The sequence below is a fragment of the Sciurus carolinensis genome, chromosome 3, assembly GCF_902686445.1.
Source record: "Sciurus carolinensis chromosome 3, mSciCar1.2, whole genome shotgun sequence".
NCBI classification, from domain to species: domain Eukaryota; kingdom Metazoa; phylum Chordata; class Mammalia; order Rodentia; family Sciuridae; genus Sciurus; species Sciurus carolinensis.
The window spans coordinates 178,349,194-178,420,408 of record NC_062215.1 but is presented as its reverse complement, the minus strand read 5'-3'; the positions used below and the strand labels follow the sequence as shown (position 1 = coordinate 178,420,408).

The following is a 71,215-nucleotide window of genomic DNA, read 5'->3' as shown; positions in this document are numbered from 1 at the left end:
GCATATATGTGCTTACTGCCTGCCAATTGCAGTGCTGTTTCAGTTGGTACCCCGAGTTCCCCACTTGTCTGCCACACTTGAGCAAGCTCTTGGTTTGTTCTCACAGATGACTGATCACACCCCATGTGAGAATTTGGCTAGTGGGGCTCAGAGAGAGGGGGCATGTGCGAGTTCTTTGGGGGTACCTTCCTGTCCTCCCCACCTCTCTCCACAAACTGCGGACAGATTTGACCATGCTTCTTGCAAATAAGAAGAGGCATTGAAGAATTACTAAACCGGAGCCATGGAAATTGTAGAGAAAGATCTGAGCAAGGGAAACATCTACTTCCGTGGGTGACATGTGTTGGGGGAATCCAAAAATATCTTGACAGCTGGGAGCAGCAGTTGGACTCTAACGAGACCAAGTCTGATCAGAGCTAATTGGTCAGCCTGGTGCCTGCCTTGAGACGGGTCAGCTGCAAAGCACAAGATGCAGGAGATGTGGCGGGAGGCCTGGTTGACAGAGTCTGCGGGTGAGTCACATGAGTCTTGGCTCCCTCCGGCCTGTGTGAGCTTCATCTCTGCAGTGATGGGGTTTTATTTAAGGCAAGGGAGGAAAGAGTCTTATTTTTCTTGGGACAGATCAATGTCCTCCAGAGCTAAGTCTTCAGGTGTGGGCACCATCCTTTAAAGGGGTGATGGCAAATGGAGCAATGATTCCTGAAAGATGTGCTGGGGGAAAAGTGCTGGAGGAACAGAGGGTGCTGCCAGGAGGGTACTCAGGAGAGAAAGAGAATGCTGGACTCGCAGACCTTCGCCACGTTTCCATGTAGACGACATGTTCTATGGGGGCACAGCATGACGAACTGTGGGTAGAAATTAAGGGGAGCCTGATTAAGTGCCTGTATATTACATAACAGATACATCGGAAAGTGGTGCCTACATGCTTAAACAGAAATCAGGCTTGGAGAGAAATTTGGAGAGGTTGTAGAGGTGACTCACTGAGAATAACAATAACAAAAGAAAGAAATGGAGAAAAATATGGAAGAAATAGGTCAAAGTATATCCATAATTACGAGAAGCACAAATGTGTGAAGGCGACTATTAAAAGATGCATAATCCAAGTATATGTTCACAAGAGAAAAACACGAGCTGACACACAGGGTTGAAGGTAAAGAGGTAAAAAGAGATACAGCAGATAAACATTAATGCAAGGCAAGCTAGTAGCCTGTAGCTTGAAAGTAGCAATGCTGATACTGAAAAAAATTATAATCCAAGGCAATCTTTTTTCCCCATCTTAATCCTCAGTTTCTTTCTCCTCTACTTCCTGCTAGAGTATTAATTCCAGGAAACAGAGAACTCATTTGTTCTGCTCATTGCTGAATCTTGAGTGCCTAAAACATCTCCAAGACATAGTGAGTGATTGATAGCTGGTTGTTGAATGCAGAATGTGACTGCTAAGACTTTTTGGAGTACTGAGGCTCTGACTGGAAGATGTGGGATCAGCCCTTACTCTATTCTTTAATGCTGTGTGACAAACCTCCCTAACACCAACTTCCTATTATCTACTGTGGTTCTGCGGGTGACCTGAACTCAGCTGGGTGGTTCTCCTTTGGGACCTCTCATGTGGGTACAGCCTTCATGACTAGAGCTCAACTATACTGGACATCCAAAATGGCGCACATGCATGGCTAGCAGTTGGTTTTGGTTGTCAGCTGGGAGCTCAGCTAGGGCTGTTGACCAGAGTGTCTATATATGGCCTCTCCACATACCTTAGGCTTGTCAAAGCCACCTGACTTTAACCCAGTAGCAAGATGCTGTATGAGGCAGGAAATGGAAACTTCCAGTCTCAGAAGGGCTGAGTCTGGAAACAAGGCAGTGTCCTTGTATTACATTTGATGGTCAAGAAGCCATGGATCCCAACTTTGTCCCTTTCTGTATGGGAGAAGCATCAGAAAATTCACTCCATCAGACATCCAGATGAGGGGGATGCTGTTTTCTACTTTGACAAATGACAGATGCAACTCGTTGAGTCCAGGCACATCTCTTCCCTGGAAGACAAAGCCCATGGTGGAAGAAGAGTACTGTTCTAGAATGTCCACAGGATATGGGGCTGGACAAGGTGCTTCTAAGATCTTTTCCTAGAACTGAGCTTCTGGGATGATACCTTCAGGGAGGAAGGCCTGTGATCCCACTCAACGTCGGAAGGTTGCAGGTGTCCCTGTGGGCAAGACTTTGAGTCCTGAACTAAGGGTGGCAAGTTTCCTCTTCTGGCTTCCTAGAGCTGCCCCTCTGGAATCTGATGCTAAGAGCTGTGCTGTCTGTCAGCCACGCCACCTGTCCTGGGGACTGTGAACTCACAGAGAGGTGCTATGGGCATCTTGCAGATGCTGGCACTCACCTTTCCCTTGAGTGATGGGGTGGCATCTGTGACGCAGGGTACTTTTCTTCTCCAACAGCGAAGAGAAATAATAGTGAAGGTGGGATCGTCGGTGCTTTCGGTGTGGTTGATTTTTAAGTGTGGGTCATGTTTGGAAGATGGCTAATTAATTTCTCTTGCTTTCTTACTTCCTTTTCCAAGGTGCTTCCAGTGCTCTCCTGACGTGTGTCCACCCTTCATCTAGGAGTTTGTAGGAGGAGCCCTCCTGGCCAGGTCAGGGCAGAAGAGGGCAGCTGCTCTGTGACCTTGATCCACATTCTATTGCCATGAAGGAAATCCCTGGAACTTCTAGAAACTCATGTACCTTTGACACTCTATTTGCTCTCCAGTTCCCCAGAGCCTCCTGTGACATTGGACAATGACAGGGACAGCACAGGGCACTGCTGGAGGCCTGGCGAGGTTCAGAGCACCAATTCCCTTTGCACCGCGCCGAGTGCGCCTCCTGCCATCACTGACGCTGTGGGTCTTTGTAAGGTGCTGCAATCTGAAGAATCATTGACCTCAATCATCTCACAAATGTCCATGGACCCTTCATGCCGGCCTCAAATCAGGCGCTGTAGCCAGATCGCAGAGGTGATCCGTGCTGAATTAGCCTCCTAGGGCTGCTGTAACAAAGTGCAGCACACTGAGCGGCTTAAGGCAACAGAAAAATAAGCCGTCCCGGTTCTGGAGGCTGAGAGTCCAAAATCAAGGTGTCGGCAGGGCTGCATCCTCTGGCAGCTCTCAGGGAGAACCTCTCCATGCCTCTGGCAAGGTCTGGCAGTTGCCAGCCACCTTTGGTATCCCTTGGCTTGTAGACACTCCACTCTAATCTCTGCCTCTGTTCTTGGGTGGCCTTGGGTGTGTACCTTTGTGAGTCTTCTCCTCCTATGAGGACACCAGCCATTGGATTTTGTCCCCACTCTACGGTGTGAACTCATCTTAACTAATTATAACTGCCAAGACCCTGTATCCAAAAAAGGTCCCATGCTGAGGTTCTATGTGGTCATGATTTCGGGGGCCGGGGAATAGATGCGACTCAGTCACTCCATGGTCTCTAAAAAGGAAAGCAGAGATTGTGTGCAAGCAAGAATGTCTCCGGGAAGTTTGTGACATTGATCTGGAAAGAGGTGTCCTTTCTGAATGTGGAAGGAAGGGAGGGGAGAAGGGCTCACAGAGAAGCCGGGCCCTCAGGCTGCTCTAGGGTCTGGGCATGCAACAGGGCAGCTGGACGGCCCTGCTGGGTGTGCCTAGGAGCAAGGGTGAGAGAATGGGTGACCTTATAGAACAAGGCTCCAAGAGCACCTAGGGGCAGGAGATGGGGCCTCAAATGCAGGCTGGGCTGGACCCTCTCCATGATGTGGAGACCAAGACCACCTCCCCTATCCCAGGGCTGTGCCACAAGCCCCACTCTGCTCCAACAGAGTCCCCAGAGGGCAGCAGGACAAGGGCACACAGGTCACAGGGTAGAAGGTCACAGGTGATGCTGGGCACGTGGAGCTCAGTGAGCGAGAGGCCCCTCCCTTGCAGCCATGGGAATCGGGCCCACCCTGAGCTCCCAGCCAGTGACGGGGTTCCTCCCTCGACCCCCGCACTCAGAGCAGTCCCCAGCCACAGCTTCCTCCCAGCGGACAGAGGGTGATGAAATCTCTCAAGTTTGCATTTTGTCAGTGGACAGGACACTATTTCAAAGAGCAGAGGATGTGGCCACAGATCCAATAGCAAAGATGTGAATTTTCTCAGCCACCCAAAATCTCAGCGCTCTCAACTTCCAGCCCACATGCAGCAAAGTGGTTGGATTCCAAACCAGCAGCTTAAATCCAAGGTGACTCCAAGTAAAAGAACCAGCAGAAAATGTAGGAAAACAGCCATCTCCACAGAGTGTGCTCTGAGCGAGGCTGTTGTCCCTCAAAAGGCATTTTACCATCTCATTTCTTGTCAGTTTAACTTAGACAGCAGGGGCGTCCCCCAGCTTCAGGGAGGGGGCAGGGAGCACCCACGATGGACAGATCGAAGCTGGAGCCTCCCTGGCCTGTTCTCTTGCAGCCTGGCTTCCTCCTCCCTCTGTGGAAATGACGACCCCGCCCTGGACGGCTGGAAGTTGGAGGACCCCCTGTTGCTCGGTCCGCCATCCAGACAGCCAGAGGGCAGTGGCTCTGCCTGCCTCTGTCCAGTGGTGCCCAGCGCTGGGCCACATTCAGAATGGAGCTGGGGTTCTGGCTGTCAGCGTGGCTCCTGGTGTTGAGGCTAGGGTTGTTCATGGGACTTCTGACTCAGCCTCACTGCCACCCACCTGAGGGAGAGAGGTCGGCGTCCATTCTCATAGCAGGCCAACCTCACAGCTGCAAGAACCCCGGGGCACACCAGCGTGGCTGTCCACCCTCCCCTGGGGTGTCAGTGGAGGGTGCATTCCATAATGAGACAAGCCAGATCCCACCCACCGTTCTGCACAAGGGGCAAAGGGAATTGCTCTCTTTGTGACATACGGGACACACGGCTTCGGAAGACGGAGCCTCTGTTGGAAAGAGCATCCCGGAGTGACGGTTTAAGAGAGGGCTTCTCCCCCAGGGAGACTTGCAGAACTACCTGTGGGCCTTGTAACTGCAGACAAGTCCCGTGTCAGACTCGAGGCAGGCCAGGGAGGGAACACAGATGACTGCATGGTTGGCTGCACACTTCCGGTCTTTCTGGAACTTTTCTGAATACACATAACTAATGCTCATGGCAAAACAAAACAAAACAAAACAAAAAACAGCCAGTAAAGAATAAAGGGTGTATGGCCGCGCACAGGAGGCTGAGGCAAGAGGATCGCAAGTTGAAAGCTAGCCTTAGCCTCAGCAACTTAGTGAGACCCTGTCTCCAAATAAAAAATAAAAAGGGTCGGAGATGTGGCTCAGTGGTTAAGCACCACTGGGTTCAATTCCCAGCACCCCCCTAAAAATAAAAAATGAAGACATAAAGCCCAAATGAGGACATTACAGTGAACTATCAACATAAAAAAGGCTGGTGTCCATCAAACTTCTCTGTAGGAGAGCACAGTGTTGGAGAACGCAGAACATAGGACAGGAAGCCCTGCTCCAACCCTGGAGTGGACAGTGAAACCAGCAGGAAGTTAAGTTCTCAGAAGTGCAGGAAATCCCACAGTATAAGACAATTTATTTTTGCTGTAGACTTGCAAAGGGAATTCCGTCGGCATGGGAGACACACCCCACTCCTCCACGCCCAAGTCACCGCCTCTCTCCAAATGTGTCACCATGATCCTGCAAAACGCAGATACTTAGAAACCCAACTAGGATCATGCAGGATGTAGTGCGTGATCACGGGCTTTTCTCACTGTAATACAAATTCTGAACATTGTCCTGCGTCATTTCCAATTCTCTTTTGAAAAATGGCTGAATAGTGCAAGGCTCAGGAAGAATGAGCTGGTAAATCAAATTGACTAGGTTTAAGTTCCAGTTCTCAGAATTACTAGCAATGTGTCCTTAGGTCTGTCCTTTGGCATTTCTCTGTGTTAGCCTCTTGTCAGAAAAGACCGGTAATAGTACATACCTCATGGGGGTGTTGTGGAGATTAAACAAGCTGAGACTGTGTGCAGGTTCTTCTCTGAGGACTTTGCAGAGCAATCTTCAATAAGTTCAACGATTATAATTTTTCTTTTAATGCAAATTTTAATGGCTGCGTAATGGTCCTCTGTATGGATGTTCTATGAATTATTGTACCTATTTATGAACTTTGTATTTCTAGTTCTTCGCCACTATAAAAATGACGTAATGAATATGTTTGGGCCTTCCACTCAGAATTCCTCGGCGTGGAATTTTCGGAGTACACTTTACTGTCTTTTGCAGCCTAGATGAAGCGGGAGGGGTCCGGTGGAGTGGGCCCTTGTGTTCCGAAGGTACCTCAACGCGCCTACAGAAGATCATTCATCACCATCAACTGACTCATCAGAACCACGCTGTGTTGACAGTGATACCCCACTGTCGCCAGAGGACCTGCTGGAGAAGGGTCCCCTTTTGCCTCTGGGTCACACCTGAGTTGCCAGGTTCTCTCCTCATCCCTCCACCAGGACTCCTTCCATCCAGGTCCTGGGCTTTAAATCTTGGGATTCGGGCCCCAGGTGATCATCTTCCTGGCTGCCTGGACCCCACCGGCCCCGCATGTCCCTCTGTCCCCCGTCGCACACCTGCTTAGCAAAGCGCCTCTCCACCCTCAGGATTTCCTCCTCCTCTGCTCACCCAGCTGCTCTCCCCACCGGGCCCCACGAGGAAGAGGACGAGGACAGCGAGCCGTCCAGCTGCCGCCCCCTTCCCTTCCCTGCGGCCTTGACTCCACTCAGCCACCACCCGGCTCTGCATTGAAGCTGCGGCCCAGCAGCTGACTCAGCAGCCACCACAGGCTGGCATTTTAAATTGGCCTTACGAGTGACGACTTTTACTCCTGCAGGGGGAGATGAGCTGTTACTCAAGGCCAACTCCAGAGGGGAGGGAAGCTGGGGCTTCTCGCTGGGTCTGTCCCTGCCACTTCTCACCCAGCCATTAGATGCCAGCCTTTGTGCACCCCGCTCACTAACCGCCGCCCCCTCCGTCTAGGAAGCCTCCCCTGTAGCCACGTCCGCCTCCCTCCGGCCCCTTGGTTTGCTGCCTACGCTGCCTGGACACCTGTTCCTCTGGTCATTCCATACGTGGCTTCTTCCCGTCTTTTGGCTTCAGTTCAGATCTGCCCTCTGCTCCTGGAGCAGCCCTGGAGGTGCCTGAGCTGGCATGCGGCTTGCTGTGCAGGAGGGAACCTGAGGCCCCTGTGTTACCGTCAGGCTGCCCGTGTGCAAAGGTCCCTAGTGGCAGGGAGGTTGCCTGTCTTTCCCACCGTGTCTCCCAGTAAATAGACATCTGTGAGAGAATGGCTGTGCCCTCGCTAGCTGCTGTGCAGTGGAGTGACGTAGAGGGGACAGTTGGTTTCCTATTGCTGCAATCACTTCACAGAGCTGGAGGTCAGAAGTCAAGGCCGTGCTACGGTTTGGATGTGAGGTGTCCTCCAAAAGCTTCTGCGGTAATGCAGGAGGTGAAGCGGTTAGCTTCTGGAGCTGAGACCTAATCAGTGGTCAGTCCACTTGATGGGTTAATGATGTGCGAGGACGATGTGCTGAGTGGTCGCTGTAGGCAGGTGGGGTGTGGCAGGGGGAGGTGGGAACACCCTGGAGTATTGGATCTTGTCACCCCTGTAATGTACAAAGCTGCTCCCCTGCCCATCAGGTGCAGCCATTTTCCCCGCCTCCCAACCACTTGTCAGTCTGTGAACATCCTAGCTAGCTGCTGGTTCATCAGTCAGCTTGCAAGTGTCCTTCTCCGATATTGGTCCCCTGTTAGCCTGGCAGAATTCAACTGTTTACTGTAGCTACCCGGCCATCTTTTCCATTCTTCTGTCTGTCCTCCTCACTTTCTCTATCCTCCTGGCTTTCCACTCTCTCTAGCGCGCACTCTTTCTCATTCCCTCTCTTTTCCTCTCATTTTCTCTCTTACCTTGCAGGGAGACACTCTGTTTGCTTCATAAACTCCCTTATGTGATTTCCCGTATTCTGCGTGGTTCGGTGGGATTTCCCTTACAACCCCCACCCCTGCTTCCCAAGTGCTGTGAACCAAGCAGCTTTCCTCTGCCTTGCGCTTCCCCTGCGATGTTCTGCCCCGCCCCGGGCCTGGAGCTACGGTCGGCGGACATGGACTGGTCTCTGAAACCAGAGGTCCACATGGACTTTTCCTCCTTTAAGCTGTTCTGGTCAGGTATTTTGGTCACAGCCGTGGAAATCCTTAAGAGCAGGGCCACGTTCCTCCTGGAGGCGGAGGGTGGGGTCTGCTCACCTTTTCCAGTGGCTGCAGGCTGCCAGTCTTCTTAGCTCAGGGCCACTTGTAGCTACGGGGGCCCTACTTCTGCTTCTCTTGCCACCCTGACATTAGTGATACCACCGTTTACCAGTGACGAGTTCTGCTCCCTCTAATGTTGAACACTAGAGAAGCACACCAAGGCAAGCAGATTAAGCAGGTTTTATTTAAAAGGAGTAATAATACAGACTTCTCCCGGGAGGGAGAAGGGGGCCATGGCTGATGTTCTAGAATCCCAAGAAGTGAGCGTGCCTACATCTTTTATAGGCTAAGGTCTCTTTTGTTCTCCAGTTCTCTCCCCCCTTATCTCTCCTTCCTGCCTACTGACTAGGCCCAGTTTTACATAAAGTGAGAAGGATGGGCAGGGGGAGGGCCAGTTATTCAGGCAGGCAAGGGCCCAGGGGGCATTAATTAGCAGCTCCCAGCCTGCACTCTTTGATAAGGGCAGGTAAATTTGGTAATCAATGGCATTTTAATCAATACATTCCATTCTTCCAGTCTCCAGCTTCCAGAGGCAGATGGCTCTCATTTCCTTGATTTGACCCAATCCCCTATTTCTACACTACCTGCCTGTGCATCAACTGACTTCTGAATTCTGGCTTCCTTAGTTCACACAGTAGGGTTCTCCCAACTCTCCCTCCTTTCCCCACTTCTCCCAATCAGGCTTTCCCTGGGGTGGAGGAAGGGAGGGGCTCAGAAACCTTGGTGATCTCTGTTTAGTGCCCCGCAGCCCAAGGCTTGCTATGCCACTCCCTGTCTTCCTGAATCGCCAATACGCTTTCTCCGAAGCCAGCTCTGTAGGTTCTGCTTTCCTGTGCCCCAAGGCTTCTCTTGCTGTGAGCAGCGTCTGGGCAGTCAATCGACTTTCAGACTGTGCCCAGCCTGGAGCCTGCCTGGCCGGTGGGGCAGCTGGGCCTCTCCGGCCTCCCTTGGTGTTGTCAGAGGCTGCATGTCCACCTAGGACCCTTGTGTAATTTCCACAGCAACAAGAAAGACCACACTATGCCCAGATTATTATTGACGCCATGATGAGAAAACACTTCATCGGTAGCTTTGAGGACGTGAAGCCCCACAAGGAAAACAGGAGGGACTATGTGCCTGTGTCCAGAGATTCGCACCAGAAGGCCTGGGCAGGAGCTGTCTCACCACAAGCAGAGCAGCGCGAGGCACCTGTTTCTCTCCTCCGCCGATCGCTTCCAACAGGCAATGTGATTTGCTTGCTGTTACTGCCTTCTGATAAGGGAGTGCTGAGGCCAGGTCCCCCGCCCCACGGATCAATCCCGAGCACCCAGAAGAGTGGGTGCATTGCTCAGTAAGTACGCTGGTACTGCAGGTGGTCTCAGGAACCATCAGGTGACATGGATTCAAAGGCAGTGGAGCCCTTACCTCCTGTCTGAGTCTCATGAAGGTGTGTCCTATTCCAGAAAGAGCTGAGGCAGGATACCAGGAGGCAATCCTTTGAAGGAATCCTCATTAGAATTGTTAGGTCAGAAATTAGGCGACTGTAGGGGGCAAAGCTGAGCGGCTGGAACAAAGACCAGCCCACCAAAGGTGACCAGAAAGTTCGCAGCAAGGTGGATGGAAAGTTCCACTGACCCTTCACACCCACCTCTCACTCAACAGGACCCTCCCATCCCAGTCTATAAAAACCTGGGCAGCCAGGGCCACTGCGATTTTCTCCGGGTCCCTATACCCCCGGGGTCTGGGAATTTCACCGGAGAGCCAAATCCAATAAAGCTTGCTTCAGCCACTTTCTGTCCCATTTTATTTGGCTGCTAACTGTGCCGGCCGAGACCCGTGGAGCTCACATTTGGTCCCGCCCTTGAGCCCAGCGAGCCCCTCCGAGCTTACAAGAATGTTGCATGCAACTGTATCCAATTGTATTTTTTTAAGTTTTTATTTTTATTTTTACAGACTGCATTTTGATTCATTTTACACAAACGGGGCACAGCTTTTTGATTCTGTGGTCCTGCACGATGGAGATTCACCATTCGTGTAATCATACATGCACATAGGGTAATGATCCAATTGTATTTCTGTCAATTCCCTTGGGGAGGAATCCTCCTCTGGGCCTCAGATAAGCCCCATGCTATGGGTTTCTCTGTTGCACGTGTTACTGATCCAGAGTCCTAGAAAGGAAGGCCCCGCCCAGAGCAGGTGTGAAATGTGGTCCCTCATACGTGGTGTTAGCTCCTTTCTTGCTCCGCCCCTCCCCCCCGCTGTGCTGGGGATGGAACCAGAGCCTTGCCAGCCAGGCACCCGCCCTAAGCCACGCCTCCAGCCAGTGTGTCAGTTTTATTTCCCCAGGTGGTGGCCACTGGTCCCACAGCAACAGACTCTCCTGCTATGAAATCATTTCCGTGATAAAGTCAGTTGCCACTGAACTTTGACCAGCTATAACTGGCTCAGGTGTGACCCTCTTCTGCTGGATCCAACCTACTTTTGAACTCCTTCGTGGAGTTTGATTTTCGGAAACAGTGTGGTTAAGTCCTGGTAGTTCGTTTCTTTCTTCAGACCTGTGCTTCTTTATTTCAGGGTCTTGTTCTTTTCCGGTGCTTTCCATCTCTCTGGCTAATTATCATCTCTGTGATTTGAGGTGAGGGACTGAAACTCCATCTACTGAGTGTGCATCACGGTAGATTGCTTTATGTTTTTTGGATTCCAAACTCATTTTCGGTGTTTTGTTTTTTTCCTATTGAATGCCCCCTCCCTTTGGTTTTTGTTAGGTGTAACTAACAAAGAAAATAGTATGTTTTTAAGGTGTACAACCTGATGGCTGGGCAGATGGTCACTCTGAAGTGATGCCCACATCAAGCAGGTCCACACACCACGGCGCGCACCATGTAAGCTCTGCTTTTCCAGCAGCTGCAAGCATGCATTAGGTCATCGGGAACCATGGTCTCCCTGCTGCACAGTGAGTCCGGAACTGGAAGTTTGTGACCTTTGCCCAGCGTCTCTCCATTCCATCCGCCCACAGCCCCTGGCAACCAGGAGCTTCTGTTCAGCTCTCCCCGCGCCTGCTCCCTGTGTCTGCCTGCCAGGCTGTTCTCGCCATTAGCTTTACAGTTTCCCATGACCGAAACCTAACTGCAAAGCAGATGGAGGCAAGGCCCGAGTCTCCTTCCTGATGGAAGTCTGTCTCTGCCCAGGTTCTCTGGCCCTGTGTTTCCCAGCCCTTTCTGGAGGGCTGGTTCCACACCTTTTCCAGCCCTGCATCAGGAGCCTGACCCCTTGTGTGGATCTCTGCTCTCATTTCTCCTCCCTGAGGCCTCACTGAGGTGTGTCCTCTGCCACTGGGTCTGTGGTGATCCCTCACTCCACCCGGCCAGGGCCTCGCCGGTGGCCGGCCATTCCCATTTTCTGCTTGTGTCCTGCATTTCTAGAGGGAGGGTTTCACCTTGCCCTCATCAGCCCGTGGCCCTCTCTTCGCCACCCCTCTGGAGGCAGTAGCGGAGGAAGGGCGTGGGCTCAACTGTGCCTTTTCTTATTGCTCTGAGTTGGGCCTCTGAGGCCCTGGTTGCCTTGTTTTGCAGCTGGGGACAGGCTTGTCCCCAGGGCACCTGGCAATACCATACAGTTTCAGTGCCTTACAGGAGTAAGGGGGCATGGTTGCTACAGCATCTAGCCCACAGGATGCTGCTCACCATCTTGCAATGCCCGGAAGAGCCCCCACCACAAAGCACCTAGCCCCAGGGTTTATGGTGCCGTGGTTGGGCAGCTGGTCCTGCAGCACTGGCTCGTAACCAAACATTAGCACCAGGTGTGGCTGTTCTCTGCCTCTGCCATCCGTCTGCACCCTCCTCTGCTCTGCAGCCTGGGAGGTCCTCCGGTCTGCATCCTGTCTCCTCTGCAGGCTGGTAACGAGAAGAAAGCCCCTTCCCATTTGCTTAGGCATTTGGGAGGCACCTGAGTGGGAGAGGTCTGGATGTTTCTCTGCTGCTCCCTGCCTCCCCTGGGCTGCCTCATTTGGACGGCATCTGCATCCCTGCGAGGTTGCGGCTCGCTTTGGCAGCCCCTTCTCTGTGGCTAGCTGGGCCCGGCTGGGTCATCACTGCCTGGGCCATTTCTTCCCCAGCTCCTCCCCACTGGCTGGGCTCTCCCCATCTTTCCATGCATCTGCTCACCCTGCCTCAGCTCTGTAAACATCAACTTCATTCATTTTGCTTTTGCACCGTCTGTGTTGGATGGTGTCCTGACAGGGCTGTGACTGATGCAGCCACCCGGGCTTCCATAGCTGGGGGACCTGGTAACCCCACTAATGCTTGGGCCCGTCGTTCACCTTCACCTTGGGTCTCCAGTACACTGGGCTCAGGTGGGCTGCTCAGCCAGCACGGAGTCCTCTGTGTTTGCACATTAGAGTGGTACAGTGATGTCTGTCGGCCCAGAGCCCTTAGGCCAGAGCTATACTTGTGTGAAGAACTAGGGAGATGGAGCGAAGGCCCGCTGTCATTCTCTGGGTGTCCACCGGAAGCCTAGCCCTCGGCGGTGAAGAGTACCTCTTTCATCCCAACTGTGCCCTGGAGCATAGTTTTCTACTCCACCAACTCAGGGCTTGGTGGGACCTAAGGGGGTGACCCGAGAAGCAGAGGCATTTGAGAGGTGCAAAGCTAGGCAGATTCTCTCCTCTGAACCATCCATCCTGCTTCTAATAGATTCTGGGCAAGAAGCCCAGCTTGTCTGCAGGAGAAGCTCAGTCCCTCTCTGAGTGTGACCCTGGAGACCCTGCAGAGTGGCTCCTCCACTTCCCAGTGATGACCCTGTGGAGCGGGAGCCACAGTAACTGCACCCGAGTGAGGGAGAGAGGGTCCTTCACAGGCACCACTGGAGACACTCTGGATGCTGGCCGGATGGGGAGGGGACGCCCATGCTCACCTTCTCCCGGTCCTGTGCCGTTCAGCCCCTGCTGGAGTGACTACTGCAGAGACAATGGACCAAGAGTGTGGCGACTGCATTGCTCTGTCTCACACTCTGGAAACTGATCAAGTTCTGCCTTCTTGGGGGTCCTGGGTCACAGGAGGGTGCTGGATCCTTCTCTCCACTCTCTGTGGAAGTCCTGGTCCAGATCTCCCTGTGGTCAGGGTTAGGTCTAGTCAGTAATAGGAATCTTGCGCTCGAGGGAGTCCTGGGTCCTAGAGAAGAATTTTGACAGCAAGGTAGGGCGTGCACCAGGGATGGCACCTGCTGGACGCCTGCCCGGGATGAAGTCTGTGCATGGCAGCCACACGCACACCCCTGCTGGGACTCCAGGGTCTCCCTAGGGCTGGGCGACTGCCCTCAGGCAGCTGGGACCTGCTGGCCCTTGGCTGTGCGGGGTGGCCTTGTGCTCCCCACTAGCTGAAGCAGAACCCCTGGGCTCCAGCCCAGCCGCACACAAAAGCTGCCTGTGGAGGGGCTTCGGCTCTTGAGGCTCCCGGGAGGTGGTTCTGCAGCGGCATCTGTCAGCAAGCGAGGGTTGGGCATCAGGCTGCGGCCAGGCTCCCCCACCCTACAGCTTCCTCCACCTCCTCATCCTCTCCCATCTCAGGTTTCCACCACTTTAGCCTTGAGGCCTCTGTGGTATTTTCTATGGTTTCACTGATATTTAATGGCTTTGATTATACTGAATGTTTATTTCGCTCGGGGTTAAAAAGTTTTAATAGTTTCTGTTCTTCCTTTTAAAGTGGTCCTCCATTTAAACTTCAAGAATTTCTTTTATGTTTTCTATTGTCATTCTTGGTAACTTTTAAGTCTCAGAAATTGCCTTTTAGATTGTTATGTTGCTCTTTAGTCTATTTTCTACCTGGTTTTTATCATAGTATAATGTATTGTTTTTATATTGGCTAGTTAAACATTTAAACCTCATTTTGCTACCTTGCCATTTACCTCTCGACTCTAAAACTTCTTATTTTCATTTAAAATTAATTCTTACTTTCTCTCTCGTGCCCTTTTACATCTTTTTCAAACTGGCAAATGTTTTAGATAATCCCTTAGAACTGCATTTTTTTGAGCCCATCTGCTTCGACTTGAAAACTCTATCTACACCGAAGGAAAAGAGAAAACAATATGTGTGACAGTAGGTTGTGTTCACTTTCCACGTTCCTCAACAGCTTGCCACAGAGAGCGGCTCAAAGCAGTGCACGTGAGCTGGGCACGTGGGCCCATGACTACAGTCCCAGTTGCTCGGGAGGCTGAGGCAGAAGGATCACTCCAGCCCAGGTTTTACATAATTTCAGGTAGGGATTGTTCATTGCTAATGTAGAAAAATATATTGATCTTTTAATATTGATCTTGTATCATTTAGGATGCAAAATCCTTGTTGAATTATTTATTAATTCCAATTTTTTAGTAATTTCTGAGAATTTTCTATATAAAAGATCATGCCATCTACAATTTTTTTTTTTTTTTTTTCGTCTAAGCTGAATGACTTCTGTTTCCTTTTCTTGCCTGATTGCTTTGGCCAGATCCTCTAGTACCACCATGTAAAATTCAGGGTGTGTCAGAAGCAGACACCCTTGTCTTGATCCTGATGTAAGGGGAAGTTTTTCTCTTTCAACATTCAGTATGATGTTTAGCAGTGTGTTTTGACAGATGCTTTGGTATGGTAACCTTTAGGAGAACTTATCTTAGACACAGCTACTATTTACAGGGGAAATGATGTGTGACTTGTATTTACTTTTGATGATTTTACTTTTATCAAAAAGGAAGAGGGGGAGGTAGAGGTAAGAGGGTTGTCTCTATATTGATTACTCTTCAAGGTGGGTGAAGACAAACCAAGAGTTCATGGCAGTTTTCACTCTAATTTTGTACGTATGTGGAAATTCCCACAAAACTTTTCAAAAGACCAATGGACATACATTCTCACTCAGTCCTCAGGCTTAGAAATGGATGTGATAACACGTTAGATAGAACCAACACCCATCTCTAGGTTCCCAAGCACCTCTGGTTGGAACATGCAGTTGTGTCCCAGGGCAGGCCAGGTGCCTTTATGAGTCAGGTGCACAAGTGATCAGGCACTGGGTGGGCAAATTTCTAGGCAATAAGGACTGCCTTAGTCCACTGCCTCGGGATGCCGGCTCTGTGGGGTAAGGATTCCAGTGCAGGATTTATTGGGGTAACCCTAGGAAACACTAGCAGAGTAGAGAAGGGAGGAAATCCAATGAGGAGTACATAGTCCAGCCCCTGACCGTGTGGGATGCTGTGCTTTCAACGGCTGAGGGACAGCAGAATGGAGTGTGCCTCAGAGATGCCCCGACCACACACCAACTCCAGCTCCCTAAGGGCTCTGACTTTCTACTGGAAAACCCCCAGGCACAGAGGAGCAGCTGCTGGGGTGGGAGGTAGGGTGGGCGCTTACTGCAACGGCAGGTGGAAGCCATGTGGGGCACCCACCTTAGCAGGTTTCCACGTCCTCTGGTTCTGCAGCTGACCTTGTGGTCATTTAAGCCCTCACCCAGAAATTTGCCTCGTTCCCAGGACATGGGACACAGAGGCCCCGCTAGCCACTTACTTCCGCCTCACCTTTCCCTCCAAGGCCAGTCCACAGATTCTCAGAGAAGCAATGCAGTCTTTCAAGTGCTTGCAGACATCACTATGCAATCTTACTCCATGAAAGGCAGAAGTGACTCGTGTCCCCAAGAGCCACCCGGAGGAACTCCCTCTGAGAACCCTGCCTCTGGGAGCCTGAGCTCCTTCAGCAGCATTTTCTTGGGCTCTCCAGCAGCCTGAAAAAGCAGTTAGGTGCTGCAGGCAACCAAGAGATGGCCAGGCCCCAGGATGAGCTAGCAAACGTTCAACAACGGCTTAATAATGCTTTTTCTGAAAAGCGAACAAGCAAATGAATGAATAAAATCCCCCAAACGCCAAAGCCCAGATTCTTAGCTGACTTTGGAGGCAGAAATGCTCCCGCCATGGCTGGTTTCTAGTTTGCAAAATCTGTCGATCACCGGCTCTCCTGAGAGCTCTCCGGTTGCATAAGCTGCTCCATCAGTGCACCCCTACCATGGGGGTCCCTCCTCTCCTGGACCTGGTGGTCCAGAGCCAGGCCTCTGCACGTTCTGCTTTAACTGCAGGAGCAAGCTGCAGCCCCAGCCGGCAATCCATGACCCAGGATCCAGCACCTCCCACAGCCCGTGCTGCCACTCCACAGGCCCTTGTCAGCTCTGAACTAAGGTGGTGTGGGGGATGGCAGCTGGAGAGATGGCCGTGACTGACCAGTGGAGGCGAGAGTGCCGAGGCCTGAGCCAGGTGGCAGTCCCCAGATGACCACCATTCACAGAGGCTCAGTGTGTGCTGCAGGGCTCCAGGGGGTCCCTCTGTCGGTCCCGGCAACACATCCCAGGGCCGGTCATCAGAGCCCACCGCCCTGGCATAGCCGCCTCCGAGCCTGGGGCTCAGGCGGCCAGCCTCCGTGGATCTCCTTTCGAGAGGAGAAAAGGTCAGGTCGTCATGTAGGTAAGCCTGAGAGGGTCTGGCAGCCAGGAAGTTGGCTAAGGACTGTTTCTGAAGTCAGGCAGTCAGCATGGGTACAAATTAGGAGGGCCTAGAAGGTGACGACTGTTCTCTAAGAAAGAACAAAAGGTCGCTGCTGGTTATTGTTCAAGAAAAATAAAAAAACTTCCAGGTTCCTGCTCCCAGGTACATATGTAGCAAAGAGAGGAAAGACAGATAGAAAGGTAAGTGGCACCTCCCACAGGTTTTTTTTGGCTCAGAAATTCCCTCTTCGGGGAGTCTGTCCTCTGTCCCTTTCTTAAGTCTTGCTGTGCTTGCTTGCCTGGCTGTTCACAGTGTTCATTTTTCGAGTCTGTGGGACATGAACTTGGTCCCGACCACCAATAAGACAGTATCACTTTCACTTTTTAATAGAAGCCAAACTAACTTCTGAGCATTGGACAGAGCTCGTCTGACTGGATGGACAGCAGTGGAGCTGAGGAGAGATGCCCATCTGCAAGGGATTGGTCCTCTGTGTCCAAGGTGACGGGAATTCCAAACCCTGGAAAAGCTCAGCCTACTTAAACTAGTTGACTCATCATATTTATACTAGTGAACTATTCTTCTAAACTGGTATTTCACTGAAACTCCAGGAATACATAGATTGGGAAGGAAAATCTAGGTTGAAAGACATTTTAAAAATACCCAAATTTAGAATAATTTGAAAAATTAATTTTGGAGAGTCACTAGAAAAATTTTATAATTAGAGAATATGGCTATTCATTGGAGCCCGAGGGTTTTTTCCTGTGATTACGTTACTTTATTTTCCATTAGCATATGTTAACTGTTTATATTGCTGGGGTTCAGTGTGATATTTCCACCCATGCATACAGCATGCACCATGTTTTGGATGTAACTAATGTTTCTGTACAAGAGGTGTTTACCTGTCTCCTTGCATTGACAGGTTAGAGTATCATGGGTTTCTTTTGGATGCTAAAGGAACTTCAGGTGAGAGGCCACACCTGTTGAAGCTTCGGAGCTCCAGGCTGAGGACGGAGGCTGTGGTAGTCCACCCGGCCTCCTGGTGTCTCCTCTGCAGAGTGGAGAGATTGCCGTTTTGTCAGTGGGTTTTCTCCTGTTGGTTTTTCACCTGTGATGCAGCCTCGTGCTTACAGACTGGAACAAAACAATGCGCAGTCAAAGAGAAAGCGACACCTTCCCGGCACCTATCCGACCAGCTTCCTGGAGCTAAGTCCCGCAGCTGGCATCCCGGGAACCATGGTGCCGGGTGCCGGGCTGGCGAGTCCACTCAGCCTGGGGGAAGTTGTGTAAATTGGCGTGTTTGGAACTTGGTTGCAAATGAGTACAACGTCTTTTGAAGACACTGTCCCTTTTGCGCACGTATTCTGCCTTATCAATTTTTTCATTATTGCTAACAAAAGACACCTGCCACAGGCAATTAAAACAACGCTTTCTGTCCAAAGAGACCAGAGTGAAGCGAGGGGAGGGCGGGCCATGAAGGCGGGCAGAGGCCTCCGAGAGCCTAGGGGTGCTCTTCAGGGAACGGGGTGGCCGTGGTGGCAGCCCAGGCTGGCAGCCGTGGAGCGGAGCCTGGTGCGTGGAGTCGATCTCTTTGAAAGCAGACTCTGCTCCCCAGAATGTTATCTCCGTCTTCCAGCTGGCGGGGGCGGGAAGCAGGTGTCACTGGGAGACAGGTTTCCTCTTTCCTTTCTTTCTTTCTTTTCAGGTGCTGGGATGGCACCCCCTGAGCTGCACCCCAACCTGGGAAGCAGGTTTTAAGGGAAGAGTCATGCTGTCAGGGAGGAGGAAGGGGCGCACGGAGGGGAGGAAGCTGGGTTCTCCGCGTCTCTCCCCAGGACGGGGCCAGCCGCCCTTGCTGTTGCTGAGGCCACTGCGTATGCCTGTCTCTGGGCCTGGCTGCCTCTCCTGCCTGTCCCAACCACTCTCCACCCAGCAGCCAGTGGGAACTGTAAATCAGCTCTACCCAGTCACTGCCCTTTGGAGCCTTCCCTTTGCTTGGGGACAACCTGCGCGTGGTGTCCCCACTATCTGCCACCGTCATCTCACAGCCTTCGCCTCATCTGGGTTCCTTTGCCTGCTGTGCTTCCCACCCAGACTGTTCAGGCCGCTCCCTCTGGGTGCTCTCTGCCCTCCCAGTCCTGCCTCCCTCCTTCCTGCCCCCCAGAGCCCCGCCTGAGCGTCATCCCTGGAGACAGGCTTCCGCCCGCGCTTTGGCTCCTGGATTACCTGTGACCGCCATCTGTGAGAGCGTCCCCTAGACCCTCTCCTGTTAGAACCCAAGCACAGCGTGCCTGTCACGTCAGCTCGTTATCCACAGGCCCCGGGGCCTGGGCAGAGCTGGCACTCTGCATATTTTTAGAAGGATTAACGGGGACAGATGAGACTTACAAATGAGGACACGGTGGAGTCAGAGGGAGGAGCCTGGTTTTGAACAAGGTGTCGGCTGGACTTTAACACCCACACAGGCCAGCTGGGCAGTCTCCGTCAGTCCCGCCGCTGCAGAAGGAAACCGAGGCTCGGCACGACGTGGGCAGCCAGCCGAGCAGTTGCTGAGTGGTGGGGTCACCCCGCAGGCTGGCTCCCCACACCTGGCACGTCCCAGCTCTTCCTCACCCTGAGGTGCAGGAAACCTGGACTCCCAGCACGGACGGGGGTCCAGGCCGCCAGTCTACCCACCTGAGTCCATGGGATCCGTGAGACTGCTAGGAGAGGAGGGTGCAGATGGGAGAAGCTTCCAGAGTTCCGTGGTCTCATGGTCCCCTTCTCACCTCCCTGTTATGTGATGTAGGCAGCTGAGCCCTCACTTCCTGTCAGAGAACCACCTCCATAGCTTGTGTTGTTGGCATCCTATGATTGGGATCCTGAATGCCCCTCAAAAGCTCATGCATTGAAAGCTCACTGCAAGGTTCAGAGGTGGGCTTTTAGGAAATAATTGGATTTGAGACCTCTAACCATCAGTGGGTGAATCCAATTGATAATAGTAACTTAGTTTGATGAATTAAAGTAACTTTGTAATTAGTAATGGACTATCGGATGGAAATTGCAGGCCGGGAGGATGTGACTGGAGGAAGAAGGCCACAGGAGTGTGTCCTTGGGGGCTGTGTCTTGTCCCTGTCTTCTCTCACTGTCTGATATCCTGGCTGCCATGAGTTTGGCAACTTTATTTTGCCATGCCCTTCCACCATGATATTTATGACTTTGAGCCAACCAACCATGAACTGAATCCTCTGAAGCCATGAGCTAAAATACATCTTTCTTCTTCTAAGTTGCTCTTGCCAGGTCTTTTGTTCACAGTGACAAAAAGCATGGTGCGTCTCCTCCTCTAGCCTTGGCTTGCAGAATGAAGTAAACATCTGTGGATGGGATGAAATGTGAAGGAAGTTAAGGCAGGACGTGTTTTTGCTCTATCTAGAAATCAGCCACTTGGATCTTTCTCTTCTTGCAGATCACTCTGAGAATTCAATGGAAGTTCAGAACATCCTAGAGAAACACACATGGGTCTTTAGACATAATGGCAGCAGTGTCATGGCTCACCAGGGTACCACTTGGAGCCTCTTGGAGCTAAAGATGCCAAATTAGGAGCTACTACCCTAGAAGGTTTTCCCAGCAAGATGGGAGAAAAACTACCTACTGAACTCTCTTTCATTCAGCGTTCTCCAAGAAATCAAAAAGAGAAATGGTGACTATCGTAAGGTTCTCTCATTTTCTAGATCAGAGGTTGGCATGGCCTTGAACATGCTTTTATCTTTCAAGTCTTTAGAGAGATGGGTGCATGGTGTTTGGGGGTGCAGAATGGACTTGGGCCGTGCGCATTGGGGCAGTAACTTGATCATATGAATGGCATGAACTGTTGAGCATGGGAAAGTGCCAAGGATGCTCTGTGGCTGTAAATGTCTCAATGTCCCTTTGATTTTGTTTCCTTCACTGACTTTGTGAATTCTTTTGTTACCATGTTAATAAAATTTGCCAAACTTCTGCTTCCAGGGGAGAGCAGTGAGCTGGGGGATGGGAATGGGCTCAGGTGGCAGAGCCCTATTTGGGGGCTGTCACAGATGAGGACATTGCTTGGAAGAAGCATATCAACTCAAATTTTCCTCTTGGTGCCTAGTGTGCCGTCTGTATAGAGAGGTCCTGGTTAGGGAAGTTCGGGGGACCAAACTCTCCTAAGCTACTCTGAGTTGGTGATGGTGGGACATGGGGAAGAGGAGGAGGGCGGAGCTCTTCTCGTCCATTGCCTTCCCCACCTGTGTTCGGGAACCTGGTTCACCTGTCCTGTGTCCCATATCTTCCTCCTCGTGCCAGGTGCCATGATGGTACCATGTGACCCCACCTGCTGGGGCTGGGTCTTCAGGGGCACCTGGCTCAAGGTGGACCAGACTGCTCTGTTGGCCTTTGGGACTTGGGTTGAGAAGAAGTCAGCGTTCTTCAGATGCCCACGTCTTAACACGCGGCCCTGGTGTCTGCCATGAGGAAGTGAGGGCCTCTGGGAGGTGAGAGACGGAGTGACTCCTGAGAGGGTGTTTTCCGGAGTTAACTTGGCTTTTGAAGTCTAGCTGGATTCCTGCTGCCGCCTTCTTAAGACCCCAGGACTCTTTCGATACATCCCTCTCTTTGCTTAGGTTCTTTGAGTTGAGCTTCTGTTGCTTGCAACTCAAAGATTTTGCACTGTTGAAATTCCCAAAGATTCAGGATCAGATGTGTCCGGGCATGAGCAGTCCACCCAGAAGGAGTCCTTCTCATCAGCACACGTGGGCGGCTCTGTGAGTCACTGAGGGGGGGGGTGGGAGCACCGGAGGCCAGCGTCTTGCACCGAGGACGATGGGGAGACGGTACCTCAAGATCCTGAGTGAGGGCACCTCCACCTGAGCGCAGCTCTCGGCAGTGAGTGTTTCTCTGGTACCAGAGTGCTGGGTCCCACACGCTGCCTGAGTGGAGGTCCCTGTGAGTCCCCTGACAGGAGTTCCCCTGCTCTGTGAAGGGAGGTCGAGCGGTGGACTGAGCCTTGTCTCCAGCAGGTGCCCTGCGGAGTCGTGGAGTTCAGTGAGGACTCAGGAACGGACCCAGAGGAGGTGGGCAGAGCTGCATGGAATCCGGGTGAATGCAGCAGCAGGTGGGCTTGGTTTATAGAGAGGAGTCCACGCGCACATCAGGAGAGAGGAACGGGCTGTAGACAGGGCTTGTCTGTGCCCTAGAGATCAATGTGGGGATGCCCAGCCTCTGACCACGCCCCTGCCCCGCCCCCACCGCCCTGAGCCTTCTCTTTTTTGCACCAAGTTGTACTTGAATGAGACCCAGGAGATTATGAAAGGGCACTTCACGGGGAGCTGAAGGGGTGGCCTGGTGCATCTCCATTTCTTCCCTTTCTCCAAAAAGGCATCTTCATCTTGGTACTTAAAAGTTGGGAGAGGCTGATTTAGCAAGGGATGTGGGATGGGGTCCCTCGTTCCACTAACCCCTTGATGGCAAATGAACACTGTGGGCCATATTTTTCCTGAGAGAAGGTTATGACTTTGATCAGGTAGTCCTAGGACTTGCAACCTTGAGCTGGTCAAAACCCACTCTCTGGCCCACTCACGAAGGAGGAAGAGACACAGGCCTGGGGAACGGATGCTTGTGGAAGGTTCTGTGGGCAGGTGATAGCCAAGCCTGGAGGAGGACGGAATCTACCAAGTCCCAGATTGCTCTTTCCCCCATGCTTGTGCTTTTAAAAGCTCCTACTGGAAGGTTCCCAAAGAAACATGATTTGCCTTAGCAAAGTGTGACGGCTGTAACCGTATTTTCCTTAACTGGGAATTAATGAGTAGGTAAGAGCATACCAGCTCCCAGAATGGAAGAGGATGTCATAACACTTCTGACTGAGACTTTATGTTAAAAAAAAATGGCACTCACCCACATTCTCAAATCTCCATGTAAATATCAATTCATTAGTTTTCATATTCACTCTATAGGACAGGATTGCTGTTTCCCTTGAGAATTCTGCTTCTCCTACTACCACTCAGTTTAAGGCATCTTAAGAGTTAAAACATATAGCACAGCAAAATACCTAGAAATAAATCAGAAAGGTATCTAACAGGAGAAGGATCTAGAATGAATCACTTACTACAGCTGTAGTAAGTTGAGTTTGTCGTTAAGACTCCCAACCGCAAAAGCAAAGAGGAAAGAGCTTTCATGATGTACCCAGGACAAACTGGAATTGTGTTCTTGTAGCCACAGGAGAAACAGGAGCTGATTTACCATGTGTCCCTTGGTTTACTGGATTGTGTCTGGGTCAGTGGTGAGGTATGCCTCTTCCCAGGGAGATGAGAATGGAAGAGTGTTGACATCTTGTAGACAGGCCCTGTGAGGAGATGAGAGGAGGTGAGGAATGGAGTCCCCTGGCAATAGTGATTCTTCTCAGCAGCTCAAATTGCTTCCACCTTCCCAAAGGCCCTGCCGAGGTGCCCCCAGCCAATCTCCGTTGCTTCTGAACTTGGCTCTATTTGTGAGTCTGCCCTTTTGGATTTTCCTTGAGTAGATGACTCCTTGCTAGTGCCCCAGTCCCCACTTGTCCTGATGCTTGAAGACTGGACCCCACACGACAAACCCACCATGTGTCAGTCAGGACCCTGGAAGGTAGGCAGGGTATCTCAAATGGCCATCAGAAGATGACTCTGAGAGGAAAATTTTATGGCCATGTTACTGAGCAAGGAATTGATACCCAATGCTTAATCTGCATTTATTTATTTAATTTTATTTTTTGTACAGGGATTGAACCCAGGGACACTTAACCAACCCTTTGGGATTGAACCCAGCTACATCCCCAACCCTTTTAAAAATTTTTTATTTTTGGAAAGGGTCTCACTAGGTTGCTTACAACCTTGCTAAATTACTGAGGCTGGCTTTGAATCTGTGATCCTCCTGCCTCAGCCTCCTGAACCACTGGGATTATAGGCACTTGACTTAATTCTTAAAACTTTGCCTTCTCAAAGATAGAGTGTGAGATGTGCCAAACCCATCAACTTATTTTTATAAAATGCATTTCTAGGTTTTGTGTGTACAAGAGAAATACACATTCTTAGAGAAAACACGAAAAAAAGTATAATTAACACCTTCAATCACACCAGAGACGTAGCAACCCTAGAGGTATGCTGCTCTTATACTCTGTCAGGAGGAACCTGCCATGGAGGTCTATAGCCGAGGGACTCAGCATCAGCACCTTCAGGACCGGCCTGTGCACTGGAGAAGAGCCAGGTTCTCCCTGGGCAGTCCTCAGCCCATGACTGCACATGAGTGGGTACCAGGACCTGACCTTTTCTTCCCAATTCAGGATTCTTCGAGTGGGAATCCTCCCTCTGGAGTTCTCCGCTGGGCCGGCAGAGACCAGGTCTCCCTGGAGTGTCTCCCTCCACATCGCGTGGAAAGGCTGGGTTCACACGTTCCCAAAGGCCCTTGGAATGCGCAGGGAGGATCTCCAGTGCTACAGAGAAGTTCCGAGGAGGAGTCCTCCCGCTTTGCCCTTGGCAGCACATTCTCTCTCTGGGCCTTTTAATCCCTCCCTCACATCTGCCCCCCAACTCAGGCATTCCCATCTGGTGTCATCAGGTCCCTGGTTTTTCCTTGTCTCCTGGGAGCAAGTGGGTATGGGGACCCCTAAATAAACAGAGGCCAGGGGTCTGCACCTAACTACCCGAAGCCAGGTTGTCACAATGATCAAACAAGCAGAAAAGTTGGAGAGGCAGCCAGGGGCCATGGCCTGCAAAACAACCCAGTAAAGACACTGAGCAGAACACAGCATGCTGGGAAAACAGTGGGCCTCCCGCCAGGCTGGGCTGCACACGCCTAGTCAAGAGAGGACAAGAATGGCTAGGCAGAAGGCTAAGGCCATTCCCCCCGGAGTTGGCAGTCTCTTGCCCAGTTCCTGAGGCTGAGCTGGTACCCACCGACTGAAGAGGTCCCAGGTTCCCCAAGGTAAGGACTTTTGATGTGATCACAACTGTATGCTGTAACCCTTCCCCAGTCTTTCCTCACGGGACTTTCAGCCTTTTACTCAAGTGTCCACTCACCGTGGATAGGAAAGTGCCCAGACTTTTTGAATACTATTAGTAACAGTTTGTTGACCTGGACATTCAAAGATTCAAAGTATCATCATGGTCCTTGTTGGAATGGGAACCTGTGGTGTAATGGTTAATTTGAATGGTCAACTTGATTGGATTAAGAGGTGCTAATGATTAAGAGGCCTCTGGGTGTGTCCATGAGGGCGTGTCTAGGAATGATTGGCAGGTGGGATCCTGAACTGAAGTGGATCCCCGCCCTAAGCACCGCCCAATAGGATGGAGTAACAGCTGGAAGAACAAGAAGCAGATGCAGATGCAGCTCGGCTCTTCTTGAACAGGTTCTTGATCGCTGCTTCTATCATCTGAGGATATTGGACTCTTGCTTCTTCAGTCTTCCAATGGACTCTGCCAGGGATTCTCCATGGATTTTCCAGAAGTCTTGGTCTCAGACTAGGGTAGCACTGCTGATCCTTCTTGTTCTGGGGCTTCTGTGTCTTGGACTGTGCGGCTGCGGGTTCTTCCAGCTCTCCAGCAGCAGATGGTCATTGTGGACTATCCAACTTCTGGTCACGTAAACCAATCAAATAAATCCCCTTTTATAATTATGCTTCCTGTTGATTCTGTTCCACTAGAGAACCCTAATACATATGGGGACCAGGTACCGAGTGACATCTTGGCCAAAGTCCAACTAGAGTGTGTCAAGTGGCTTGGCAAATCCACCCAGTGGCTATTTCCTCAGTTCCTCATTACTTAATTGGGGCTGACATGTTTCACAGTGGTACGCGCCTCCACGCCGGTTCCTTGGTCTGCAGGGTGAGAGCTATCACTCCTGCCCGAGATGACAAATAAAAAAATAATATCGCACACTTTGGGGGAGGGGTCTAGGGATGTGAGTGCCATCATCAAGATTTAAGTGACGCAGAGACGGTGGTCACAATTGTGATTCTGTTTAATTTGCCAGACTGGCTCCTGGAGCCACCAGAGGACCTGGGGCAACGACTCGACTCCAGGCTGCAGTTGCCACCAACAGCCGCCCCCTGTAGCTGCTGCGCTGATGTGGCCTTGTTGCTGGAGCACGCTGCTGCAGCACAGGACAGGCCTTGCAGCCATCCCTGAGGGGAACCTACGTGTTCTTGTCTATCCCAGCCAGAGAAAAAGACCCAGAAACCACCAACATCTCCTGTTACAGACACAACGCACATGTGCGAGCTTTCCAAGGGACCAGGGAACGCCCTGACGTCTCTCCTGATGTGGGTTAAAGAGCTTTGGACTCATCTGGACATCCCGAGGGACGTTGTGTAACGAGAGGACACCACGTAGTGACAAATGAGGTGGCCCGTGTGTTGGAGGCCCCCGTGAGGACAGTGGGGTGCTGGGGCCCAGTATGTAGAGCACACCAGGGTTTTCCTCCAAAGGAGAAGGCAGATTGCCACATTTTGCATCCTTTATCACAAAGAAGGGAGCGTCTGCCTGGTGAACCTCAGTCCTGGAGGTGCCCTGTTGTACGCCAGGTACCCTGCTTCCGTGCACCCGCTGGGCGATGTGGAAGGCGGCCACACTGCAGTAATGAAAGGATCTCCAGCAGGTGCAGCATCCACGCCACTTGGGCTAGAGCTCCCACGGACCCTGAGGAGTTGGAGGGGTCAGTGGTGGGACAGTGCATTGTTCTAGTGTCCTAGTGGCAAGTCCTGGTGGGACAATCATGAAGCAGGTCCTCAGGGTTCAGGAGCAAGGTCATGCCCCCAGCAGCGGCAGACTCCATGCCTGCGAAGAGCAGTTAGTGAGCCCAGAGGTGATGGACCACTTGACCCTAGAGGAGTGTGGGCCTCTGCCTGTCCCAGTTTTCAGGATGGAGGGGTCCCAGAACTTCCAGTACCCAAGCTGAAGAAGTCTTGTGAGCATCCGGACAAACTGGTCACCCCGGAGTTGACCGTGCTTCTGAAACTCCCATCATACGCTGGTTCTGCTGGACCCAACAGGTCACACAGTTGGGCAGGCCCAGCAGCAGTCCAGTGGGGGGTGATAATGGTCCACTCAAGACTGAGCCTAAGGGCAGGACTCAGAGGCGAAGGCAACTGTGAGCAGAGCCCAGAGCTTCGACCACAGCGTTCCTTTTCAAGCTTGTCAGGTCCTGAACAGCCAGCTGAAGGAGGGAGAGGTAACCAGGTAGATAAAAGGACTCATCCGTGAGCCTAGCCAGCCTTCCTGTGGACCGCCTGACCCTGCATGGGGGGGTTCCGGCTGAACGGCCATGGGGCAGGAGGAAGCCTGGGCAGCCGTCAACACCACAGACCCTCTGGAGTGGCTCTGCTGCCTCTGCAGGGCCCATGGCAACACAGACGGGCACTGGACCCTCACGATGGCCCTCTTCCTCAGGCAGAGCAGCCACCACTTCGTAGCAGTTGGGGTACCCTGGGTCCCTTCCTTTCTGGAAGGGCCAGCAATTTGACTTTCCTGCTGCAGAGCCTCCGCCACCTCCACTATCTCGAGGTGCCTGGACCACAGCATGGAATCCACGCAGTGTTGCCCTCGCCTGGGACAGTCCGAGGGAAGCTGAGTGAGCTGCGAGTGTGAGCCCGCACTGCCCAGAAGCCACCCAGGAAGGTGCAGGAGAGCCGCACCTGCAGTGCTGGCTCCAGGGAGCAGGCGACCCTGAGCCCTGACAGCAAGGAGCCTGCCCTGGAACCCAGGTGCAGCAGGAGAGGCCGCTGACCCCACTGCCATTGACCCTGCCGGGCGACTAGGTGATTCCCATCCCGTCACCTGGAGCTCTGCGGGGCTGGACGTTCTGGTCCTAGAGGGGACGTGCTCTTGCCAGGGGACAATGCAGGTGTGCCTTCTGCTTGGGTGTTTTGGGCTCCTGTGTCCAGGGGTCAGCAAGAGGAGTCACCACCTGGCAGAAGTACCTGGCCTGGGGTTTGAGGCAGGGCTGCTGCTGCACAACAGGCGGGCAGGGCACATGCCCCTGGGGCTCACCCGGAAGCTCTTGGTACTTCTTTGGGGAAAAGTGCACCCTTCACCAAAGTAACTTCTAAAGGATGAAAAATTAAACACACTTGAAACGAGATAAAATGTAAGGCGTTTATAAGAAATTAAAATTGACTTGTGTAATAATGCCTGATTCATTCTACTATCTTTCCTATCCCCATACCTCCGACTCCCTTCAATTCCCTCTACCTAATCTAAAGTAACTCTATTCTTCGCCCCCTTATGCTTTAGTATCCACATATCAGACAAAGCATTCAGTTTTTGTTTTTTTGGGATTGGCTTAATTCATTAGGCATTATATTCTCCAACTCCATCCATTTATGGGCAAATGCCATGTATAACTATATGTCCAGGGGATTCTACATCGTGTATAATCAGAAGAATGAGAAACTATACTCCATTTTACATTATGTATCAAAGTACATTCTATTGTCATGTATAACTAATTAAAACAAATTTAAAATTTTTAAAAATTGACTTGTGTAGAGGAGGAATTTATGCATAAAAGCAATACCTGACAAATAAAATAAAAATCATAAATCTAAAAAAGTTCAAAAATCAAAAGGTGAACCACAGATCCAGACCAGACAGATGTAGCAACCACTGAGCACTTATTTTGGGACAGTGGGCTGGCCTGGTATTTTCTGCTTTCTGGGTTTTCGCTCAGGTGGTTGCCTGACTCCTCCCAGAAACACACACAGTAACATGGAGCTCCCGGTTTGAAAGAATATCCTCCTGAGAATGGAAAGGTAAGAAACTGAATTTACTTTTTGCCTGTGTTGATTGTAGCAAATGTGAGAACCTGCTTGGTTTCAGTTTCTCCATGAAAGGAGACGGGCTGTTCTTACTCAAATCACTAGAATATTGGATTCAACTTAGGATGACTACTACTGTTATTTTGCATTCTGAAACTTTGGATTAGTGCCTGGCTTCTGTGATTCTTCTTAATCAAGTACAGGACAATGCTGTAACCAAAGTCTACCACCAGGAAATGAATAGCAACTCTAGAGAAGTGTCTCCTTTCTTTAAGGTGCTTGGTTCCACTTTAGCCTCAAGATTTATGTAACAAAAGCACTCTGAAGTCCCAGCCCTCTTCCCCAAGAGCAATTTTGTTTCCTTAGACCATCTTTGCTGTTATCTTAATGTTTCACTCCCCCCCAATCTCGTAACTCCTTTTCACAAGAGGGAAAATGTGGGTGGGGAGGACGGGAACAGGAGGAAAAAAATGATTTTATTTCCAGTTTGGCTTATTCTAACCAAATAATATAACTATGTTATATATTAGCCATTAACTTCTTTCTCTGAGGAATAAATGTAAGTATGAACAAATGCACATAAGAGGTTGGCAAGAATTAAAGTGATACAAAAGTTAAAAAGAAAAAAAGAAACACATGTAGTCATCATGAAGAGAGGAAGAGCTTGCAAGATTTCCCCTTCGCAAGCCGTCTCTCTGCTCTGTGGATGGCTCCCTTTGCTGTGCAGAGGCTTCTTCCTTTGATCCGATCTGTTTGTTTGTTTGTGTTTTGTTTCCTGTTCTCTGGGGCTCTTACTCAAGCATGTGTGCAATCGAAACAGGAATCTAGAAAATAAAAAATGTAAAAGAATCAAATTATTTTTGCTTTGTTTGAAATAAATAATTCTTATGAAACTGACAGTTTACAGAAATAGAAATGACTGCAGAACATTAGATAAAAGACAGTGTCCTCGGCACCTCTAAACCACACCCAGGTTCAGTTAAGACGGCATCTTAGTCAAATTGCTTTCCTTGCTGCCATTCGAGAAGCAGGGCTGCTGACATGCACAGCAGATCTGGTTCGCCTGCCTCTCAAAGCAGAACTCTGGCAGACACACCAGCATCTCCAAACCAAACCCGGGGTTGGAGTTCCATTGTCCTATCACCAAGCAGGTGGTAACCGGCAAATTGTCAAGAGAATGGACATTTCAATTTGATAAATAAACCAAAACAAAACCTCTGGTCTGGTAATGAGACTCGACGCAATTTCTGTTTCTCTGCTGCGAACCCGGGTTCCAGTTGTGAGGATGGAGGGAGTTACTTCGCCAGGGTGGGTCATTAATTGAATTCCCTACCCGGCTGACTTGGAGAACTGGGAAGCCCGAGCTGGCATCAGCCGCAGGGATGCCCATGGTTTAGGTGATTAAGATGGTTTAGCCAGGTCTGGTCGGAGGTCTTGGTTCACCTCAGTGTCACTCGGGAGGCTGCCGGAGACAGGGAAGCTGACGCGAGGCACCTGCCCCAGGGAGTTACATTAGGACAGCGACGGGATCATTCGTTTTTGTCAATCTGATGTGCAAGGAATGGGACCCCAGTGTGGTTTCATTTATTTACTTGCTTTGGAAATACATATCTCATCTATTTAAGCCTGTAATTTCCTCACAGCCAAATTTTTAGTCTGAAACAGACAAGTTTGGCACATATTTCATTAACCTTATCACTGAGCTTTTATCCTTTCTCTTCATGTTCTGGGAATTTCCACTTCTCTCCTGTTTACGAGCTTTCCCGGGGTTTAGCTAAGTGCTTTGGAGAGAGCAGTCAACAGCTTTCCTGTTAGCCTCCCACCTGATCATACAGGTAATCAATTTGTTTTTCTCCCAAATCAAGTGTTTTCCCTCCAGATACTCATTTCAGTTGTACACTCAAGTTCATGGGACACCACTCCTAATTCTCTAATTGACTACTTATTGCTTTCCAATTTAACCTTAGTTTTCATAGTTGAATATCACTGTTTTACCAAAACATTTAATTTCTGTGTTTTCTACCCATATAGACAACTTGAGGAATTTCATATTTACCAGAAAAATCATTGCTTGGGTCCAGTATCAAACATTTTAAATTGTTTTATTTCACATGTATTTGCTTTGAATCTGCAGATCAACAGAGGTATATTGGACATCTATATAACAAAACCTTCAAGCCCTTAAACATCATGTCTATTTATGATTTCCTAAATGCCTTTCTATATGGTTTAAACATTTCATGGCTGAATTTGAAGATAATTAAGACTCTTTCTATCTCTCTATTAATTAAATAATTTGTAAAACTTCAGGTAAGTTTTGCTTTCTTTTCTAATCTTATTGTAGTATAATTGATATAAAAAGTGCACATGTTGAATGTATATCTTTTGATGAATTTTGACATGTGCAAAACACCCTTGATACCATCTCAGTATAGTTCAATTTGTATTGCTTTTACTGTGAGAATGAAAATATTCTCATGTTTGTGAATCATTATTATATCTTTTATAAATTGTTCATGCCTCTGGCTCATTTTTCTATCAAGTTTTCATTGATTTTCCTCTCAATTTCAAGGAATTATTTACATTAGGACTATTACCTATTGTCCCTGATATTGTGAGGGTATTGTCCTGATTTGGACTTTATTTATGACTTTATTTATGTGCAAAAGACGTTTACTTACTGACTCCAATGTATCACTCTTGACATCTGCCACTCTTCCCAGGGGAGTCAGGGTTAGGAAGACTTTCTTTGTACAAAGGCCAAAGGATTCACCTGTGCTTAGGTGTGCTATGTGCACGGCTTCAACTTTCATGTTCAGATCTCTGATCCATCTGGTGTTGATCTGTGCCTACAGTGTGAGGTGTGGATCTAATTCTGTATTCTTCCAAATGGCTCTCTTGTGGCCTAGCACCATTTATTAAGAAGTTCGGTTTTGCTCTGGGAACTTGAAATGCTACCTTCACTGAACTCTGCATTTCCTCCTGTACTTGAGTCTTTTCCAGGTTGTTTATTCTGTTCCGCCTGCCTGGCTGCCTCTTTCTGCCCCAGCCCTACATGGTCACCTCAAGAGGTCTTGGGGGTGCTCATGTGTCTGAAAGAGCAGGACCTCATTGCAGCTTGTGTTTTCTTTTTCCTCTGTGTATTCCTGGCTGTTCTAGCATATTCAACTTCCCATATGAATTCCGCAGTCAACTTTTCTAGCTTCTTGAAACTACTTTTGGTTTTTTAGTGGGAATTTTGTTAAATTTACAAATTAATTGGGGAAAGGGAAATGAGATTTTTTAGAATCATCCTGTCCAAAGCTCTGCCTGCTTCTCAGCTCCTGCTGAGCCCACTGTCAGCTGAGTCCTTGGGAAGCGGAGGCTGAGGCAGAAGGAGGAGACAGAGTGTGGGGTGGAGAGGGTGAGTGGGGCCATGCTGTAGTGGCAAGACCTGTGAGATGACGTCAGGGTGACTTTGCAAGATGCATGGGAACATAGCTGTGACCGACTGTGTGGCGTGTGCTTCACTCGTAAGTGGATGGGAAACGTCAGGGGGATGCACAGCTGCTCCGGAGCAGAGTGGAGGACCAAGCGGAGGACCAAGTCTCGGAGACAGAGTTTGTGGCTTTCCTTATTACTCTCATACAACTTTTTGAATTTGTTTCAAACTATTTATTTTGCTAATGACAAATCAGATAAAGGCCTCCATCTCTATACAGGTTAGTAATGTCCAGAAACCATCGCTCGGAAGTTGACCCCCAAGTCCTGTCTGAGCACTGCTGGAAATAATGCCTAGAAAAGCTCGGAGAGGCCCAGCACCCGCCAGGAGGGCAGAGGAAGGAAACGGTTAATTCGGAAGCTGGGTTCAACGCCAAGAATAAAATACATTCCGCGCATCAGTATTCCACAGCGAGAAGGGATTTGTCAGGTCACCTCAGGTGGCTCCCTAATTACACCTTGCCAGCTCAAGACCGCAGAGGTGTCAGTCACCCTCCTCCATGGAATCGTTTTCTGCACGGAAGTCCATTATTTCACTCATACCCTTTATTTGCCAGTGCTCTTCCTAGAATGTCAGTGGATAAAATAAACTAACGAATAAAAAATCCAGTTGCTATTTTGTTTGTAATTGTTCAGATTATAATTTTTTGAGCCCGAGGGTCATTTTGATGGCAGGTAGCTCTGGTCTCAGAATCCCTAACGGCTTGAAGTCAAGCGGTGTCAGTGGAGCTTGGCAGCAGCAGCTGGTGCTGTGGGAACCAGAGGCTCCCAGCTGGGGTTGCAGCAATCAAGGGGACTCAAATGTAACCCAGAAAGACACTGGGCAGTGGCCACAAGGGCCCTCTAATAACGTCTTCTTTCCTGGTCACATCAATCTTCTTGCAATGTGTTCCAGAAGAAACTAACATGGAAGTTCACTGGAGCTGGAGAGCACCGATCAGCTGAGCACACACCCGTGCATTCCCAGCATATCCACTGGAGTCCATTGCCAGTGCTGGCCTCCTCTGATTCACCGTGACCTCCTGGAGTGCACTTTGAAAAGCATTTGGATTTGGTGTGTGGAAAGCAGAACGACAGTTCCTAAGACGTCCACAGTTCCACCCCTGGAATTTGTGGTTGTAAGACCTGACATGGCAAAAGGGACTTTGCAAACAGATTAAGGGTAAGGACTTTGAGATGGAGGGGTTATCCAGGTGCCCCAAACTGATCACACGACTCCCTGTAAGTAGGAGAGGAGGCAAGGGAAGAAGTCAGAAGAAGGGCACCATGCGGAAGACTAGGCACCGCTGCCAAGATGGGGGAGGTCTCGTGCAGGGGCCTGAGAGAGGCCTCCAGCTGCCGATGGCGGTCCCCGACCAACAGCCAACAAGGAAGTGGAGACTTTGGCCTCCCAGTGGCACCAAATCAAGTTCTGCTGACAGTCAGAATAAGGGAGGCAACTGCCCTGGAGTCTCCAGAGGAATGAAGCTGTGACACCTAGATTTCAGGCCAGCAAGGCCCATGTTGCACCTCAGACCTGCAGAAGTCTAAGCACATACATTTACGCTGGTCGAGCTATTAAATTTGGGGTAATTATTCGCAAAGCAATAGAAAATGAATATAGCCAGGGCCGCCCTTGGACCAAGCAGCCGTTGCTTGGTGATGTCTGCCACGGGCAGAGCCGGAGAGCTGCGGCAGGGCAAGCACCGGCCAGAGGGGTCAGGGCCCAGCCTTGGGCCTGCAGTGCGGGAGCGCCCAGCCTGCTCCCAAGCAGGGCGGTGGAGGGCGGGAGTTCAGGGGCACTGGGCGCCTCTTCTTGCTCCTCAGGCCCCTGACCCCATGGATGCTGGTTTTATGCGGAGCTTCACGCCACGTGAAGGAAGGGAAGCAGGGCTCCGTCCAGGGACGCTGCTGCGGAGGTGTGTGGAATGGGTCCGGTGGCTCCACGGACCAGATTTCAGAAAGCGGGCACAGCCAAGGCGACGTCTCCACCCAGGAGGACCCAGCTCTGACGTCAGTGGAGCTGGAGGGACCTTGGCCCGAATTAGGAAACTGGAGCCACACAGTCTATGCAGAAGAACCACTGGTGAAGCTTTTCTGACTTTCTTAGTGGACACGGTGGTGCTGCCGTGGTTTGGATCTCAAGTGCGCCCAAAGGCCCATGGGCATCAGCTGGTGGAAACTTTAGGAGGTGGGGCTAGAGGGAGGAGGCAAGTCACCAGGCGCGGTCCCCTGACGGGGACTTGGAACTCCGGCCCCTTCCCCTCTCTCTCTCTCTCCTTCTGCTTCCTCTGCTCTCTCTTTGGCCACTGTGAGGTAACGAGCTCTGCAATCACGCCATGACATTCTGTGCCACCACAGACCGAAAGCTACGGGGCCTCGTAGCCTTGGACGGAAACCTCTGAAGCGGGAGATTTCCCCATGCACGTGGCTGTCTCAGCACCATGGCCCAACAGAGGAGGGCGACCAACAGGCAGCTGTCCAACTGAGCTGGGGCCTGATTACCCAACTGCCCCCCTTTCTGTGTAGCAGCAGGTTCTGACGTTCTCGTGTAGGCCACCAACTTGGTGCTGAGAAAGGTGCGCTTTCTCTGGGCACATTCGGGAGGTGGTGCAGCCAGCTGCCTTGCTGCCAGGCACACTGCACACTGACCTGCACAACCACAGGTTGTGTCCCTGGTCACCAAGCCAGTCCCCACTGGGGAAGATGGAAAATGATGAGTGCAAGCTTGCTGGCTGGTGCAACCGCAGCTTGGAAGAAAGCCCTTCCTACGGTGGACAGCGACCATCAACTGGGAGGGCCGTGTGCAGAACCAGGCAGCGACACCAAGAGCAAGAGGAGGTCCCCCTAACACCTGAAATACGAAAGATAAGAGCACAAAACCACAGAGGAAAAGACTGATAGCGCAGGGAGAGCTGGTGGCCGGCCGGGGAGACGCCCCCAGTGAGGGCTGGGGCACTCCTGGTGACTACTGCTCCAGCACACAGAACAGTCCAGCTTGACTTCAGCAAATGGGGCTTTTAGAATGAAAGACACGGACAATTACTTTTGTTGCTAAGCTTCTCAGTGACAACACAAACATGAGAGCCGTGATGCTTATCGGGCTCTGAGGAAAAAATGGGGACCTTGGAATTTTGTTCCTAACTAATTATTGCTCACGTGGAAAGCCCAGTGAGTTTTCAAACATTTAAGTGCTCAGAAAATATGCCATGGTTGCTCTCGTTATGAAAAGATTATTCAAGAAAGTGGGAAAGCAGAGAGAGAAACCATCCACAGTACAGGTGTCACCAGAGGGGGCCGGGACATGCGGGGAGTGGTGTAAGCTCAGGGGAGCTGCTAAGTAGGCGCCGATGACGCAGGGATGGTGCTAATGCAGCTTCAAAGGAAGGGTGCTGATAAGAAAGGCCAGGCCTGAGGCCACGTTCAGGTGTCTCCACAGAGGCTGGGAGCCGGCAGGCAGCGTGGGGAAGTGAGAGAGCACAAAGACCTTGTCTTTCAAAGAGACGGGCTTACCAGCACTTAATGCTTGACTAACATAGAAAGATGGGCTCTGTGTATATACGCATTAAATATTAGGTTGCAAAAAAACAGATGAAGGCTTGTGCTAGTCAGTTTTGTATTGTTGTGGCCAAAATGCCTGACAAGAACAACCTAGAGAAGGAAAGGTTTATTTTTATTTTACTTTATTTTGGATCACAGTTTCAGAGTCAAGCCCATGGTGGACGGGCTCCATTGCTCTGGGCCTAAGGTGAGGTATAACATCACGGTGGAAGGGCATGGTGGAGGAAAGCTGTCAGCTTGCGGCAGCCAGGAAGGAGAGGGGGAGAGGCAGAGAGAGAGGGAGAGGGGGAGAGACGCGGGAGAGAAGAAGAGGGAGGGGGAGAGGGAGAGAGGGAGGAAGGAGAGGGGGAGGGGAGGAGAGGGATGGGGAGAGGGAGAGAGGAGAAAGAGGAAGGGAGAGTGGGGAGAGAGGCAGCTGCACCCTTGCAGGGCCTGCCCCAGTGACCTCCTTCCTCTGCTGGTGCCGCCTCCTGCCTCAGAGCTCTCCCTCTCCACTGAGCCGTGAGTGGATTACACCCTGAGCAGGCAGCGCCCTACTAATCCAAACACTTCCCCAAAGCCCCGGCTCTGAGCTCACGAGAGTCTGAGAGACATTCCCAATTGAAAGTCCAACAAGGATCTAACCACAACAAAGATTTTTTTTCATAAAACCATAGGAAAAACAAGTAAAACTCTCTATATATTAAAAAAATCCTATAATTCATTAAAAGTCAAGAAAGTATAAAAAAATGATGATAAAAAAACAGCAAATGGGAAGCACCCAAATATGTATCCATAATACATATTGCAATTGGATAAGTTATCTGGTTGAAAGAAAAAGATTTTCATCTTGGATACAAAAAATAAGAATTCAGCTATTTGTCCAGACTATTCTTAAAGACCCATCCAAAGCAAAAAGAAGTTTTCCATAAAGAATAGGCAAAGATGTCTGAGTGAAATCAATGCCTGGTAGTGCATGTGTGTATTAGTGTGTGCATTATATTTGGAATTTAAGGCAAAAATCCTTCAAAGGGGTAGAGAAGTATTTTTATGTTATTAGACGGCACAATCCAAAAGCCTTGTACACATGGATCTTCACATCCTGAACAGAGCTGTCCAATGTAGAAAGCGCAGTGGGAACCGAAAGAACCCCAGGAGAGCTCATCACCACGCACGGCGCTGACCCTCGTTCTCGCCACTGGCCGGGTCCAGCACAAGAAATGACGCAAGCACTCGACGGAGGGTCAGCAAGCACACAGAAACAGGCTGCGGAGGGTTTAGTTAATGAATTCTACCGGATTCTACTGAGCACCTGCTCTTTGTTCTATACTGGCAAATTCACAGGGAGTGAGACATAAACATCGCCAGCTCTTGGGGACTCCATTTGGCAAGTAGGCTGTGACGGCCAGCTCCACCTCACACGGGGCCTCTCACTTGCAGGGGAGGATGGCATGCAGAATTTTGGTGCTTCTGGCTAGGGCTGGCTGTGCAAGTTTCAGGACCTGATGCCAAATGAAAAACCCAGGGCCTCTTGCTCAAAAAGCAAGGTCCCCTTCTCACCTGCCATTGAGTTTTTTATTTTCTAATCAATGCCGTCCATGCTGCCTTGCAGTGGGGGATGCTCATGAGGTCGGTGCAGATGCAGGTGCTGGGCTCTTCTACCCGACTGCACGGGGGGCGCCTGTCCAAACCTTGCCAGGCCTGTGTCTCGGCGCTTGGTTGCGGTTGCTGGGTGGCGGAGGCAGGGGCGAGAAGGTGGTGGGAAGGTGCTGGCGTGCCTGTGGTGATGCGGGCAAGCAGGAATGCAGGTGAGCAGGGCTCTGCACCCTGGCGCGCGGTCCCATTGCAACGCACTGTACGCACCGTTGAGAATTTTCCGATTGAGCCCGGACAGTGCTGGGTGCTCGGCTTTCCCTCCAGTACAGCCTGAGGAGGGAGAGAGAACAGGAAATAGATGTCGGATCTGCCAAGCCGAGCTTTCTGCCAACATGTCGCCTGGAAGAGAAGCATTTCATCCTGAGCTTTCAGCAGGAAGTGCAGCTGCTAAATGGGCAGCACGGTGAGCCCCGGACTGTTGGCTCTGGCGCTAACTCAGAGGCTTCGAGACCCAGGCGTCTCGTTGAGCAGATGGCGCCACACCACCCTGGTGTTTTCTGCCTTCCTTGTCCCGTTCGCAGGCACAACTGAGGGGTAGATGGAAGGTTAATTTTGCACAGTGAGTTTAACAGGAAATAAGAACAAGCACATAAAACCTTCCTACTGTGCATGATATTTGGGAAGCCTCTTGCCTTAGCAAAATGCAATCGCTGCCAATCCAAGAGCATTTTTAAGGGGATATTCATGTGTGTTAGCAAGTCCTTTCAAATGCCCCAGAATAGCTTCACCTCTGTCTCAGGGCCACTCCAAGTCTTTGTTCCTGTGATTCTGAGATTTCATCAATGTTTTTGGTTTATTTATTTTCCCTGGTCTACCACTGTGTCCCCAGTATCTAGAACAGAGTTTGATACATAATAAGAGTTAATGAACATTTGCTGAAGGAATGAATAAATTTAATGAGGATTATTACTCATGTTTTATAAGGTAACATATTCCTTGTAAGTAAAATCAAAATAGCAGGGTTGATATCTCAGATAATTCATACATGATTTGTAGAATGGTTTTTCTTTCCTCTTCTGTTTTGTAATGAATGAGTTTCGTTTATTTTTCAAGTTGCTTAAACATGAAATTTATTATAGATTTTTGTTGATTTCCATTCTGGGCTGGGATGAAAAAATTACTTCCATTAGTGAATCATGAAAGTTGGTCAAGTGAAGTATCTCTGACCCTTGGTTCAAAGGCCCTGGTTTGGGTTCAGCTGGCTGCTGGGGGCTGAGCTGCAGTCTATGACTCAGGTACCTTTGCTCCAGCCTGAACAGTACCTCTCCTGGAGGGTGACTGGCAGGTCACAGGGAAGAACATGGGCCATACAACCTTCTAGCACATCATCTGAGATAAGTATGAGTAAGCGAATGAGTCCATTGCTAAGCCTAGAGCTCTATCTGTCAGTCCAAGGCCAACAGATGACGCTGAGAACATTCCATCCAGTTTGCACCAGCATAGGGGAGCAAACAAAGTCACTCTCACAGAAGAAACCCTAGATGCTGTGCCAAGGCCCTCCCATCCCTGCCGTGGCTAATAGAGACACATTCATCCCGAGTTCAGGTCTGCTCTGTCCTCTGCTGCCAATGTGTCTCTGGATGCAGGTAACTTGCGGGCTCTTCTGAACAGGGTGTGTGGGATGATTCCTCTTCCCTCGATATCATACCCAGATACCACTGCATCAAGTCCCAAATGTCCCAGCCTCTAAGTATTTATGCTGATCTTGCTCTCTCTCCCAGATTCCTGTGTTGGTTCTGGACCTCCAAGAGGCAAGTGCAAGGTGGCATTAGCACGCAAAAGGTTCACTGGAGGAAACACCTGTGAAGAATAGGGGCCAGACCAAGAGGTGGGAAGGAGAGCTCTGAAGATCTGGCCTATGGCAGGAGAGAAGGAAGGAAGGAAGGAGGCAAGGGGAGGAGGAGTCTCAGGCCCCAGTGCCATTCTGGCAACGGCTTGCCCAGGCCAATGGACCCTGGGCCCAAATCTGTGACCTGTCATAAGAGTTGCAGATCTGCGGGAATGGCCTGCATTAGTATTGCCAGTGGTTCTCAGGCCTTGACTGGTAGCATGGCCTCTTCAAGAATACCAGGGGGATCCAGAGAGGAGTTGTCCAGTGCCGCAAGCCAGCTGTGCTCCCCGCAGCAGGAGGTCTGAAGGCTCATTTCTGTGGCTGCCGTGAACCTCCTTGCTATCTCTTGCATCCTGACTCTGGACAGAGCCATCTCAGTCCACAGGCAGGCTTTAAGATCTTGGAAGCCTGCAGACTCCTTATAAAGAGGTTGTATATACATACACATTTGGAAGACAGAGGGGCAGATTCCAAGTGGGCCAGCATGACCCACTGCCTGGTATTCACACCATCATGTGATCCCCTCCTCTGGAGTGCGGGCGAGACTTGTTCCGCCTGATAGAACCTGGCTAAAGTGATCGGACGTCACTTTGGCAACTAGGTTAGTAGCAATTGTAACTTTTGTTTTGCTATCGATTTTGCTCCACTTAAAATCTTCCTTGCTGGCTTTGAGGAAGAGCCATATGGAAGCAGCTATGTGACCAGGATCTGAAGCAGCTACCAGGCAACAACCAGCAAGAAATAGAGGTCAGCCCCCAATCAGCCAGGAGTCGATCCTAACAACATGTCAGCTTAACATGGGTCCCACACCATCCCATCTTCTTTTTTTTTTTTCTGCAGGATTTTTCAAACTATTAGTATATTTCAATTTCCATTCAGGATTATTAAAACAAATACCGTACAAAGTTATAAACTAAAAATGGAACTTAACGAGCTAAATACACTTCTTGAAAATAAGGTTTTTTATATAAATTAAGCAACATTAATCCCCAAAAGGTGAAATATCTAAAAATATACACACTTTCAGACTAGATCAACAAAATCTAGTATAGTCATACAATGGATTATTTTGCCATAAAAAGCAGTCGAGTACTGATATACGTCCTAATCTCATGAACCTTGGGAAAGGAAGCTAAGAGGAAGCAGTCAGACACAAAGGCCTCACGTTCTTTGACTCTGTTTGTGAGCTGTCCAGCACAGGCAGTCTACAGATAGAAAGCAAATCAGTGGTGGCCTAGAGCTGGGGGAGGCGGAAAGGGGAGTGACATCTTCATGCCATGGAATGAGTGTGAGGTGATGGGAATGTTTTAAGACTTAAACAGATTATGGTGCCACAAAGTTGTATGTACTAAATGCCACTGAATTTTTCACTTTAAAAAATTTTACATCAATGAAGATACACACAGGTTTTCAAAGATATTTTGCTTCTCACCAGGCCCCTGTGTTGTTTTCTTCTCTTCCACTCAATTATAGTAGGCAGAGTAGTCCCCGTTGTTAGGGAGGCTAATCCATGGCCCTGTAATGCTAATGCTGGTGTCCGCGTTGTGATCATCGCAGACCCATATTCCAGAGAGGTAAATTGTCCTCCGGGCTTCGGCAAGCTTGTTCACAGTGCTGGAGGTCATGGCACCATCGCTCTCTGAAGACACATCTGCAGGATCTCCCATGCCAGTCTTTACTTCATCAATTGGAAAAATGACAGAGGTTAGCTCGAATATATGGGATCACCAAAGACTTGCCAGATGCTCATAATGACTTCTTAAGTCATTGGTTTTTTTTTTCTACCAGGTCACCAAGTTTGCGATTGTGCCTCTGAATCTTCTCCTTTTTCTCTTGATGCCTTTGTGCTCGACTATACAGCTTCTGGTTCTTTTCCTTGGTTTTCAGAAGGTCTTCAGAATTTTTCTTCGTTTCTTCATTTCCTTTACATATAGTTTGTTTCAGCTGTTCAATCCTCATCTTGCAGGACGTTACTTTCCATCTCAACTGATCTGTTATCCATTTTCTTTCCATAGCTTTTAATACCTCTTTTTGAAATTCTTCTTGCTTGCTCTTAAGTTGATTTAACCTTTCTTTCTTTTCAATAAACCTCTCCCGGTCGTGGCCGTCGAAGTAGACGAAATCGCCGCTCTGGACACACTTGGCGCAGGTCAGCCGCCGGCGGGTGGTGTTGCAGAGGGGACACCGCTCGACCGCCTCATAGAGCCCCTCTGCGTCGTCACAGAGTCCACCAGGCCCCGGGCGAGCGGCCGGGGCCCGCAGTCAGGAGTCTCCGGCGCCCGGGCTCCCTTCCCACTGGGAGACGCCATCCCATCCCATCTTCTGATGAAGCCCCAGCCCAGGTCAGCCCCTGGCTGCAGACTTGTGATACCCTGAGCCCAGGAGGCAGCAAAGCTGTCCCCAGACTCCTGACCCCAGGAGCTCATAAATGCATGTTGCTTTAAACTACTAAATCTGTGACCATTTGTTACACAGCAATGGAGGACTAGTAGAGGGTCCGGGTCGACCTGAGGCTAAGAGCGTTTAGACCCTGTGGTCCTGGATGGATTGGAGGAGGATTATCAGGTCCTTCTGTCTTTAAAAGCAGGAGGCCCAGCCCTGATTCTAAGCAGCGCTTCGGTGTGCAGCAGAGTGAGCTGCTGGCCGTGCGAGCGCCTGTGCACAGCAAATGTCCTGGAGTCCAGGAGCAAATCCAGGATGGGCCTGGGGTGAGCCAAGTCCTGTTCAGACTCCTCAGCGATGGGCCCTCTAAGAGGGACAGGCTGGCGTGCCTTGGGTGAGTGCAGACAGCGAGGTTGATGTTCGTCAGCAAAGCTGGAGGAATAGGAGAGGCCAGACTCCTCGTGATCCAAGTCAGGGAGAGAGGTGTGTGTACCAGAAAACTCTTCGCAGTGGTTTTATCCAAAGTGTGCCTTTGCCTAGAAGATGATTTCCTTTCTGAAATGAAAAGGGCGGCTTCCCAAAGACCTTTGGGAGATTGAAACACTACAATTTTCGTGAAATACCGCAGATAAAAGTACCTAAACACCAATTCCTAAAAATAACTATTTTGACATTAGAACTGTCATCTGGAAAGTTTTCCTTTGTAATGGGATTAAACGTGTCAAAGGTGAGCTGAAGCAGGAAGCCTCGGCTCTAGACGACCATGACACCGGAACACAGGAAGCTGCGTCCCTGCGGGTGGGGAGGGGCCGCTGCCCAGAGATGCCTCTTAGCGCCGACCCCACCGGTCCACCGTGCTCTTCACTGCCGAGTTGCCGCAGCGCCCTGACGTCTCTTTCTCACGGGCAGAAAAGGCCCAGAAACAACTCTGGCTCCTTTGGGTGCTTCCACTGTGCGCTCGCACGTGGCTGCCCCAGCGGTTGTCAGGGGACAGGCCTGGGAGTGAGGGCTTGGTTGCTTATGTACCAGCAAGACCCACCCAGAGCAGAGGTGGGTGACTGTCACCTGTGACCCTCTGGGGGACCCTGTGGGTGGTGGGCACCCCATGCTGTGGACGTCTGGAGGAGTCATGGGTGGCTGTCACCTGTGACCCTCCGGAAGGGCCATCGATGACCCCCGACGGAGGCATTTTGCAGTTGGCATTGGCTTTCTCAGCATGGTCTTTGTCCCCATGAACTTCAAGATTGGTGGACCTCAGGCAGAGAGAACCCCACGTTGGGGAAAATTTCACCCCTGGTTCACAGCCACTTCCTGGGGTGGCTCCTCCGGGTCCCTGGTTCATCACAGGGGTGCGTTAAGGCCCAGGAGCAGGTGCCCTTCAGCTCACTGGCCGTGTTGTGGAGCATCTCCTGGCTGAGTGTGGGTTGCCGGGCCGCAGCGTGAGGCCTCCAGGCTTCCCTGGAGCTGGACTCGCCTTCCGTCCTCCCTGGTCTTTTCCTTCTGTTTTGGTTGATTTCTCATGCAGGTCTGTGTATCTAGGGAGAACGCTCCTGATGTGTATTTTATGATTCGCTCACAGCCAAGTGTGATCCCAAGTGTGCATCCATGCAGCCCGTGTCCGGCCTCCCACAAGACCTGCTACGGCTCTGCAGGCCGCAGGCTGTGGCTCTGTCATGGGCACCTATGTTCTTGGTTTTTAATTTCTCTGGCAATCCCAGGTTATGTCCCAATACCCATGGAAGAGCATCCTCACTGTCAGTCCGCATTCTTTATATGGTCAAGGTTTTAACCAGAAGCAGAGTTCAGAGAGATCCAGGAGGAAGTTTCCCAATGAATATTCAATTGTACCCAAATTAGGGAGGACTAGTGCCTTAAATAGTTTTAAGTTGACACAGGAGAAGAAACTGCTAGTAAAATAGTGTCAGTCTGGTCTTTAACACTGGTTCGCTTTTCACCAAATCCTCCGCGCAGTCTGGCTGGCGGACGGGCCTTCGGTGTTGGTGAGGCACCTGGTACAGCAGGCGTTCCGTCTGTCACACAGGTGGAGAAATAGCGAGCGCCTGGGAGCCTTTTCCCCAAACAACACAGCGACTGAGAAGGCCAGGGTCTGGTTAGAGCGGCCCTCCTCAACGGAGAGAGTAGGTTGCTGAGAAGAAGCCGCGGAGAGCGGAGTTGCAGGCCCACATGCAGCAGAGGTGGATTCTTTCCTCCCGTGCCATCGCCCACTCACTCAGGGAGACACTTCGTAAACGTTGACTTTCAAACCAGTTTTCAAGACTCACCCAAGCACTCACTGAGGTCCAGCAGGCTGGGTGCTGTGAAGGCGTGTTCCACGGTGCCCAGGAGCAAGGCGTGGGCTGCCAGTACATGGGACACGACCTCCTGAAGGAGATATGGAAGGGCCCAGGCAGCCAGGGCAAGATGGTAGGAGAAGTCGGGCAGGGCCAGAATGGAGGAGCACAGAGAGGTCTGCTGGTGATGCCTATTTGACGAAAGTGCTCGTGGACACAAGCGGGGACCCAAAGGAACAGACGCTTCTGTACTAATGCTCCTAAGTGGGGAGTCAATAGAAAAACTAAAACAGACGCGTGGACAGACAGAGAGGAGCGTGTGGACGGGAGGAGATAAGGAGAGGAGGAAAGTCCAGAGACCATAGAAAGAACAGGTCGGACTCCCCACCGGACTCCCAGCTCCGGGCCCTTCTCTTTGGAGAGGCCTATCTCTGTCTCCCTGTGGCTTTTGCAGTAAACCTGCTGCTTGCCTGTAGCCTCTGTGTCCTGTTCTTCAATTCTTTGCTGAATGGAGACGAAGAACCCAGCACCCCTAATTCCACTTCAGCAGAGAATTACTCATGTCATGAACAAAACCCCAATGACCTGTACTTTTTTTTTTTTTTTAATTTTCTGCTTTACCTTGCTAGATTAACTCAGTCCTAGGAAGAGATTTTTTCCTATTTCCCTGCTGAGCTTTTCCATTTTTAGTTTAATATTATTGTCTTACCTTTTCTGGAGGAAAACTAAGGTGCTACATACCTTAAAAGGTTGACAGTATTTGACCAGGGAAGTAGAAGGATGATTGACAGACTTTCTGGCAAAGAAAAAGTCAGTTTAATCTGGTTAGTGAAGCCTTTGGTCAATGACTAGAGCCCAGGATCAGAAAGAGGCTCCATTGTCCTTTAGCACAACATTATACTGGGTCCACATTCCCTTTTACAGGAGCTCAATGGTGAATACCTGGTGGGTGCTGCCAGGAAGACCGGGGATCTTTAGCAGGACTCTCTACTAAGCAATGGCCCAAAGTGACTCATACACACAGGAACTGGAATGTCACAGGGCTTTCAGGTGAGGCATTTAAAAAGAAATGTGCTGAGCTAATGAAGTTAGGGTGGGAGGGAGAGATCAAAGACAGGACAGAGTAATTAGATTGGAGAAGCAGACAACAATAATCCACAGTTCTGATCATTGGTTAAGAGTAGAGGGGAACTGTTATTATTTACAAAATGATACTCTGATTTTGCCAAAGCCCTTTACTCACTGAAGGCAAACTAAAATGAAATGGGATAATTAGAGAAAACAAGGTTAAAATGTTTAAAAAAATTTTTTGGAGGAAATGGAGTCCTAAAAGAAATTTTAATCAGTCGGAAAATTTCATTTCTCAGTTAATAAAAGCAGAATAGTGTTGGACATAAATAATGATGGTAAGTGCTAAGTGGTAATATGTTAATTGCAGATCCATACTTAGCCAAGAGAAGAAGAAAAACAACTGAAAATCTAGAAAATGACCTCAAAAATAGAAACAGAAATGGGAAGCAGAGAAGCCACTGGAAGACACCCTGGAACCCTCCAGTGACTTCAGAGGAGGCGAGAGTTTTTGGTATCAAGCTTTCTGTAACAAAAAGTTAAAATAATTCCTGTGTCTTCCTGTCTAGTCTCACCGTGGAAACAGGGTCCCCACCAAATTAGAGAGCAGCAACCTCTTGGGAGCGTCCCATTCCCGGCAGGCCTGGACCCTGGGATCCCTTGCTGCCACGCAGTGCCACTCCCTTGACATGCTGCTGACCAGCCCCATGGGACGGTGACAATTCCCTGTGTGGAAGACGTGGGTTCCAGGTCCAGGCAGGTCAGTCATTTGCCCAGCAACTCACACGGAGAAAGTGGCACAGCCGGTGTATAAAGCCTTGGTGGAGAGCGGCGCCAGGTCTTCCTGGGCTGTCCTGTGCCCTGCCCAGATTGGAGACCCTGTCCTCTAGGACCTCAGAATGTGACCCTATTTGCAGGTGGATCTTTACGAAGGTGGCTAGGTTAAGGTGAGGTTAGTAGGGCAGGCCCTGATCCAATGTGACTGCTGTCCTTATGAGAAGAGAGAGTTGAGACCCACCTGGAGGCAGCCAGCATGTGCACACACAGGGAAGGACCGTGTGTGCACACAGCAAGAAGGCAGCTGCCTGCAAGCTGAGGAGATTCCAGGTGTTTTAGTCAGCTTTTTCTCTGTTGTGATTAAATTATCCGACCAGCACAATCATAGAAGAGGAAAGGTTTATTTGAGGGCTCACAGTTGGAGAGGTCTCGGTTCATAGAAGGCCGGCTCCAGTCCTTGGGGCTCGAGTTGATGCAGAACATCGTGGTGGAAGAGTGTGGCAGAGGGAAGCAGCTCACATCATCAGGAAGCAGAGAGAGAGTCTCCAGTCTCCAGATATGAAATATGTACTCTACAACCACAGCCCAATTCCAATCTCCTCCAGCCACACTGTACCTCTTCAATTAATCCCATTAGGGTTTAATTCACTGATTGGGTTAAGACTCTTACAATCCAATCATTTCTCCTCTGAACCTTCCTGCATTGTTTCACATGTGAGCTTTTGGGGGACATTTCACATCCAAACCATAACACCAGGGGAATTGAATCTGCCAACACCTTGATCTTGGACTCCTGTATATGGAACTGTGAGAAAATAAATTTCTGTTGTTTAAGCCACTCAGTCTGGGATTTGTTGTTATGGCAGCCCAAGCAAACTCATACAATATCCAATGTTGAAGAAAAAGGTATCAATAGGTATTCATTTAATGCTCTGTCTCTGTTGATAGAAAAAACCTGGCCTCGCCATTTTAGAACTAGACAGTGATCCAGGAGACTACCAGAAGATGTGCAGAGATCAGGGGCTGCCCCGGGGCCAAGCATGTCTGCAGATCCTCTTCTCTACCCTCATCCACTCCCAGCTTCCCACAGCCTCTCCTTACAAAGTGCTACCAATCCAGAGGGTGCCAGTGTGTAAAGCAAGTTAGGTTACGCTGCAACCCCGAGGTCAGGTTCAGGCAAGGTTGGAAGCGTCTTTAATAATTTTGTTGGCCGCGACAGAATAATTTGATTCTACAGACACGTCTTTGTCAAGCTGATACTTGGTTATGCAAAGATGGTATGAGGAAGAGACTGCACAGATTCGATTGTGAGAGGGAGGGGCCTGGTGGGAGGCAGGAAGTTTCTAGAAAGGCAGTGTGGGGATCCTGGGAAAGGGCGCTGGGTGGGAGTGGGGATGTATTGGCCTTCCTGTGTGGGCACATGGCCGGTGCCCTGTTTCCAGAGGGACAGGTGGGTGGGCCTGGCAGGGCGCTTTGCTCTGCCCATGGGTCTGGTGCCCACGCTGCCTCACCTGTCCCGTGTCTTCAGCAAGGAGGAGCCCCAGACCTGAGAATCCCTGGGCAGCTTTGTGCTGTCCCTCGGGGAGGGCCGAGCCCTCCAGAGGCCCCCAGGGTGAGGGCGGAATTTGCAGGATGTCTGCGACCCCTGTGGCTCTAGGTCAGATTCTGCAGACTCCAGAACAGGGGAGCGCAATGTATTTTATTAATTTGAATAAGGCTGTGGCTCTGGTTTAAAACAAGATGATGTGGCCTGTTTAGAGCAGCCAAGTCTCCCAGGAAACGTGAGCCTGTGCCAGTGACGCGTGCTCGGTCACACCGACCCCACCTGGGTGTCCCTGTCCAGGAGAGGATGCGGCTGATCTTCTGCCATCTAGAAGCATGGGCTTGGGGGTCTCTTTCCTAATAACTGTGGCAGGTTACCCCGACCTTGTGGAGGCAGCCATTCCCTGTTAAGCAACAGGGGCTGCGTCTGCTGGGCGGGGTCACCATGTCCGTAGATCGACAAATGGGGGGACCTGGCAAAGGTGCAGAATTCCTCTCTGGGAGAAAAGAGCTCTTTGATCAGGCAAAGAACCACGGTGGGCATGAGCTGAGGGTCCCGGTGCTTCGCCTCAAGGTGAGAGGTTTACACAGAGTGAAAGTAACCTGCACTGAGCAGGAGAGGCGGCTCCAGAGGGGGAGGCCAGGGGAGGAGGAGGTCTCCCCCCAGCAGCAGGACCTGGTCCTGAGAAATCCCCTCCCTTGTGGGGAAGAGGAGCGAGGCTTCTGGGATGTTGGGGTCTGATGTCTCCTCTTCTCTCTGCAGCACCTCCGAGCCTTGGATGGCCACTGGCCCTGAGGGAGAATGGAGCTGGGAGTGAGGGGTAGCAGGCTTCCAGATGATGGCCAGAGAGAGGCCACAGCAGGGAGCAGCTTAGGTGGCCGAGGAGGGTACCTGAGCCTCCAGCTCTGCCAACTACTGCAGAGCAGTGCCACATGGGCTCCAGTGCGTGGGCTGGGACTGGGGCCATGTGGACGTCAAGGGGCGGATGAGCCCTGGAAGGCTGGAGGACCTGGGCCAGCCGAGCAGAACACCCGGCTCAGGTGTGTTCTGATGGACTCATACAGAGGACAGGGGCATGTCCAGAAAACAGGTCCTGAAGGGCACCAGCTGGGGGAGGAACAGCAGGAAGGGCAGTTCTGGAAGAGGGCAGAGCAAAGGTGAACAGCCCAGGTTAGAGAGCTCAGTGAATTTAGGGACTAGGAGAGGGGAGGCAGTGAGGGCAGAGGCTGAGAGGCTGGCTGGAGAGGCAGGGAGGGAGGGAGGTGGGACTGGAGCGGGAGCGGGGTCCGCGTGTGCTGTAGAGGGCGGTGGGCAGGACCCGGCATGGGGAGGTCGCTCTGGAACAGGGAGGTGGCTCTGGAAGGGGAAGGCAGGAGGGGCAGAGGCAGGGCGGCACTGGAGGCTGTGGGGGCAGCAGGGAGCAGAAGAGACTCTGGCTCTTGGTTTCTCTCTTCTGTGGAGTAGGAGGTGAGGCGACAATGGAGGATGAAGCTGGAGGAGGCGACTGGAGGAGAGACCCAGTGAGGCAAGGAGACGAGGCGTCACCAGCCATGTCGAGGTCAGAGTCAACCACTGTCCTGGCAGGATAAGGGCCAGAGGGGTCTGCGGAGCCTCTGCCGTCAGCACGCTCCCCGCAGCACCCCTTCCAACCTCCGCCTGGCAAGAGCAGGGGAGGAGCAGCAGGAGGGACAGTGGCTGGACGTGCCAAGGTAAAGAGGGCACAAACGCCCACTCTGCACCCAGAGAAGGGTTGTGCCAAGGTAAAAGGGTCCCCCAGGGACGGGGAAGAAGGCGGAGGCGTGAAAGACGGGTGTGGAGTGAGGAGCAGGGATCACCGAGTGCTCCCGGATTGCGGGTGGCTGGACTGATGGGGACAGGAAGTGGGAGACTCCCGGGGGTGAGTGGGAAGCTGCACTGAAAACCAGATGGGGTGGGAGGGGAGCGTTACCCGGCAGGCCCTGCCCTTGGGCACTTATCCCTGCAGCTGCCGCCTCCCCCTGGGCAGGTGGCCAGCGCACGTGACATGCACTCTGTGGCGCTCCAGGCCCCCGTGGGGAGGGCTAGTAGGATTCCCAGCGGCACGCCCCTGCTCCAGAGTGGAGCCGGACTGGCCAGGGAGGCGGGTCCCATCTGCTCCTCACCTCTGGGCACGGGCATGACCAGTGTCATGGGGTTATTTTTGCTGCTGACCAACACCAACAAGCCACAGGCTGGATTTTGTTGGTCTGTCTTCCAGGGACAGGCCAACCCTCCCCAGTGTGCAAGGTAGACCTTCTTGTTTTACTGCTGTGACCAAAACACCAGACAAGAACAATTTTAGAGGAGGAGAAGTTTATTCAGTACCTACTGTTTCCGGGGTCTCAGACCATAAGTGGCTAATTCCATGGCTCTGGGCCAGAGTTGAGGAAGAACATCATGGTGGAAGGGCAAGATGGAGGAAAGCAGCTCAGGACGTGGCCACCAGGAAAGAGAGAAGAGAGATTCTCTGCACCAAGGACAATATATATACCCAAAGCCACACCCCCATTGCCCACCTCCTCCAGCCGCACCCCACCTGCCTCCAATTACCACTCAATTACTCCCATCAGGTGACTGATTCGCTGTTTGGTTAAGGCTCTCACGACCCAATCGTCTCGCTCTAAACCCTCTTGCATTGTCTCACACTTGGGCTTTGGAGGACACCACATACCTGAACCATAACATTCTCCCTCTTACAGACGAGGTCGAGGAGGCCAGCAGGGTTGGGCAACATGCCAACGGTCACACAGGGGCTGAAGCAGGTGCCCCGAGGCCTGATCTGCTGGCTCAGAAGCACCTTCCCCTCTCCCTCTCCACACCGTTCCCTGGACCCCACACAGGGTCTCTGGGGGCTTGCTGCTTCTTGGTTGCCCTTCGTCTGGCTTCTCTCCTGTCTCTTTGGGTCATCATTGAATCCTCTCCAAGGGGAAAAGTGCCCTTCTGTCTTGGGCTCTGAGTCCGTTGGGGTGGGGACTGGCGGGTGGGTTGGTGCACTCAGGGGAGCCGTAAGGGGAGCAGGAGGGACTTCCCAGGGGAGGGCAGGATTCGAGGTCAGTTGGAGATCCTGGCCAAGGGAACTGGTTTGGGGCTGGCTGGGGCTCTAGGAGTGGCTATCTATGGATCTGAGGAGGGGACCCCGCCTCACAACCCATGGCCCAGCAGTGGGGCCTCCCCTCTGGAGTCCTGCCAGTGCCTCCCTCTGGCCACGCCCCCAGCCCACGGAGGCCACACCCACTCTGCCGGCTTCAGTGAGGCCCAGGAGTGGACAGCAGAGGCCGCGCTACTGCAACTACTTCACAGCTAACCTGGCTCCCAAAGTTACCCATGCTTCATTCAAGGTGGCTACAGATTCTTCATCACGACCACAAATCTAACGCCTTCTGGATATTTAAGGATCTCATAAAATCCTGAAGGTTTCTGCCTCTGAACTTCTCAGCCCGGAAGGTTCTGGAGACTTGCTTCCATATTCTATCCACCTAGCCCAGTGCCTAACAAAGAAATGCAACTTCAAACCTCCAACATAGGCCATGCAGAATTTAAGATTTGGGGGAGAGTCACATTAAACATGTAGAACGAAGCAGGTGCCATTAACTTTATGGTACATTTTAGTGACTGGTTAACCCAACGTGTCGACACAGAGCTGTATGAAGAAGCCATGGCGGTGTTTTGCGGCCTTCCTCAAGCCGTCTTCGAGGCCTGGGGTGTGCTCCCTTGACAGGGCAGCTCTCCTTTGGTGTGCCGCAGTCCAGTGTCCAGCAGCCTGGTGCGGCTAGGGTCAGCAAGGTAGGGACTCCGCTCCTGCCTTCCTGTCCTCTCTCGGCCCAGGCCACGCAGGGCTCTGGCCACTGCCCTGCCTGCTGCACAGGAGAAGACAGGGCCAGCTCAGCTGAGGACCTGGCACATAACCTCGGCTGTCCGGGAACCGGGGCCCAGGCCCAGAGCGAGGCGAGAACAGGGTGCGGGGTCCAGAGCCCTCCCTCCCTCTCGGAGGGGAAAGTTGCAATTAGAGAATTAGCTCTCGGCATCCCTACAGGAGTCCTCCACAGAGGAAGCATGGGATAATTCTCCCTGCGCTCTGAAGCAGGGTTGGGGTAGTGGGGGCCTGGCATTCCTGAGTCAGACGGGGCTGGATCCCAGTCCTGGCTCTGTCATTTCTAAGCTGGTGAGCCTGGGCAAGGCACGTGACATCTCTGAGTTTCAGGGCCTTAGTTACAAAGTATGAAAAGCATCCCTGCTCTTTGCGGGGCTTATGATGATTGATGGGATTGTGTGTCCAACATGCCACACACCAGGAGCAGCCCAGCAGGTGGGAGCTACTGTCCTACTTTGGTGAGAAACGGTCTCCTGTATCTTCTGAGGACCAGCGCAGACCCTCCAGGGCTAGCAGGGCTAAAGGTGACAGGAAAGAGCCCCCCAGGGGTGGGGGGAGCAGAAGTCCTGGGCTCAGGAGTGACGGAGCCCTGCAGAGGGATGAGTCTCCACGGATGAGTCACTGGTGAGTCCCTGAGGGCTCCGGGCAGCGAGTGGAAGCAGCAGCTGCCAGCTCCACAGGCCGGATCCACGCTTCTGCACCAGGATAGAGCCCGAGGACGCTGGCGGGATGCAGAAGGAGATTGAGAGCCAAGTGCAGGAAATAAGAGTCAGGGTGCCCAGGACAGGCGGCCACCTGTGCCCTCAGACGAGGAGGGCTGGAATCCTGCCCGGGAGGGACCTTCACCGGGCCCAGTCCACCCGCCCCAGTCCACCCGCCCCTGGGAGCCAGCAAGTCGCTTCTCCTTTTCGATATCGTGGGTAGACAGATGCCTTACGCCCATGTGGAAATTACAGGATGGTCACCGATGGGGGAGAGAAATCAGCCATGACTGACAGGGAAAAACCAGTTTCCTGTGGTTTCATGGAATAAGAAAAATAGGCATGAAACTTGATTGCAAAAATATGACAAACAGAGGACTAAATCCTGCAGCCTCGTGTTATGGGCGAGTAAAGGGGAGAAGGGAGACTGCGGGGTAAGAGGGAGATGCAGAAATGTAGAGAAGGGATCGAGGGTCATGGAGTGGCCCCGTCCCCGTGACACATAGGAGTTCTGCTCTTCCCCAAGTGACAGGAGCCCAACTAACGGAAGAATCACCCTTAGCACAGCCACCATGGAATCCGTACAGAGGCTCCTCAAGAAGCCAAAAATAGAGCCACTATGGAAGAAGCAAAGTCAGCGTGCTGCACAGAGACGCACGCAGCACAGCCCGGTCCATCCCCGCACAGCTCACAGCGTGGGTATAGGCCCATCCAGGTGCCTGTCACCTGATGAACGGGAGAGGAAAGTGCGGTACATACACACGATGGAGATCTGCTCCACCACGGAGAAGAAAATATCACGCCATTCGCAGGAAAATGGATGAATTTGGAGAGCATCATGTTACGTGAGGTCAGTCTGTCCCAGAAAGATGACTGTTGTGAGCCTTCTGTCATACGTGGAAGCCAGAGTGGGGAAAGAAGGAAAAAAGGGATGTTGGGAAATGAGAAGGGAGACCCCGGGGTGGAGGCAGGGAGGCAGGGAGCGAGGCTGGGGCGGTGAGGGGAAGGAGACCGTCAGATCACGTGATATGTGCGAACGAGGAAACTCATCACTGTGTGATTCGTGTGCAGCAATAAAATTATATTCATGATTTTATCTTGTGTAGATCAGAGTACACTATCAGTTTGTAAAGCAATCAAAATAAAACCTCTACTTGTTAATAAAAAAAGAACATACTCTTTTAAACGTGTTCACACGGAAGTCCGAGGGGTTGGCTGTCCTCAGGGCCAGCGCCCCCGAGGCCGCCCTGCCTCAGCCTGTGCCAGCCCTGCCTCTCCTTTCCGGGTCCCCACCTCTGCCGGCACCCTTCCTAGGCGGACGGCAGAGTTGGGCTGGCCTGGGCCTGCGCAGTGGGCATGCACGACCAGGGACTCTCCCTCCCGGCCCTGCCCGGTGAGCTCAGGACTGCCCCGATCCCCCTGTTCCTGCCTCTGGGCTCACGTCTGGGCCTCAGAAGGCTCCAGCTGGGTCAAACACCCACCTCTGGCTGGCTTTGCGGTGGTTTGTGCCCAGTAGCGGCAGATGGTTAGAGTGGAGGAGGTCTGCCCCGGGAGAAGGCGGCGCCAGGAGAGAGCGACGGGGACTCTCCGTCCCGCCCTTACTCCAACTGTTCCCCCCACAGTTGACCAACTGTCCAGCCCCCTCCCTGCCGCCCACTCCTCCAGTCCAAGTGGAGAGCCTGAGGTCAAGGAGGAGGCAGGAGTACTGCCGTGGACCCCACTATTCACAGGGTTGGCATTTGTGAGTTCGCCCATCTCTAGAATGTATTTGTAACCCCCAGTCAGTCCTCCCGGCACCTCCGCGGCCATTGGCAGCCACGCACCCGGCAGCGAAGATCCCCGTCACTGATGCGCATTTCCTAGCAGGGTCAGCACGGGTACTCCGACAAGTGCATCCGCACGGTCTCCTTAGGCCCTACTCTTCACGTTGCTGTCCTTCGGTTGATGCCTTCAGTGTGTAAAAGGTCAGGTGTTGAAGGGCTGTCTAGTGTCCCTAGCTCCAGAAGGCTGGGACATGCCTTATGGGAAAACTCGCAGGTTAGATAAGGCCAGTTCAGCATGACTCGGGGTGCTGTCTGCTGTGGGGCAAGGTTAATGCTTCAAGAACACACGTCAAATAAGGCTTCTCTCAACAGAGACATGCATAGTACAAGGCCGTGTGTTGATTGGTTGACAAAAATGTGGTACCGAGGCTCAGAGGTGCCTGGTCTCGTGTTTTCCCGGGAGCAGTGGTTCAGTATTCACCAACCCAGGTTTCACTGGTTCAGTATTCGCTAACTCAGTGTTGGTGACGACTACATAGAGCATGAATACCCCAAATAAGGAGTATTGACCACAATCTCCTCTAGGTCACCTGAGTCCTTGATAAGCCAAGATCCTCCTGCTGTGAGTCCATTCTTGTTCTGCCATATGTGATGTGGGATAGAGATAAGGAAGAGAATCAAAGCAAATGTGTAAAAGACTGAAGGGACAGAAGAAAGAAGTAGGGAGAAGTGGAGCAGGCAGAGGTGAAGGTGCAGGAGGCAGCCCACAGGCTCAGAGGATCTCGGACACGCTGGTCCCGTCAAACCAAATGGCTCTGGGGACTTTGGACGTGTCCAGGGTGAGACTCTCATCAGCCTTAAACATGGAGACTGAGCCTTACTCTCAAAGTTGGGCAGACCCAGAAGGCACATCCAGGGGAGCTCCGGGGGAAGCGCCTCAGGACTTGGAAGATGCCGTGAGCACGTGAAGCTTTCTACTGGGTTAGGAAAATCAGGCCGGGGAGGGAATAGGCTGGATACGCTCTTATTCTCTATCTCGTTCGCCATCAAAAAGTTCAGCGAAAGGGGGAAGGCGCCGTCCAGGAGGGTTTCAGGGTTAACGTGGGCGCTAACGTCAAAGGAGGGCTGGCCAGTGAACTGGGGAGGAGGATGGCAGGCGCGCATGCTGCTCCAACACTCGGCTGGAGAACTGCATTTAGGAACTTCCCGCGGAGGGTTACACACCACGCAAGAGCGAGCTCCCCGGGCCCTGGGTGATGGAGCCATTGCTTCTGCCCTGGCGATCCCACCACACCCAACCCAGCGTGCACAGCAGCAAGGCGGGCTCTCCCACGATCGCGCCCCAGCGGGTCCCTCTCGTGGGCATTGGCTTGGGCTCCTGGCCAGACACGTGTCTGAAGCCTGAGAAGAAGGATCCTCCTGCGTTCACTGCTGGGCCCCCCTGCCTCGGGGCTGGCTTTCTGTCCCCTGCAGGGCCACCTTGGATGGCTGCTGAAGCCCCGCCTTGTTTCTGAGCACTGTTGGGAAGCCAGGTGTGACACCCACCTGGACATTGACCCGGACAACTCGGCGGGCGATGGCAGTCTCTCAGAACAAATTGGAACATCCTGAGCTCTGACCATGGCCTTCTTGACTCACTGTTCCTCAGGCCTCTGTCCCACAAGTACGTCCACCTGGCGATGCAGCCTCCACTGTGGGCCCAGGCCTGGCCTGTGGAGTCCGGTGGCTTCCCTGAGGGCACAGCCCTGCAGCTCTGGCCCAGTTTTAATTAGTTACTTTTTATATACACGCACACAGAGAGCGACATAATAACATGTGCCCGTTCCTAGCTGCCGCTGCATTCAGCAGTTTGCCGCCTTGTTTTGTGTGCAGCGTGGTCTTGCTAGATGCAAAGCAAATCCTTGTCTGTGTGCTTTAGTACTGTCTCTGGGGACTCAGCAAGGGAAGAGACGCCAAGCTTCTCCTGCTGACCACCGCTGTCCCATCAGTCCAGTGTGATTGCCTGCCCGGCAGGAGGATCTTCCAAAGCCGTAGCAAGAACGAGTCCCCTTCCTCCCTCCCAGCCCTGTGGAATCCCAGCGATTCCCTGATAGGGAGGCCAGCCAAGCTGGTCCCAGCAACCTGGCTGCTTCTCATCACAACCAGTCCTGTGTCAACCAAACGGTCTTTCATTTCAGTGTAATTAATTTCCTTATAAAAGTCAAACGTTTATTATTATTATTATTATTATTATTATTATTATTATTATTATTATTTGCGGTGTGGGGGATTGAACCCAGGGCCTTGTGCTCGCCAGGCAAAAGTTAATTATTGACTTGTGTTCAGACACTGGCCTAGGGCTAGTTTCTGAGAATGAACACTAAAGAACCTCAGCTGCCAACGCTGAGGAGAGGAGAAAGCTCAGTGTTTTGCAGCCGGTCTTGGAACTCGAATCATTGGCTGAGGGTTACTGTCCAAACTGGCCAAGGAGCTCTTCGCCCCTGGCTGGTTCTCTGTCTAAATTTCAGTTCAAGTACCAAGGTTGGGGCAAAATTAAATAAGACAGAGAAAATGACTATTTTGCTGCAATGTGAAATGGAAATGAATTCTGCCTGCATCAGTTATCAGCTGCCACGTTAACGCTGTGTAACAAAAGAACTCACAAACTTCAACACACGACAAGAGCTGTCTTTTCTCATGTGTACCCAGCCCAGTGGGGTCAGCCAGGTGGATCTGAAGATGCATCCGGAGGTCCTGGCTGCTCTGACCCAGACTGGCCATGGTTTGAGAGAGCAGGCAGTGTAACTCTACTCCACGTGCCGCCTGTCCTCTGGCCAGCTATTCCTGACAGGCGCTCGCAGCAGGGGCACACGGAGCAGGCAAGGCAGCGTGAGCTCGAATCCGGGACTGGAGTCCACCTCAGCAGAGCCGGAATGGAGCTGGCACTCTACCCCCAGGGGAGGAAGGAGGCTGCAGGTGACCTGCAGAGGGCAGCTCAGGCCTGGGGCCCTGAGAGGGTCCACTGACCACACCTCTCTCTTCAAGTCAACCTCAGACTTGAAACCCGAGCTTGCTCACAGGAAGGTAGCTGGGCCTTTCTTTAGGGTTGGGGAGAACATCAGCTCTGAAGTCAGACAGCTGGAGTTCAGAGGCAGGGTCTCCAGGCCCTGGCCGTGTGGCCATCCACGTATCACTGACGTTCTGGGCCAGTCCACGTGTGCGAAGCAGGGCTGCTGTCCCCCCTTGTCATGCTGCTGTGGGGGCAAATGGGGCAGTGCTTGGTCAGTAAGGAGATGCCGTGGTTGCCAGGGCTTCTCTCAGTCCAGGCAGGAGAGTGGCTGCGGCCCAGCTGGATTCAGGATAGGAGCTGGAAAACGCAGTTCACCTCCCGAACTAAACAGTCCCCAGTACTAAGTGACCCAGTGCCGTCTCTTCACCCAGGTCCAAGCGCCTGGCCCCCTCGCTGGAAGAAGTGGAGAAATCTGATTCCACGAGCCGGGGCTGGATCGGGGTGAGTGCCCAAAAGAGGCGGCAGATTCTTGAACCTTAAAAAAAGAAGGAAATCCTGTCATTTGTGGCAATGCGGGTGGACCTGAAGGACATCGTGCTAAGTGAGTAAAGCCAGGCCCAGAAAGACAGCCCTGCTTGATTACACGGTTCTGACGAATCTTAAAAACTCAAGCAACCCCTTAGGTAAAAAATCCACCTAAAGTGGGAAAAGTCAAGCCACCAAGATTCTTGACCGTTTTGTATTAGAGTGTCCATTTTTGTCTCGTTCCATCTTTTAATTAACTTCATTTTTTTTTTTTTTTTTCGGTACAACTGCACAGGACCCAGCGATCCCAGTACTGTGCATGTCCAAAGGAACTGACATCGGGACCTGGAGAGACCCGGCCCTCCCGGTCACGGCAGCCCTGTCCCAACAGCCAGGAAACGGAAAGTGCCCACGTGTCCACCAGCCTGTGACTGGGGAGAGAAAACGTGATCTGCTCCGCCGGGGGACACCGGTCAGTCTCTAAAAAGCGCAGAGTTCTTCCACGGGCACCTGGAGGGCCTTCTGTTGAGCGAAATTAGCCAGGCGCAGGGACAGCGCGGATCTCACCCAGGCCTGGACCTGCTGTCGGCGTCCTTGAGGTCGAGGGCCGAGCGGAGGTGGCCGGGCTGGGGCGTCTGGGGAGATGAGAGGGTGCTGGCCGAGGGCCCGTGGTTGCCGGTAGACAGAAGGAATGGATGTCGAGAGAGCCGGAGCCCAGCCAGGCGACTGCGGTCAGGGCGACAGGTGGCACCCTTGGGAACCATGAAGAGGGTGAGGTCCACACCATTCCAGGAAGCTGCCAGCCACCCAGAGCTTGTTGTGCACCATAAAAACACTCGGTGCTGTCTGTCAACTAAACGGAGACGAGCGCGTTTGTGTGCTCGTGCTTCAGTGAATCGGTTCGTGACTCCTTCGTGGTCACACCCTCGTCAAGTTGTGCTGGACCACAGAGGAGTCCAAAGGTGTTTCTCTTCTTTCTGTTTCTGGTATAATTTGCAGAAGAGCAGTAATTTTTTTTCCTGAAAGGTTTAGAAGAATTTCTTGGTGATCCTATATGAGAGCTGAGTTTTTTTGTTTTTGTTTTGTTTTGTAGATAACTTAAAAATTATGGATTAAATTTCTTAAGTCACCAGAAAAATACTTACCCTGTCAATACTTTTCTGTTGATTTGGGGATGTTTTCTTCCTCCTGGAACTTCGTCAGCTGTTTCCTCAGTTGTAACTCCACGGGCGTAGAGCTCTTCACGTCTAGAGGAACTTTGGTGCTGTTCTCCACGTCACGCTGTGCATGTGATCCTTCTTTTCATCTCTCTTTTCTTTCTGGAACGCTCTAAGGCCAAGGTTTATCATGTTCATCAATGTTTTCAAAGAACTAACTTTGTCTTTATCAATTCTCTTTTCATTTATTTTTATTTGGCTAATTCCTGCACTTTTTTTTTTTTCATTACTTTCTTCTTTTATTTTTTGTTTGGTTTGCTATTCTTTTCAGAACATCTTGAAATGGAACTCTAACATTTATTTTAAAGATTTCTTTTTTTAAATACATACATTTAAGGCTGTAAGTTTCTCATACTGACACATCTTAAGTCATAGCCCGTAAAGTTTGACATGCAGTTATTTTTAGTCCTATTCAATTAAAAGCATTTTCTGATTTAGATTATAGCTTCTTTTTTCACTGATGGATTATTTAGAAGTGTATTGCTCATGTCATAAATGTGTAGGAGTTTGGCTATCTTTCCATTACTGTTTTCTTTTTTTTGGTGGGGGAAATAATGTTTTAATAATGAACTTGTGTAACACAATGCTATTTCATAGAAAAGACAAAGGCAAAGGCAAATCTGACAATATATACATATTTTTTAGGATTAACTTTTCACTTTATTTTTAATTTCTTCTTTTTAGTTATACATGGCAATAGAGTGTATTTTGACATATCACACATACCTAGAGCATCAATTCCCGTTCTTGGGGTTGTATGTGATGTGGAGTCACCCTGGTTGTGTGTTCACATATGAACATAGGAGAATTCTGTCCGACTCATTCTACTGTCTCTCCTGTAACCATCCCCCCTTCCCTTTATTCACCTTTGTCTAATCCAGTGAACTTCTATTCTTCCCTCCCCATCTCCCCTGCCTTACTATGCGTTAGCATTCGCACATCAAAGAGAACATTCAGTCTTTGGGTTTTTGAGGATTGGCTTATTTCACTCAGCATGATATTCTCCAGTTCCATTCATTTACAACAAAGTACCATAATTTCATTCTTCTTTATGGCTGAGTAATATTCCATTGTGTATATATACCACATTTTCTTTATCCATTCATCTGTTGAAGGACACCTAGCATGTTTCCATAGCTTGGCTGTTGTGAATTAAGCTGCTGCGAACATTGATATGGCTGTGTCACTATAGTATGCTGATTTTAAGTCCTTTGGGTATATACTGAGAAGTGAGATAGCTGGGTAAAACGGTGGTTCCATTTCAAGTTTTCTGAGGAATCTCCACACTGCTTTCCAGAGTAGTTGCACCAATTTTCAGTCCCACCAGCAATGTAGGAGTCAACCTTTCCCCCACATTCTCATCAATATTTATTGTTACTTGTGTCCTTGATAATTGCCATTCTGACTGGAGTGAGATGAAATCTCAGTGTGGTTTTAATTTGCATTTCTCTAATTGTTACAGATGTTGAACATTTTTTCATGTATTTGTTGACTAATCATATTTCTTCTTCTGTGAAGTGTCTGTTTAGTTCCTTTGCCCATTTATTGATTGGGTTATTTGTTCTTTTTTTCTTTTTTGGTGTTAAGTTTTTTGAGTTCTTTATATATCCTGGAGACGAAACTCTAGTCAGAACAATTACATAGAAGAAAAAAATTAAAGAGATGTGAATAGGAAAAGAAGAACTCAAACTATCCCTATTGGCTGACAACATGATTCTTTATTTAGAAGACCCCAAAAAATTTTATCAGGAAACTTCTAGAACTCATAAATGAATTCAGCAAAGTAGCAGATATAAAATTAACACCCATAAATCAATTTTATTCCTGTACATCAGTGATGTATCAACTGAAAGAGAAATTAGGGAAACTATCCCATTCTCCAGGACCTCAAAAAAACTGGGAATCAATCTAACAGGAGGTGAAAGACCTCTACGGTGAACCTAAAGAAAGGACTTGAAGAAGACCTCAGAAGATGGAAAGACCTCCCATGTTCTTGGAGAGGCAGAATAAATATTGTCAAAATGGCCATAGTATCAAAAGTGCTATTTAATTGTGCTTCCTTTAAAATTCCAATGATGTTCCTCATGGAAATAGAAAAAACAGTCATGAAATTCACTTAGAAAAATAAGAGACCCAGAATAGCCAAAGCAATCCTCAGCAAGAAGAGTGAAGCAGGGCATCACAATACAGACCTCAAACTATACTACAGAGCTATAGTAATAAAAACAGCATGGCACTGGCACCAAAACAGACACATAGACCACAGAGTAGAAGACACAGAGACAAACCCACATAAACAGATATCTCATACTAGACAAAGGTGCCATAAACATACATTGGAGATAAGAGAGCCTCTTCAACAAATGGTGCTGGGAAAACTGGAAATCCATACGTAGCAGAATTAAATTAAACCCCTACCTCTCACCCTGCACAAAAATCAAAGTGGATCAAGGACCTAGTCATTAGACCCGAGAACCTGCCTGTACTGGAAGAATAAGTAGGCCCAAATCTTCATCATGTCAGCATAGGAACCAAATCCTTCAACAAGACTCCGAAAGTGCAAAATCAAGAATCAATAAGTGTGATGAATTCAAACTAAAAAGCTTCTTCACAGCAAAGGAAACAATCAAGAATGTGAAAAGAGAGCCTAGAGAATGGAGAAAATCTTTGCTACCTGCACCTCAAATAGAGGATTAATCTTCATTACTGTTTTCTAGCCCGAATCCACCATGAACAGAAAATATACTATATGAGTTCATGCATTTGAAAATTTGAACCTCACTTTGTGTCTAATTGCCAGTTTGGGGGAGAGTTCCACATGAACTTGAAAAGAATATGAATTCTGCAGTTGCTGGGAGCACGGAGGCCCCGTTCGTGGTTGGCATCGCCCAGTCCATCCTCTTCCTGACACAGCGTGGTGCTCGATCATCTCCTGGCTGCTGGGCAAGGTGTTCTCCTCTGACTGAGCACATCTCCTCTCAGTCTATCGAGTTGTGCTTTAATATTTCAAATCCACACTCTGTTCAAACTTAGAATTCTGTTTTCCTGGCCATCTGAGCCTTCCTCATGGTGAAAGAGCCTCCCTTTCCTCTAGTAACACCTCTTGTGGTGTGAAGGCCATGCTTCTAAGTGGCTCTGGGAAGCAGCACCTCACCTGTGCTGGTCACCAGGTTGAGGGTCCACCGATGGACATGGGTCCTCAGCTGGGTCTGTCCACCCTTCCTGCCAGGGTGCAGTCCCCAGGACCCCAGCTGAAAACTTGATGTGCTCACAGGCTCCCCTTCCACCTTGGGTCTCGAGCACTAATTTTTGTGCCCTGTTCAGGTGGGACACCTCAAAGCTCTGCTTGGATGGTCAGCGCTCAGTCTTGCTGGAGAGAAGAGCCTCAGCCTTTTGTAAAGGAGCAGATGCAGCTCAGTCGCCGGGCTGGCCTCCCAGGTGCAGAACTTCCACCTCCCGAGTAGCACTGCCATTTAATTTGACCAGTCAGGCTGGATTACAGGGAGAGGCTGGTCCACTCTACCCTCCCTCTTTGGCCCCCCATCCAAACCCACCTTTCCTCTTTTTGTTGTTCGAATTTACATTTGTTTCCCTGATTCAAACTAAATAATTGGGGCAATCATGCTTCTGAGCTTCGGGGGTTTTCTCCTCCTGTTTGCTCATTCACATTCCTTTGCTACTGTGTCCTGTATTGTTGCATTTTCCAAGTAGAGTCAGATGCATTCCTTACTTATTCTAAGTGTGCCTCCCTGGACAGTTTCAGCCACTGCAATTTTGTCGCTAACAATTTGGTCCATTTCTTTTTATCCTTCCTTGAATACAAATCCTTCATTTTAATGTGATGAATTTTGTGGATTAGTTTCTGCTCTTAGAGTCTTGTCTCAGGGGCACATTCCTCACCCATCTCACATGATATTATGCTAGTTTCCTCTATTAGCTTTATAATTTTATGTCACATTTTTAAATAATCTGAGTAGAGTCCGCTCTCACACGAGGGGTGGCACAGGCATCTAATTTAATTTTTTTCCTGGAGTGAGCCAGTTTTCCCAAGGTCATCTGCTAAATTTATCCTCTCCTCTGCTGAGTGTCTTAACATACATTAAATTCCCACAATGCATGTTTTCCCTGAGCTCTCTGTTCTGCCCACTCATCTATTTGTCTATTCCAGACTCAGTGCCACATTCCCATGACCTCGAAATATGTCTTAATATCTATTAAGGAAACTCATCTGTTTCTTTTTTGCAAGACTGACGTGAATGTTCACGGACCTTCATTTCTCCGTATATTTTAAAAAGAAGCTACTGAGCTTCTGAAAACATCTGAGTGAAGTTTTGCATTGAGTGTACGTAGTTGGTGATGACTGACACCCTCGTAACAAACGTACATGGTCTTTTGAGCGGCAATACTTTTAAAAGCCCATTGGGTTTTCTAGGTAGAGGATCGCTCACTGATGGTTTTACCTCCTCCTCTTTAATTCTTATATTCTTGGTTTTCTTTCCATGTTCTGTTGCCCAGGACCTCTGACATTATCTCGTACTAGTAAAAATGGGAATTCTTATCTTGTTGTCTTAACAAGAAAACTGTTCACAGTTTTTCTATCAGGAATGTAAGATTGAAAGTGTTTGGCATAAATCTTTTAACAAGTTAAAGAAACTCTCCTCTTTCAGTTTGCTGAGAATTTTTCATGACTACATATCAAGCATTACCAAATACTTTTTCTTTACCCACTGAGTCACTCGGTTCTCCTCCTCCTCCTCCTCCTCCTCTCCCTCCGTCCTCCTTCCATGACTGTTCTGAGGTATCTCCTGCAGCGACCTCCGGGACTGTCCTGTGGCTGTGCTCAGTGGCATTCACCTTTAGTGACGATCTGGGCATGGTGGGGTCGACGGGCGTGGCCTGCTTTCACTTTTCTCCCCAGGTCGCAACACTGAGCTTACCTTCGGCAGAGGGCCGGCAGTCTGGAAGAGAGGCCCTTGAAATCCTCCTACCATTGCCATTCCTAAAAAGCCGTACTGCTCTCTCCGCCTGAGAGCTCCCGGCACTCAGCTTTCCCGTTAGTGTGAAGACAGGTGCGGAGGAGGGACGCGGGTGAGACCAGGAGGGCCCACCCCACCTGTGGGCTCGGCTTCCCTCGTCCCCCCAGGGCTTCCAAAGCGTGTGGGTCCTGGACACTTTGTGCTTATTTCTCGTTTACATGAGACATTTCTGGAGCCACTTCTCCCAAGGTCCTCCAGGTCTCCTTGGCCACCATCACCAGCTCCCACCTTGAGCTCATGAGCTGCAGGAAGGAGACCTGGGGCCGCCCGGCCAGGAGTTCTGAACGTGGCGCTTCTCTCCTGAGGCCTGCCTGCCACCAGAGCCCACCTGGCGGAGCACAGCTGTGGCTCCTGAGGTTGTTTGCATCTGCCCAGGACCAAAGCTGCAGAGCGACGAGGAGGCGAACTCTTGGGTGAGTAGAAAGGACTGCTTGTTGTCACTTGTCTGTCACGGAGGCCGGGTGCTGTTCTCAGGTGTGTACTTACCTGTGCTTCCTGCTTAATGACCCTCTGTGGCACAGCCCCAGATGCGCTGAGCTGTGCCACACCATCGTCCACAGGCTGACGGTCACCGTCTGTCTCCTGGAAGGTGAGTGTGCTTCGTACCGTGGGAACAGCCTGGCCTGGTCCCCTGCTCAGCTGTACAGAGACGTCTGCTCCTCCCTCCCCTGGTGGGCAGAGAGCCTTCCTTTGTCACATTTGTTCCTGCTGTGGTTTCTGTGGTTTTTCGAGGAGAGCAGCAATGTCCCGCCATACTGGTTTCCTCTTTTCTAAAACCCTCTATTATCTCTTCATGGACTGGCGTTTGGGAAGTCTGCCTTTGGAAAGCTTTCCTGTGTTGTGAAACCTGGAATGTGTCTGACCTCCTTCTGCAGCTGAGCCTGCCGGGCCCCGGGGCAGCTCCTGCTCCGCTGGCCTCACCTCTCGATGCCCCCTTCTTCCCAGACGTCCAGCGGGAGCACGTCTGGGTGACCCGGAGCATCCCGTGGCTGAGAGGCCTGGTGGACAGGCCAGTGGGGTGCGCTGCCAGCCTGGGTGAGAAGAGACGTAAGGAGGGGGACCCATGGCCTCTGTCACCTCCCGTCCCGGGGGGGGGGGGGGTCAGTGCTTCACTTTCAGAAGTTAAAGTGATCTTCCTTCTTCCTCCTCCCTCCCTCCCTCCCTTCCTTCCTTCCTTCCTTCCTTCCTTCCTTCCTTCCTTCCTTCCTTCCTCTTCTTTTCTTTCTATCTCTTCCTTCCTTCTCTCTCTCTCTCTCTCTTTCTTTCTTTCTCCCTCCTTCTTTTTACTACAAATTGAATCTGGGGTGCTCTGTTGCTAAACCATATCCTGAGTTCTTCTTTTTAAATTTTATTTTGAGACAGTGTCTCACTAAGTTGCTGAGACTGGCTTCAAACTTGGGATCCTCCACCGCATCCTCCTGAGTCACTGGGATTACAGGTGTGCACCGCCTCACCTGGCTGAAAGTGATTTTCCTTGTGTCCCTGAACATGTGGTCGGCCACTGGTTCCCTCCACAGCTGGCTCCGCGGCTTGCTTGCTTCATGAATGCGCAGCTGTGTTGGAGGGGCCCAACAGCAATCAACGGTGGCCTCCAGGCAACAGATGCTGACACGTGCCACTAAAAGTCCTGAGGCCATAACTGCAGAGGCAGGCAGGGTGGGCAGTGCGTGGGACCCTGGCCCTGCGCAGGACAGTGCAGAGACAGGCAGCCTACCCAAACCCAGCTTCCCGGTCGGCCCTCCTTGCTAGACACCAACAACTTGCTAGACATCTTGAAGTAGAAGATCCCGATGACACTGATTTCTGATCAACAGAATTCTGAGAAGCATGTTGGCTTAAAACACTAAATTTGGGGGCAGTTTGTCATGTGGCAATAGACAACTAAAACGTGTTCCTTATAACATGTTGGTTTCCCTCTGAATGCATTTTAGACCTTTTCTCCTTCCCTAAAATAGTTGTGTTCTATTCCCCGTTTCTATCAGTGTGTCACTCTGATCGCGGGATCTCAGACCCCTCCCTCCCTCCTGGCCACCTCCCTCCCAGGCTTCTTGTCACTGAGCAAGGCACAGTGGCATTCAACGTGGAAAAACAAAAACGAGAACACCGAGGTTCAGAACTCCCAAAGAAACACAAAATATTGGAGCTGGAAGGAATTGGTCCCATGTCATCATTGGGAAACAAAACCTAACGCACGTTCCCTTGCCTGATCCAGCCCCGGCGTCGTTAGTGTAAAAGGTCTGTTTTCTGGATTCTTGTCCGGTCACTTTCAGTTGCTCAGTAGGATAACAGGAAGCTTCTGCGGGGAAAGGTCTAGATCCAGGACGTCTACCAGGGGAGGTGGGTGGGCGAGGCCGGGGCGGCTGAGGGAGGAAGGCTGGAGGCAGAGAAGCGTCCTGGGTTGTGTCCAGTCAGCATCCCACATACCCAGGTGCTGAGCCGTTCAGGGTGCAGACGGCCAGAACCTGCGCCCACCGCCCCCCAGGCAGGGCCATGGATGTTCGGGGACTTCACTCCAGATGGCGGCCTCACCCACCCAGAGCTCCTCACCACGAATGGTGGCATTTTTTTCCCACCCGTGACTTCTGCGGCTCCTTCAGGTTCCAGAAGTTTGCCACAAACATCAGCTCACCCAACACCCAGGGACTTGACGTCCTTTCAGTAGAGATTCCCAGCGTGACAAAGGGCTGAGAGAAAGGACAGAACGCAGGCCGCCTACCTCTGTGGTCTGGGACGCTGGATGCTGTGATGGTGGAAATTGAAAGCTGGACTGTGAGGGAAGGGTGCCGCGGAGGGCGCGTCCCTGCAGACGGGAGGAGCGTGAACGGAGGAGGGCGCAGGTGCTGGCGGAGCTGGTGGGAGGTTCTGTGCAGATTTCAGGCCAGAAGCAGCAAACCACTGAAGTAGTAAAGAGTGTGTGCGTGCATGTGCATGAGTGTGTGCGTGTGCGTGCGTGTGTGTGTTTAACCTGAAACAGGGCAAACCCTCAACATGGAATCAGAGAGAACAGCCCTGAGACTAGAGGAGCAGGTGAAGCGCCGCAGGGAAAGCAGAGGAGCACAGCGTGGCCCCAGGTGGCACAGACCCCCGACCCAGGCCCACTCCTCTCCTGACCCCCACACTGCCTCCAGGAGAGAGGACAGGAGAACCTCCTCTAGGAAGCCCGACCAGCCAGAGATGAGCCCTGAGCATGCCTCGGTTCACGCCCTGGGGCCCACCTGAGCTTCCTCACCCTACCTGGAGCCAGGGCCCTCGGAGACTCCCCATCGCAGCCCACCCACATGCGGCGTAGAGCTGCAGTTTGCTTTCCAGGCCTGGCTCTGGATGAAAACCAACTGCTGCCAATGATCACCAGGGAGGCAGCTGCTTGGCATCTGGAAACTTTCAACAAAGGCAGCGCCTGGCACCACCCCAGAGACTTGGGCATAATTGTCCTGGGCTGGGCCTGGACAGTGTGTTTTGTCTCTTTGTGTTCTTTGTTTATGTTGTTGATGAGTTGTTTTTAAACTCTCCAAGCTGTTCAACGTTCAGGAGGGACTGAGAACAGCTGAGACGGTGGATTGAAGTGCGTGGAATCAGGAGTTAAGACACCTGGGCTTCTGTCCTGTCCACCACGTAGCAGCCAGACATAGAGACACAGGGACTTCCAAATACAGGTGCAGGTGTGCAGCTGTAGGTAGGATGTGGTGATACGTAGCTATGGAGGTGGATAAGGATGCTGGCAGGGATCACGCGTGAACCTGGATGCGGATGCACAGCCCCAGATGTCAGTGCAGGTAAAGATGCAGGGTGGGCGCATCAGAGTCTCCCAGGGCACGCAGGTTCCTGGGCCACGCCTCCAGCAGTTCTGATACAGAAGCTGAGGTGCCATCTCATTGTCCAGAGACCAGACGTTGGTTACTGCTATCTCATTGCTGGAGAGTGCTGGTTGAGGATTCAGACCCAGAATTGGGGAGCGCAAGCCCCACTTTCCAAGTGCTGACTGTGAGAGTTTAGGATTTACTAAAATCCCCTCCTCTTCAGTTCCTGCATCTACACAATTGGTATCCCTTGCATGGCACCAAGGAGCAGGTGTGAGGTGGGAGTCCAGGGAGCAGGAACCTGGAGACGCCTGTGCTGGGCACGGGGTGATCATCTGCTATTTTGGGGTGTCTCTGTCAGCCTCCAGTTCACTGCAACACCAGTCAATAAGGCAGATCAGATCCAGCCCCAGAAAGTTCAGAGGGCACAGCTGACACAAGCCACGGCCTTGAAAACAGCAAAGCGCCAGCGAGCGTGAGCCTCCACTGATTCCTCACAGGCACGGAAGGGCTGGTGTGAACCTCAGAGTCCTGCTCAGCAAGCGCCTGAGTGTCTTTCCCCACTGGAGTGTCTTTTTTGCAGTGTTTTTTAAGCTGCAACCTGAGGCAAGTTTCACCACCTACAAGAGCCCCAGGATGCGTGGAGCTGAAGTGGGCGAGTCTTGGGCACATTGCGGGGCTGGGTGGGCCTCAGTGGTCCAGCACACCCGCATCGCGAGCCCTGGTTCCAGCCTACACCCTCACGGGACAGAAGCATCAGCAAGAGCTGCTTCCGAGGCCATTTCACAGGGCAGACAGCTTCTCATCAGAACGTTCCATATTGAAATTGGTACTGACAAAGATGTGCGGATTTTTAAAATGACCTTGTTACAATGGAACACTTGGAATTGAGAATCTGAGCCAAGGACCTGATATCTTGATTTTAACAGGCGTGTGCTGGCTGTATGTCCCCTTTCGACATGAAAAGCCGGCTCAGCAAGCTTCCCGTGCACAATGCTCTGGAGTACTTAGCTTGTCACATAGGAATTCTGGTTAAAATTTGTAGCTTTCAGGGAAGAAAACTGCGCATTTTCTGGCACGCATTCGTAGTGGCTGAACTTCTTCCGCAGGACCTACATGTCTGTGTTCTCCCACAGAGGCATCTGGGCCTCTGTGCTGGGCAGGATCTGGCAAGAGATGAGGCGGTGCCAGGGAAGGAGCCAGGCCCCGCTCTCAGGGGCTACTGGGGGCCACTGGGGGCTGCGGGCAAGGAAAGGAGCCAGCCCCAGTCCCGTGCATTGTGGTTCCTCATGGGTGGGTGTCAGGGAGGTCCCTCCAAAGGAGGTGACACGAACAGCAATCCACCTCCAGAGCCGGGTGGGCAGGGACCTCCCGAGTCCCCAGAAACCTGCGATGAGAGAAAAGGTGCTCTCGGGGTGACTGCAGACCCACACCCCGTGCCTCCTTCCTCCTAACCTGAGTACCCGGGGACATCCTGTGGTGGTTTACCCTCACGTCTGCTGCTGTCACTCCGTCATCCTTCCCCGTTGTCTGCACGCATGTGTGAGCCCATCACTCAGCCACTGTGTGCACCCTGGTCCTTTCCAGCTGGCAGGGCCTCCTTGGAGTTACCCAAGCCTGGCTTTGTTGTAGATTAACAGTGTCAAAGTTCTGTGGCTGGTGCGGCTTGTTTATTTCAGCCTTCCCACATTGTTGGCCGCTTTGATCATTTTGGCCTGTGTAGAGCTGGCTCCATCCACAGGTCCGTGGGCACATCTGCTTCCTCCACTGTGGCCCTGTAATAAATGACCAAGAGGATGAAGACCCTGACCTCGAGCCCTGGCTGAGCCGCTTTCTGGGTGCAAGCCGTGGATGAGCCGTTGCACCTGTCTGTGATTCGTCCCCATCGGTCCAATGGGAACAGGAAGCTCTCCACCTGCAGAAGGGGCTGAGCCGGTCAAGTGCTGGGTGCTCAGAGCAGGGCAGGCACATTGGGGAATGTCCATATGATTAGATTTAGATTTGTAAATATAAATACATATTACATGTGTAATACATATGTGTAAAATGTATTATATATATCACATATTACATGTTTAAATATATATCACGTATTTATTTATGGTTTTATTTATATTTTATATGTTTAATTTTATTCCTGCTTACCATTGTTAATAATGAAGAAAGCCCTGAGGGCTGAAGTCCTCTGTCCGTTTATCTGTTGAGTCTTCAATTTTTTTTTCTAATCCATTTCTGTGAACTCTTTATGGACTCTGGATGTTTTCTGGGAATACTTTACCACAGTATATCCTGACATACGTATTTTAAACATTATTTTTATTGCCAAATCTTTTGAATGTCTCTTTTGTGATTTTTTTTCCTATTACATCAAAGCTCATAAATTAATCTTACATCTAAATGCTAATATTCTATTTTTTTAGGTAAGATCTGATTTATTATTTTAATTTTATTTCAATATATAACATTTTATTTTCCAAATAATTTACTCTTAAAGTGTTTCTTTCATCAGTTTTATAAATGTCATTCAGGGTAGTACTTGCAGGTGTGGAGAGGAGAGGAGTGTCTCTTTTAAAAACATGACTAATAATAGAACATATATTGGGGTCATAAACATGGATTGAAATATTTCTACGTTAGCATTTCTTTGTGAACTTGATGAAAACATAGTCATTTCCCATAAATATCACTCTGAGTCCTGAAAACCCCCTTGCGGTTTCCAGAACCCTTCCATGTCTCTGGCGACCCCCACCCCCACCCCGCAGCAACTGCGGGGGCTGCCATTGTCAGCATCTGGGCCACCGTGAGCCACAATCGCAAGTGACAACTGGCTGTGCCCCCGCCCCTCGTCCCTCGTGTGTCCAGTGACTTTCCTTTTGCGTGTTTTGTTGTCAGGCTGGTCAGCACAGGAAAGAAGGAACTCTACCCAGTCGCTATTTATACTCATGGTGGTGCGAGAGCTTTCCTTTGATTCCACAGCAACCCTGTGAGGGCGTCCGTGGCATTTCCTGTTGTTCCGGAGAAGAGAGTGGCCCTGGGAACGGCCGGGTCCTCCGAGTCCTCTGGCTACAGCTGGCCAGGGCTGGAGCCTCAGTTCACACCCGAGTCCAGGCCCTGCTCCGTTGACCAGAAGGCGTTCCCTCCCGTGGACCTGAAGTCCCTCTGTCTAGACCCAGGTAGATTTCACCTCGTCTCCTACCCAGATCAGACGACGCCTTCTGCTTTCCCGCTTCTTCTCCATCATCTCTGGTCATTTCCTTTGGGTCTTGTCAGATGTCTTTCTTTTCCTTTTTCTTTGTGTTGCTTTTAATCTAATTACCTCAGAACATTCCTTTTTATACTGGCACCCAGACATTTAGATTCATTGCTATACCCATTCGTTTTTACTTTCATACCTTAAAATGTGCCTTAGAGGATTTCTCAGATTCTCCACAAAATCTCAGTGGAACCCTGCAGATACTTTGAGAAATGCTGTAAATCACCCATGATCTCTCTAGCCGGAGAGAATCATTCTTCACACTTCTTGCTTTACACGAAATTGACACACTAAATACAGTTTTATGTCCACTTTTTCATTCACTTTACTCATGAGAAATTTCGCATGTCATTGCAAATGTGAATTTTCAATGACCACATAAAGGAGTAGGTTAATTTCTCAGTCATCTCCATTCTTTAAGTTACCTAGGTTGTTTTTAATTTCAGTTTTTATGAAGCTTTGTCAAGTAAAGCTGAAATAAACAGCTTCAAAGTTAAATCTTTGCCAGTAGCTCTGTTGAAGCCCCATAGATTCCTGGGAACAGTTAGACAAAGGTTGTGCACGTTCCCAGGGACGGGGCATGTTACCTAAAATCTGCCATTAGAAAACCCATTTCCCAGTTTGTGACTCACTCTCTGTGCACGAGAAAGCACCTCCTCCCGTCCTGCCAGGGTCAGACCTGCAGAGTCAGGAAGGACCCTGCTCACCCTCTGCTGCCCTGGACCAGACGGCAGACTTCAAGCCAGGGTGGCCAGGACGCAGGTTCAGCTCCGGCTCTGCCACCGGACACTGGCCCGTGGGAGCCTCCACGCCTGCTCTCATCACAGAATCTTCTAGCAATCAGGCAGTGAATGCTGCTGGCCTCTCTGGGGAAGGACAAACGGAGGGTGATGCCAGGCTGCAATCGGCCTGCTCAGGTCTGGCCAGCTCCTCAGAGAGGGGCTTTTACTTGGGGTCCAGACACCTGAGAACAGGAGTGGGCTTTGGGGGGTGCACAACCCCA

The 71,215-nt window shown here is 50.8% G+C and overlaps 1 pseudogene; it reads right to left on the bottom strand.

The window, feature by feature from the left end:
- Positions 1–37,076: 37,076 nt before the first annotated feature.
- LOC124979554 (beclin 1-associated autophagy-related key regulator-like) lies at positions 37,077–41,290 on the bottom strand (annotated as a pseudogene).
- Between the last annotated feature and the right edge of the window lie 29,925 nt (positions 41,291–71,215).